The following is a 72,089-nucleotide window of genomic DNA, read 5'->3' on the forward strand; positions in this document are numbered from 1 at the left end:
ACATGATCGTTCGAGCTTTCGACGGTTCTAAAAGAGAAGTGGTGGGAGAGATCAATCTTCCAATCCAAATTGGACCCACTATCTTTAATGTCGAATTCCAAGTGATGGACATTACTCCCGCATACAGCTGTCTCCTCGGCCGACCTTGGATTCATGATGCGAAAGCTGTTCCCTCTACGCTCCACCAGAAAGTCAAGTTCATAGTGGGTGACAAACTGGTGACTGTACGAGCTGAAGATGACATACTCATCAGCAAGCCATCCAACATACCTTATGTGGATGCAGCAGAGGAAGCTTTAGAAACCGCCTTCCAAGCATTGGAGATCGCCAATGTTGAGATATTTCCCCGAGAAATGAAGAAGGTAGCCTCCATGCTCACCAAGAACGGATACTTGCCAGGACAAAGACGTGGCAAGGATTCCCAAGGAATTCCCGAGCTACCCATTATCAAGGATAATCTGGGGAAACAAGGGTTAAGGATACAACCCCGTTAAAGATCAAAGAACGAAGAGGAATCAAGATCCTTCTCGACGTTCTTTAAGCCAGATCTTTAGGAAGGCTGGTTCACAAACGTCAAGGCCAGCTGTCGTCATCAAGTGTCCTTTTCCTTCTAATAGGGATGTGTAAATTCAGTGACTATTAGAGATCACTCCTCGGGGACAGCCCGACCCCCGAGCCTCGATAGGGCACATGTTTCCATTATGATTATAATAAAATCATTCATTATTATTTCTTATTGCTTCTTTTCTTGCTTGCAATAAAATTCTAAACCACGTTATTTAACCCTGTTTGAATGAACATAAGTGAGGTTAAAATCATCTTAATAATCAATAAACCCACGTCATTTTATGTGGAAGTGTGCACGACAACTTGGAGCACCTTTTCTTGGCTTCAATAAGTGCCATCATGGATAAAAAGAAATCCTAAAAATATAAAAGAAGCTCGGCAGGAAACCCAAAAAGGGGGCTGCGCAAAAATAAGAGCATAAGACCCGCTAGGAATCCCACAAAAGGGTGACCTAGGCAAAAATTAGGGTTACAAAATAACGAACAAAAACAAAAGCCCGCTAAAACTCCACAAATGGGTGTTTTAGGCAAAAGTTAGGGCAATCGAAAAACAGAATAAATCCATGATGGTACCACCAACTGAATTCAAAAAAGGGGCTCAAGAAAAGCTATCCAAGTTGTCAAATCACAAACGTTAATAACCAAGACGTGCTTAACTTCATAAGTGTTTAATCAAACAAGCCTAAACACAATAAGCCTACCTTGGCCAGCCATTCTTACAAAAACCATTTTTCAAAATAAAAATAAATCCCCTCTAAAACACAAACTTTCAAAAAAAAAATATATATATCCTTTCTTTTCTCTCTTGACCCACACGATTTTAGGATAATCTAGTGGAAACATGGAGATATAGTGGTCAATAGGAGGGTTGACATATCTTCTAAAAGAAGGGAAGGATCATTTGGTTGATGACACCAAATCTCAATATAACACGCATCATTCCTCGATTACAGAAATCGGCAGCGCACAGCCCGTCTAGAGGAATGGCAGAAATCCAAACAGAGAAACGCATCGGTTAATTCTTTTGAAAAAAATAAATCAAATAGAATTAGGTGCATCATACCGCATACATGCATACAGATGATAGGTGTAATGGAAGATCACTTATTCTCTGTTTATTGAAAAAAAAAAAAACAAAAAATATAAACTTCAGAAAAACAATACGCCCGTATCATGTTCAGTACACCCGTACCAAAATTAGGGTTATGAACAAATTTTCAATTCAATACGGGCGTACTGAAATGGATATGGCCGTATTGGCTACAAAGAAATTTTCAAAGACCTCGTCATGAGGCAATCACATAAAATAGAAAAAATAGAAAAATTGCTTGTGTATGACAGCAGCAAACAAAATCAATAAAACGTGCAGAATAACTGAGCCTGGAGAGGCTTGCCGAAATAATACTCTCAGAATAACTGAGCCTGGAGAGGCTTGCCGAAATAATACTCTCTCAGAATAACCGAGCCTGGAGAGGCTCGCCGAAATAATACTCTCTCAGAATAACTGAGCCTGGAGAGGCTCGCCGAAATAATACTCTCTCAGAATAATTGAGCCTGGAGAGGCTCGCCGAAATAATACTCTCTCAGAATAACTGAGCCTGAAGAGGCTTGCCAAAATAATACTCCTTAGAGACATTTCTGTACAGAAAAAGCCAAAACCAACAAAAAAGGCAAAAATACAGAAAAAGCCAAAATTAACAAAAAATACAGCAAAAGCTGAAATCAACAAAAAAGGCAAAAACACAGAAAAAGCCAAAATCAACAAAAAGGCAAAATACAGAAAATCCAACAAATTATACAAAATAATTGAGCCTGGAGAGGCTTGCAGAAATAATACTCCCACAGAATAATTAAGCCTGGAGAGGCTTGCTGAAATAATACTCCCACAGAATAACTGAGCCTGGAGAGGCTTGCCGAAATAATACTCTCAGAATAACTGAGCCTGGAGAGGCTCGCCGAAACAATACTCTCTGACCATACAGAATAACTGAGCCTGGAGAGGCTTGCCAAAATAATACTCTCACAAAATAATTGAGCCTGGAGAGGCTTGCTAAAATAATACTCCCACAGAATAATTAAGCCTGGAGAGGCTTGCCGAAATAATACTCTCCAAAAGACGCCTCAGCTCGCATTCTCGGGCTGAACAAAAAACCAATTCATCATACAGAATAATTGAGCCTGGAGAGGCTCGCAGAAATAATACTCCCCAGAGAAACCTCAGCTTAAGCTCATGGAACAAATCCCCAGCGAGAGCTATCAAAGCAAGATCGTCAAAATCCCCAATGGAAGCGCGATCATCCAAAGCAAAATATTCAGTCAAAGGACTTAAAACTTCCTCAGTGGAAGATAGCTCTCCAACTCAGGCGTTGAGTGAGTCTAAGCCTGTAGAGGCTTCCTAAATAATACTCTGGGATACATAAGATCCCTAAATCCCCAGTCGCCTACTCAAGAGGCATTCCTACAAAAAGGAAAATCCAAAAAAGAAAATCAATAAACCATTCCCCAAGTGGAAATCGGCTCTTAGCCAAACATCGAACGTCAAGCCGATACGCCTAACAGAAGAGGCTAGTCAAAATCAACGACAAAATCCCCCAGCGGATAACAGCCTACACAGAGGCAACAAAAATCAGAAAATCAAAAGAGACACCCGAATAAGGATAACCGGGATACTCCACCATCGTCGAAAGGACGTCAGCCAGTCATAAGGCACCGCTCATCTCAGAAAGAGCATCTTCGTGTCTACACCCCAAGGAAACAGAAATTCCTCAATGGGCACCAATTACGCAATGCAAAATTGGGACACAAGAACCTATGAGTAACTGCACATCCCCTAGACGGATCCCTGTGTTATCCAGCCCTCAGTGGCACCAAAATCAAAAACAGATCGTCGAAGCAGCATCGTGGACTGTAGAGACAAAACCATCACAGATCCCTGGAGAGGGCAAACTCACATTGCCAATGTCGTCAAGAACACGGAGGCAGACCCTGGGGAGGGCAAACCGCAGACCCTGGAGAGGGCAAACTCACGCTACCAAAGTGACTAGAAGCACGGAGGTACGCAGACCCTGGGGAGGGCAAACCGCAGACCCTGGAGAGGGCAAGACTCACGCTACCAAAGTGACTAGAAGCACGGAGGTACGCAGACCCTGGGGAGGGCAAACCGCAGACCCTGGAGAGGGCAAGACTCACGCTACCAAAATGACTAGAAGCACGGAGGTACGCAGACCCTGGGGAGGGCAAACCGCAGACCCTGGAGAGGGCAAGACTCACGCTACCAAAGTGACTAGAAGCACGGAGGTACGCAGACCCTGGGGAGGGCAAACCGCAGACCCTGGAGAGGGCAAGACTCACGCTACCAAAGTGACTAGAAGCACGGAGGTACGCAGACCCTGGGGAGGGCAAACCGCAGACCCTGGAGAGGGCAAGACTCACGCTACCAAAGTGACTAGAAGCACGGAGGTACGTAGACCCTGGGGAGGGCAAACCGTAGACCCTGGAGAGGGCAAACTCACGCTACCAAAGTGACTAGAAGCACGGAGGTACGCAGACCCTGGGGAGGGCAAACCGCAGAGCCTGGAGAGGCAATACTCAGCTACCCAGATGTCCAGAGCACCGAGGTATGCACGAGCCTGGAGAGGCAATACTCAGCTACCCAGATGTCCAGAGCACCGAGGTATGCACAAGCCTGGAGAGGCAATACTCAGCTACCCAGATGTCCAGAGCACCGAGGTATGCACGAGCCTGGAGAGGCAATACTCAGCTACCCAGATGTCCAGAGCACCGAGGTATGCACAAGCCTGGAGAGGCAATACTCAGCTACCCAGATGTCCAGAGCACCGAGGTATGCAATGAGCCTGGAGAGGCGACGACTAATACTCACCCTGGAGAGGGCAAACTCAACCTGGAGAGGCTACTCAACAATTTTCCACCGGAAGACGCTACAAGTCAGAAGGTTGGCACATCACCCAGACAATTGGGTCAACTCCTTTACTTGTCAGTCGGTACACCAAAAGGCCGTCCGACTAAGTAAAGGGGGGGCAGCTGTAGACCCCTAAAATTGTCCGGGTCGGAAATAAAACTCGAAGACTCTCGAAGATCAAAGGAAAGTCAGCCGGAAGGACTCCTGGAAGACCCTGGAAGACCCTAGGATGACAATCTGTAGGTTTAGAGGTCTTAGAGTAGCAAAAAATAAGAAAGTGGAGGGAATGAAGCCCAATACGGCCTCCCAAGGGTTCAGTACGGCCGTATTGAAGTTTCTGAACTTCAATACGGCTGCACTGAACTCAATACGGCTGCACTGAACTTCAATACGGCCGTATTGAGGTTTTTGAACTCAATACGTGATGTATGAAAAACCGCAAGTGTACGGTTGTCGTCAAGTAATAAATATCGAATCACAGGGACTACGTGTTTGACCTAGAATTACTAGTATTTTAATTTGAATTTTAAAACAGATAGAATTTTTGTTTTGAGATGATAAGATCAGATTTGAGGGTAAAAGAGATAGTAATGCAATTAATGAATAAGATAAAACTTTAAGATAAGATAAGGAGATTTCCTGGAATCTAGGGTTCGCACAAAGAGTTCCAACATTATTGAATTATTATTTTCATTAATTAATTCTATTCCATCTTGAAGGTAGTCTTAACCTAATTTAATCCTTGCACCTTCTCAGGCTACGAGGACGTGTTTAATTAAAATTAATCTCTACTCTCGTGATAATTACGTTCAATTAAACCCATTAAGATCTTTGTTAATCTATTGCTCCTCGAAAGCTTAAATCTACTCTCGTGATTTAACACTCAAGTCTGTTCCTTTAGGTTCCGATAATTAGGTTCTCCTCTCAGTTCATCCCTAATTATCTATGATTATGAAAATTAAGATTAAGTGTTTATCATAATTATAATCAAGTTCTCCTCTCAGTTCATCCTTAATTAATGTTATTATGAAAACAATAATATTAAAGTTCATATATAAAATATAAAAGAACAGATCAAGAATTGGAATAAATTTAAGAAACTGAATAATGCATTAATAAAGAGGTTCTCAGAGGCTAAGCCCTGATCCCAGAAAAAGGGAAACTACTCACAGGAGTTCATAGTAGTTCTTCAAAAAAAGAATAAAAGAAAAGCAAACCTTAGAGTCGATGGCACAGGCGCCCAACCTTCTCTAAGTGTCAAAAACTAAAACTCTCTCCGGAAAAAGTCCCGGTTCTAGGCTAACCTAATCTAATTTATAACCTAAAAGGGTAAAAAGGTAAAACTACCAAGATAAAAATTACAAAGATAAAATAAAAATAAAACATAAAACTTAAAAAGCTGGGACGCGAAGTGAATCACGGCCGTGACTGAGAATCACGACCGTGATCTTCTCTGGAGCACATCTATGAAGGGTCAGTGGCGTTCACGGGTGTGATTGGGAATCACGGCCGTGATTTTCTCTGGTGAATCACGGGCGTGATTTAGAATCACGGCCGTGATTTTCCCTGTAGCTCAGCATTTCCTCTTTAATTCTTAAATCTTGATCCTGCTCAGAGAAAACACAACATATACCAAGAAAAGCATAAAATAGGAAAATGATATAAAAATTTATTAAAAACATGAAAGATATGCATGATTATGCTATGAATTCTTGTGAATTAAAGTGCTAAAATATGAGTAAAATACACAACATCAAATAACCCCAAACTTGAACTTTTGTTTGTCCTCAAACAATAATTAGCACTTTGAAAAAAAAAAAAAGTCATCAAGAATTAACTGAGCATTTAAAATCTTCACTCTTAGTCTCACAAGGTCCAATTAGAATCTTAATCTTTCATTACTAGCGCCAGCTCTTAGTTTCTAAGAGTTTCATGATGTCAAATCTTGTAAAGCTCATTAGTCAAATGAAGATAATTTAACAGAAATAATTTTTCAATGCTTGTGACACAAATAGGGGTAATATTTTTATTTTTGTTTTTGTCTCACCTAAAACATTTCCCCAGTAGCCAATCAGTGTAGAGAGGATGATAATTTCAAGAACACGTAGCCTCAAAGGGGTGCTAGCTATTTTACTAAACAATTCCCCAGTAGCTAATTAGTTCCCTTAGTTTTCTAAGGTTAAGAATATTCTCTCTCTAACCTATGACCTCAAAGGGGTGCTAGGTGATTTTTTTTTTTTTTTTATTTTTTTTACCCCCCAAAAGCTTTTAAGCACGAATTAAAAAGAATTTATCTTCAAGAGACTATTTTTATAATTCTCGATCATTTCAACCCTCAATACTAAGAAACAAGTGCTAGCCACAAAACCAGCTAATTTTTCAACCTTTTGTTCTGAGACTTCAAGATTCAATTCATCACATTCAGTGTTTTCAAAGACGAACAATTTCATTAAAAATATTTACTTTTCAAACACAAATTCAAGCTGGGATTAACTGAATATGTATATATGCATGAATTTTTTTTTTTTTTTATTTTTTTTCTTTTTTTATTTTTTTGCATGAATGAATGAAATGCGTACATCCTCCTAACCCCAAACTTAAAGATTTGCTTGTCCCGAAGCAAAGAGCTAATGAATGCATGATAGATTATTTTGACAAAATTATAAAATGCATGAATATGCAACCAACCTACAACAGAAAGAAATGTTTGTCCCTAAGCATCAGAGTAAAATAAGGAATAAGAAAGATCTCACTGTGGTGGAAAATCATCTGGATACCGTTGAATGTGCCATTGATACATTTGATCAACCATGTAATTATAATGCTGCTGGCGTTCATCCATTTGTTTGAGCCGGTTATCCATTGATTGAATAGCTGCTAGGATAGCAGCATTGTCCACCTCAGGTCCAGGATGTAGAGGGGGTTGTTCAGGAGCTGCTTCCTCATCTGCAGGAGCCGCTTCCTCAGCTGCTGGAGGTCGGTCCTCTAATGGCTCCAGTGGAAACTGCCAGGTAGCCCGGTTCTTCACGGTGTATGTTGGATTTGGTAACTGGTGGTGCACTCCCGACTGGGTTACTACAAAGTAGTATTTATCATCTTCATCTTTCGCAATGCAGTTCATAGAAGAGCAGGTAGCAAAATTAATAGTACGGCTTCCAGGGAGTGGTTCTAACTGGTCCAGCCAAGCGTGATAGCCAAGGTGTTTGGCTATAGTGGTAATGAGGCCGCCATTCACAATCGCACCGTGGCTGGTATTGGAAATACTCTGGAACTGTCGTGCCAAATGACTGCCAGAATCAATAGGCTCCTCTCTGTTTTCCATCATAGCCCATAAAAGTAAAAGGTCGCTCAAACGAACCTTTCCTTCAGAATCACCTCGGGCCAAAACAGTAGAGGCAATAAAGCGGTGCATAATACGGATGGCGGGATGGCGGAAAGCAGAGGAATTACATTTTCCAGCGACCCAATTACTTGTACCTGTCAAACTGTACCAAAAAGCACCAGGGTTGAAAGAACTTGGGGTTCTCGTGCTCCCTCCAGTGGGAAATCCAAAAATATTATTGAACTGAGCTAGGGTTAATTCGTGTTCTTGGTTAAACATACGGAAAGAAATCAACCCTTCAGAACAATTTGGCCCAGATAATATTTCCGTGTGGAGAGAGCTCAAGAACTCAAGAACTAGTCGAGGATAAACAACATCATTATGCATGGTAGCAAAGGTTGTCCACCCAATGTTAGTTAACATGAAATTGATATCAGCACGTAAACCCAACTTACGAATAAATGGGAAGTCGAGATACCTGGTAGGATGGATAGTGCGGAAGCGTAATACCTCGTTCCGCTCACGAGGACGAACCAACGGTACGGGTGCGCTTGGGAGCCATGGATGAACGGAAGGAGTGAATGTGGGATGAAGAGGGAAGAAGAGGAAGAAGAAGTGAGAAGCTAGGGTTTGGGAGAGAAGAAAAGAGAGAATGGGTCGTAGGTTTGAGAGAAGTGAGAATGTAAAAGGAGGGGGAAGAATATATAAGGGAAAGTGGAATTTCAAAAATCACGGGCTGTATCTGTAGGAGATCACGCCCGTGATTTATAATCACGGCCGTGATTCTCTCTGGGGTTTTCCAAAAATTTTCCAGAGAAGATCACGCCCGTGATTTAGAATCACGGTCGTGATTCTCTCTGAAACTCTGAAATTATTATTATTATTTTTTTTATTATTTTTTTTTTATTTTTTTTATTTTTTTTGGAATAAAATTAATGAAATGCGTACATCCTCCTAACCCCAATCTGTTGAAGGCTCAAGAAGACTTTCTACTAGAGGATCTTTTTCTTTACACGGGGGACTTGAATCGATCAAGCAAGCATAATTAGGTTGAATCCCCTCAAGATCTATGTGCTTTCCTCCAACTAGAAAATTCTCCAAGGGATCCCTCAAAATAGATCTCATGACTTCTTCCTCCATGTCTTTAGGCAATATATCAACCCTGCAGCAAATATTTTCAAGAGAAGGTTGTCTAACAGATTTAGCAATATTAAATTCCATTGTTTCATCATTAATGGATAAGGACAATTTTCCATGTTTGACATCTACTATCACGCCTGCTGTAGCCAAAAATGGTCTACCTAGTATGATTGGTATTTGTTTGTCCTCTTCCATTTCTAAAACAACAAAATCTCCCGGAATTAAAAATTTACCTATCTTAACTGGAACATCTTCTAAAATTCCTATGGGATATTTTATAGATCTATCTGCTAACTGGATTGACATTGCTGTAGGCTTTAATTCTCCCATATCTAATTTCTTGCAAATTGATAAAGGCATTAAACTGATACTTGCCCCAAGGTCACATAAGGCTTTTTCAAACCTTAGATTTCCAATGAGACAAGGTATAGAGAAACTACCAGGATCCTTAAGTTTTTTGGGCAAATTATGATGGATCAATGTAACAGTCTCTCTATCATCCAATTTCCTTCGGTTAGCTAAAAGATCCTTAAGAAATTTAGCATATGTAGGCATCTGTTGTAGAGCTTCTACAAATGGAATGTTTACATACACTTGTTTGATCATATTTAAAAATTTTTCAAATTGTCTATCAAGTTTAGTCCTTGCTAACCTTTGAGGAAAAGGAATTGGAGGGTGATAAACAGTTTGAGGCTTTGATGAAGATACTTTTTCTTTTTCTAATCTCTCTTTTTCAGGTTTTTCAACCATAGGAGAAGCGTCTTCATCAATCTCAATATTATCATTTTGATTAGACACAGGTCTGTCTAATTTCTTCCCACTCCTTAAAGTAACAGCATTAACATTTTCAGCTGGGTTTGCAACTGTTTTACCTGGGAACTTACCTGGAGAATTGTTTGAACTAGGCATCAACTGTGCAATTTGATTTTCCAGCATCTTGTTGTGGAGAGTAATATTCTCAACCTTGACAGCAAGGTTTTGAATAGAATTTGCCATTGAATCATTGGTCTGTTTTTGATTAGTGATAAAATTCTCCATAAGGTTTTCTAATCTTGAAACACTTTGCTGAATTGAGGGTGTCTGTACTGGATTTCCTTCCCCATTAATGAAGTGATTGGACGGACGGAAATTAGGTTGCTGATTGCTAGTTCCTTGAACTGGGTTATTCTTCCAAGAAAAGTTAGAATGATTCTTCCAACCAGGGTTGTACGTGTTGGAATATGGATTACTCTTCTCTCTTCGAGGAGTGTCATAGAAATTATGAGAAGCTGCCACTTGTTCAGTAGTATCTTCTTCTTCTCCAGTAAAAATTGAGGTACAATCTACTGCAGTGTGCCCTTGTTCCCTACAAAGGTCACATACTTGATTTGTAGCCACTGAATTAACCTTAGCTTTTTCCATCTTGTCTAACCTTTGATTAAGAGTATCAAATTTTGCTAAGAGTAACTCAATATTGTTCACTTCATATCGCCCCGGAGTTCCTTTCCTTGCTGTGACTTCTCTTTCACTGTATTGGCTGTGATTTGAGGCTACATTTTCCAAAATAATCATGCAGTCATTAATAGGTTTCCCCATGAAAGATCCTCCAGCTGCTGAGTCTAATATCATGGTGCTTTGTTGGTCCAATCCTTCAAAGAAAAATTGGATGGTAAGCCAACGGTTGAAGCCATGTTGTGGGCATGCTTGAAGATATCCCTTGAACCGCTCCCATGCTTCATAAATAGTCTCTCCAGTGCCTTGTTGGAAATTAGTGATTTTCTTCCTCAATTCTTTAGTTTTAGAAGGAGGAAAGAATTTCTCTAGAAAAGCTCTTTCACATAATTCCCAAGTTGCTATCTTTTCTCTAGGCACTGTTCTTAGCCACACCTTTGCCTTATCTCTCAAGGTGAGTGAGAATAAGCGGAGTCGCATTCCATCAGAAACTTCATCATCAAATTGCTGGGTCTCACAGATTTCCAAGAACCCCTCTAAGTGGTCATTAGGATCTTCTGATGGTAGTCCTCCAAAGGTGTTCTGTTTGAGCATATTCACCAGAGAAGCTGGTACAGTAGCTCCAGTTCGCATCTCCCCTCCAGGTATCCCACGAGCTACGGGTGCAGAGTAATCCCGAAGCGGTAAATTATCTCGTTGTGTAGCCATGTCAAATTCTCTAGAAAGGTTTCTTTTCCTTCTCAGGAGAGTTCTTTCAATCTCAGGATCAAGTGGTGTTGGTTTCCCAAGACGTAGAGATCTCTTTTGCATTAATCCTAAGGCACTGCAAAAAAAAAAAAAAGAAAGTGACCCGTGAAATCTGAATTGGAGAAGTAAACACTAAAAAAAAAATTATTTATTTATTAAATATATATATATATATATATATTTTTTTTTTTTTTTTTTTAAAAAAAATTCGAATTAAAATAATTGTAATTTAAATCAAGAGACGTAGTCCCCGGCAACGGCGCCAAAAACTTGATGTATGAAAAACCGCAAGTGTACGGTTGTCGTCAAGTAATAAATATCGAATCACAGGGACTACGTGTTTGACCTAGAATTACTAGTATTTTAATTTGAATTTTAAAACAGATAGAATTTTTGTTTTGAGATGATAAGATCAGATTTGAGGGTAAAAGAGATAGTAATGCAATTAATGAATAAGATAAAACTTTAAGATAAGATAAGGAGATTTCCTGGAATCTAGGGTTCGCACAAAGAGTTCCAACATTATTGAATTATTATTTTCATTAATTAATTCTATTCCATCTTGAAGGTAGTCTTAACCTAATTTAATCCTTGCACCTTCTCAGGCTACGAGGACGTGTTTAATTAAAATTAATCTCTACTCTCGTGATAATTACGTTCAATTAAACCCATTAAGATCTTTGTTAATCTATTGCTCCTCGAAAGCTTAAATCTACTCTCGTGATTTAACACTCAAGTCTGTTCCTTTAGGTTCCGATAATTAGGTTCTCCTCTCAGTTCATCCCTAATTATCTATGATTATGAAAATTAAGATTAAGTGTTTATCATAATTATAATCAAGTTCTCCTCTCAGTTCATCCTTAATTAATGTTATTATGAAAACAATAATATTAAAGTTCATATATAAAATATAAAAGAACAGATCAAGAATTGGAATAAATTTAAGAAACTGAATAATGCATTAATAAAGAGGTTCTCAGAGGCTAAGCCCTGATCCCAGAAAAAGGGAAACTACTCACAGGAGTTCATAGTAGTTCTTCAAAAAAAGAATAAAAGAAAAGCAAACCTTAGAGTCGATGGCACAGGCGCCCAACCTTCTCTAAGTGTCAAAAACTAAAACTCTCTCCGGAAAAAGTCCCGGTTCTAGGCTAACCTAATCTAATTTATAACCTAAAAGGGTAAAAAGGTAAAACTACCAAGATAAAAATTACAAAGATAAAATAAAAATAAAACATAAAACTTAAAAAGCTGGGACGCGAAGTGAATCACGGCCGTGACTGAGAATCACGACCGTGATCTTCTCTGGAGCACATCTATGAAGGGTCAGTGGCGTTCACGGGTGTGATTGGGAATCACGGCCGTGATTTTCTCTGGTGAATCACGGGCGTGATTTAGAATCACGGCCGTGATTTTCCCTGTAGCTCAGCATTTCCTCTTTAATTCTTAAATCTTGATCCTGCTCAGAGAAAACACAACACATACCAAGAAAAGCATAAAATAGGAAAATGATATAAAAATTTATTAAAAACATGAAAGATATGCATGATTATGCTATGAATTCTTGTGAATTAAAGTGCTAAAATATGAGTAAAATACACAACATCAATACGGCTGCACTGAACTTCAATACGGCCGTATTGAGGTTTTTTGAACTTCAATACGGCCGTATTGAATTCAATACGGCCGTATTGTAGTTCAAAACTTCAATACGGACCGTATTGGACCCAGGGGCCGTATTGCGCCTCATCCCTATAAATATGGCGTCATTTCAACGTCATTAGACACTTGGACACTGAGTTTTAACCCTCTTCTTGAGTATTCTGGGTTTTTTTGAGCAGTGCTCTGCCTAGAAATCACTCGGAGAGTTGATCCGACGAAGTTCTTGAGTCACGAGCCATTTGCTTGAGTCTCGAACCTAGTCGAAGGGAAATCCTCCGGATTTCCATAGTTAAAATTTTATAGGAGGGAGCGAGCGGTCTTGTAGAGGGAGGGAACGCCAAAACGTTTCCCAATTTCTGTCAAGATATATAAGAAAGCACGCTTCAAAGGTTTATCTCTTTAAAGTCCCTTCTTTTACCGCTTTCTGTGTGTACATATTTAAACTGTCATCATGTAGATAGTTAATTTATAATTGCTTAGAATAAATAGGGGTAATTTAGTAATTTCGCACTATTATTTTTAAATAATCTGTCATAGGGAACCCGAAAGGGGCGCTGTGGGGTGCTAACACCTTCCCCACGCGTAACCGACTCCCTTACCCGACTCTGGTTGTAATGGCCGAAGTCGATTTTTGAATCGATTGCCTTAAACTTCTTTTTCCAATGTTTTGAGTAAAACATTGGTGGCGACTCCATGAACCCTTCCTTTTTATGAAAACCACTAATCCATGGAGGGTCCCGCTTGGGATTAATATGGATTGGTGAGCCTTTTAATAAAATTGCTCGTTTGACGAGGTCTCAGTTTGAGAATAAGTCATTCTAGCAATCCATATTTTTAAACAAATAAAAGAGTCCAACCATCCTTCGCGAATGCCGAAAGCCCGTTTCGGGCCGGTGGGGACAAAGGGCTTACCAAGTTTTGCCACAAAATTTATGTTGAAGGTTTTCAAGTTGCATCCCAAAAACTTGTGAGGGAAGGGTTTCCAAGTTTTGTTGGTCCCACTGTACTAGAATCTAGAAGGGGGGTTGAATAGATTCTATCCTAACATAACACTCTTTTTGTACAATTCTTGAAAAACAACCTATCAAGAATTCTAAGATACAACCTTTAAACAATTTGAGTAACAAACAATAGGAGATTACAAGGTCTATTACTAGCGTAACAAAATATCAAAGTATATGCAGCGAATCAATCACTTGTAATCAAGGTTGATTTTATATTACCTTCTTTTTAATCAAATTCAATTACAAGAATAAAGTTCCGAGTTGGTACTGTAATTGAAATTTCATTTTTCACAAATCTTTAAAATCTTTAAAATAAGAAATCAACAAGATTCTTAAAGATAAGGGTAAGAAGATAAAGAACACATAAATTTATACTAGTTCAGCCATTCACTTGGCCTACATCCATTTTTCCTTGATTTAGCACCCCACCAAATCAAAGATCATTCACTATAATATTGTTTACAAACACCATGCACACACAATATTACAAGAATTTCAAACACACATCAATCTTGACACCACAAGATTGAGAACAATCAAAATTTTTGTACCCCACAGAAATTACTTGAGAAACCCTACTCAATATTTCATTATCTCTTCTTGAGACACCCTATCTCAAGAGATACATCAGTTAAAAACAAAAATACAAGTTTAAAGATCAGAGTAATATCACCTAATTCTATGAAGATGTTAATCTTTCACTCTTGATTCCAACCAAGAGACTCTATTTTAATCTATTACCAACTTTGGTAATATGTTACCTCAGAGAGTTATTTAAAAATATGTTTAGTAACAGACTTGGTAATCTATTAACACAGAGGATATTTGAATATCATTTTCCAGTAACAGGTTTGGTAATCTATTACCCTGAATGGTAATTTGATTAGCAAAGTTACCTTGAAAACTCTTGTTTGAATCAAGTTCTATTTCTATGTTAAAACACTTCGTAGTAAATTACCTTTTTCAAGATAATCCATTACTTCATGTTTACTCATGGAAATACTTAAAAAAACAAATTCTTGGATTCCTTAAAAGCTTGATAGGTTCTTGGATTAAGAAAACATCATCAAACATAAACAAACACACACACAAGCCTATATTTGTTACAATCAATACAATATCCTTTTTGTATAGGCTCAAACATCTTTTATACAATATCATCAAAACTAAAACTTCTTGAGGATTCTTCTTGTCATCTCAATGATCTCACTAGTGGAAAATTAGGATACTACGTCACCCATTTTACGTCGGATATAAAAACACCCGACGTAATAAAAATGCGGTGGCATGAAGCATAATTTTGTTGAATTATTTACGTCGGCCCTAATTGGGCCCGACGTAAATTTTAACATCTACGTCGGCTAAGCATTGTGTCCGACGTAGATGTTAAAATTTACGTCGGACCCAATTAGGGTCGACGTAAATAACCCACAGAACCTGTTAAAAGGTGAGCGCGCACTAGCTAAATTTCAAAATCTTCATCGTTTTTCCTTCTCCCGCGCCTCCTCCTCCTTCTTCTGTTTTTCTTCCTTCTCCCGCGCCTCCTCCTTCATGGCGTTCATCTGCACCTTCTTCTGTTTCTTCTTCGCGTGCTCATGGGCTTTTCTAGGAGGTTCTATGAGGTAGCATCTTCCATCAAGTTTGTGTTTTCTGGAATATTTTTTTCGTAATAATGTTTGTCTTTCATTTCGAGTTTTTGAAGCTGGAGAAGGAGAAGGAAGTGACCAAGTCCAGGTTTGGGGAACGCACTCCTGGGTCTATCAAGCAGAACGAGCCGTTCTGCTGCACTTGTTTTCTTTTTTTTTTTTTTTAATTTTTTATGACTTTTTACGTCGGACCTTGGCATGTCCGACGTAAATTTACGTTGGTTTTCGCGCCCCGACGTAAATTTACATCTCCTGCTTCTACGTCGGAAGTTTTTCTGACGTAAAAACCCCTAAAATAATTGACGTAAAATGTGTATTGTGTACTGTGTCTCCATCATCTCCAACAATCTCCAACAAGTTTAACACATGAAACTTGTGAGGGAGAGGTTTCTAAGTTTCACTCATAAAATTTGTATGTAGAGATTTTCATCTTTAACCCACAAAACATGAAGGGAGGATTTAAATGCGTATATAACACATTTTAAGATAATGAACATTTTTTTTAATGTAGGTATGAAGAGGCAAACCACGTCAAATAAATTTGGTATGATTTTTTTTATATCACTTTATAGCGTTGACTTATTTGTATTATTTCATTATATGCATAAAAGAATAGTTTTTTGTTTCCAACAAGATTTACACACATATATATATATATATATATATATATATATATATATATATATTATTTTATATGTCGATATATCTTATGTGGTCATTCAACTCAAATCCAAAAAGATATTATTTTAGAGAAAACTTATGTTGGATGTGCCAAGTTCATCGCTGCAAATCTTTCACGAACAAAAGATGATATTTGGTTCGGTTTGTCAATGATATAACACTATTTTACTTCTTTTTCCTCAATTTGTTTTAATTTTCAGCACAGACAAAATATGATATTTGGTTGAGTTTGTCAAATATAGCACTATTTTACTTCTTCATCAATTTGTTTTAATTTTTACCACTGACAAATTATAACATAATTTCATATACATGATACATCATCTTTATTGTTATGAGTGAGGTCTGACATATACTTCATATTTTTATATTTTATTTAATAAAAATGTTTAAAAATTATCATTATTTGTTAGATTTATTGATGTTGTATTTAGTTCTTAAACATTAAGATTTTGTGTCTGACTCTTACGTTTGTAAAAATGATTAACTTTTAATATTATTTTTTATTATTTAAAAATATAAAAATAAAATCATCTAAAAATACATACATTAAATCTAGCTATCGTTTTTATATATCTTATTGATATGTTATATATAACTAGATTTTGTGTGCATGCCGATTGAACGGGTATGAATACTAGTATTAATACATATCTATGTATATGCTAGGATATATATATATATATATAGTACAAGCATATAAATCAATTACCCATTTCAGCTTCTCCTCCATTCTTAGTTATTCTGTTTCGTGCTCGTGATTTTCCACTTGAAAAATAAGTCTTGCACGGGTGGCTTATTGTAAAACCTATCCTCATACCCATATATACCTTCTTTGGTGACATACCAGTCACAATATGTGCACCTAACAAAATCTCTTTTTGCTTTATAAAAAACATATGAGCCTTGTGCCTCCCTCCATGATAAATGACAAAAGAATAATGTTGTACCCCAAATGTTAGGATGAAAGTGCCACCCATAAACTTGATTTTTATAAATCACATGATCCCCTAGATCATCATCTTTGGATTTGCAATGAATATTGAGACCGAAGTTTTCATCATCTCCACCTATGTTATTGAAAATACGCACGTGTGTCTTTTGTGTGAAAGAGAATTCTTGTCCTCCATATTTTTGTTGTGTGATGGAATTTGTGGAATTAATAAGGGCAACAATGAGAAACAGAAGAAACACAAGTGGCTTGGTAGAAGATGCCATGATGCTGTTGTTGGATGTGTTTAAGACAAAGACAAGTTGTTATTTATAGGTGACATGAGAATTGAGTTCTTTGCACGCACTAGTTTTGTTAAACCCTTTCCGTGTAAAAGAAAAACCTATGTAGTGCAAAAGCTGTTTAAGGACGGTTTTTGGTGAAATGCAGAACATGTGTAAAACTAACATCAAATAACGTAAAAGATTTTTCTTTCTATCCATGCATAGGAGGTGTAGCAAGTGAGAAGAATGTTTGTACGAGAAGAGCAAATATGGAGTATATAACTGTAAATAGATTATTATGATTGAAAGATATTTAATAATTGTATGGCCAAAACAAGGCCATATAACTTAATCTTATAATCTTGACCAGAATTAGAGGTAAATCGGGTGAATGGTTGAGGGGGTATTTTATTCTACGTTTTAAAAAAATATTAACAATTAAATAATTTAATAATATTATTATGATGGAAATATAAAATATTAATTAAATACGAAATTATTCATAAAAATGAAAAGTAAAAAATAATTAAATGTTTTTACTTTCCAACATAGCTATAAAGTTTAATTTATAATATTTACTTTCTTGAAATCAATAGATTTTATAGAAGATAAAAATTATTTTAACTACTCACGTATTACTTCATTAAAATCATTTGTATGAAGCTTTTTAATTTATCAAGTCATGTAAAAATATTGAAAACAAAATTAGTGGGTGAACGAATGTAACAATAAAATTTAAGAGCATGTTTAAATGGCCTATAAAAAAAACAAGCTTAAATGATTGCATGTTAGTATATATAATCTACATTATATATTACATATTATTTATATTAAATTTAATCTATGCATGGATAAATTAGGTGTGTGAGACATAATTTCTATTATTTTGAAGTCAAATCATATTTAAAATAGAAAATGTTAAAACTAACAACTTTTGTTTTGATTAAAATTATAGATTCTTTAAAAATTAAAGTATTTTAAAAAAGACTCCTTTGAATTACAGTAAGATAGAAAACTCAACATTTCCTACTTTCACCCTTTTAGTTGTCACTGCTTTATTCTAAACACCAAAGATAAAATTGCTCGGATGTTATTTAGATTTAATAAGAATATAATATAATCATTATTAACACTACTATAAGATGCATATATTAAAAGAAAAATTAGTATTATCTATGGAAGAAATTTGTAGATAAGCATAAAAATCCGTAAGTAAGTGTTAATTATCTATGGAAAAAAAATACGTAGGTAATAAGGTCGTAGATAACGTTACCTATGAAAAATTTTGCGTAGGTAACTTTCCAAGGGTAACATTACCTATGGAAAATTTTTCGTAGATAACTCACAAAAGTTATTGTCTATAAATTTTTTATGTAGATAACGTTATTTACGAAAATTTTTCCATAAATAACCCACTATAGTTGTTATCTACGGATTTTATCTGTAGATAACCTTCGAAAAATTTTTGTTTAATTTTAATAAATTTATTAATGTAACAACTCTCAAGTTTGACCTCTCAAGGATGCTATTTCATGACACTTCACTTTTCAAGTGTATTTTGTCCTTACTACACATTTTCTGGGAAACTTCCCAAAAGGTCACTCATCCCTATATTACTCTAAGTCAAGCACGTTTAACTGTAGAGTTCTGATGAGATAAGCTACTAAAAAGTAGATGCATGTTGTCAGTATAAGTAGTACAAATTAATTCATTTAAGTCATCCTCAACTATACAATCTCATACTTATACTATTTTTGGATCCCTCTCATTTTGGTGTGTGCAAACCGCTATAAAAATATATATAATAATTATATTACCGATGATAATAATTATATTATATTTAATTAATCTTTATATATATATATATATATATATATATACTTACTTGTACAATTAACAATCTACTTATTTCTATTTAAAATTAATATTATGATACAATTTAAATTATTTATTATAAATTTAAAAGTTTAAATAATAATTTATATATTTTAAAATGATATGGGTTATAATAACACCGGTGTATAAGTAAGCTACCTGAACAGAGTCATACTCATCCAAATGATCTCAAACCTATCTCAAACGAAAGCTAAGTGAATAAGCTACAACTCTTATGAAGACATAAGATTCCAAAAAGATCACCTTCTTAGCTAAAAATTCAAAAATCACTTCAAGTATATTCAGCTCTTACAACTAAACTTCTGATCACCAAAGCAGTCATAACTAAAGTTCTAGACCTCCGTTTTATCTTATTCCAGTTCCATCGAAAGATAATATCCAGAGCCACAACTTTCATGAAGACCACAAAATCTGATTCTGTCAATATGATACTCATACTGGCACAACGAAATTTCAACGAAAATATTCCTCATATCATACAGCAATAGTGTACTAACATTTCACAAAATACCTCAACCATTCCAAACTCACTCCTTTCTGCCTTAAACTCATATTCAAGCTTTCCATTACAACCCTGGACCAAAACAGCTCACATATTTAGTGCAAAGGACTTAGAGAATAAAATTCACATACTACCTAAACCATAAAAGGTTAACATGCCAGCACCAAAACTCAAGGAACGTTCCAATCTCTCATCAAAATATCAAAACTCCAATTCTCAGATACAACCTCCTTGGATTCAATTGCTACTACTATAGATTCCTAAATTCCATTAACCGTAAACTCTTGACAAATCAATGTCTCACCAAATCTAAGGTCTCAATAATTTCTAGTTGATTATCAAGGCTTTGTCCGTACTATTGGTACATATGCTCACCATACGAGTGATACTACTCAACCACTACTTCTTACGTATGTAGACCCCTAAAATTGTCCGGGTCGGAAATAAAACTCGAAGACCCTCAAAGATCGAAGGAAAGTCAGCCAGAAGGACTCCTAGAAGACCATAGGATGGCTATCTGTAGGTTTAGAGGTCTTAGAGTAGCTTAAAATAAGGAAATGGAGGGAATGAAGCCCAATACGGCCGTACTAAACTTAATACGGCCGTATTGAAGCTTCAACACGGCCGCAGCGAACTCAATACGGCGTATTGAAGTTTCTGAAACTTCAATACGGCCGTACCGAAGTCAATACGGCCGTATTGAAGCTTCAATACGGCCGCAGCGAACTCAATACGGCGTATTGAAGTTTCTGAAACTTCAATACGGCCGTACCAAAGTCAATACGGCCGTATTGAAGCTTCAATACAGCCGCAGTGAACTCAATACGGGCGCATTGAAATTTCTGAATTTCAATACGGCCGTATTGAACTCAATACGGCCGTATTGAAGTTCAAAAATTTCAATACGGCCGTACTGATTCTGTAGCCCGTATTGGGCCTTTTCCCTATAAATATGACGTCAATTGGACGTCATTCCACACTTTTACACTAAGTTTTAACCCTCTTCTTGAGTATTCTGGGTTTTTTTTGAGCAGTGCTCTGCCTAGAAATCACTCGAAGAGTTGATCTGGCGAAGTTCTTGAGACACGAGCCATTTGCTTGAGTTTCGAACCTAGTCGAAGGGAAATCCTCCGGATTTCCAAGTCAAAAATTATTTTTTAGGAAGGAGTGAGCGGGCTTGTAGAGCGAGGGAACGCCAAAAAGCTTCCCAGTTTTACTTGATATATAAAAGCACGCTTCAAGAGGTTTCTTTTCTAAAAATCCCTTCTTTTACTGCTTTCTATGTGCATATTTAACTGTCATCATGTAGATAGTTAATTTATAATCGCTTATAATAAATAGGGGTAATTTAGTAATTTTATATTGTTATTTTAGAAATAATCTGTCATAGGGAACCCGAAAGGGGCGCTGTGGGGTGCTAACACCTTCCTCACGCGTAACCGACTCCCTTACCCGACTCTGGTTGTAATGGCCGAAGTCGATTTTTGAATCGATTGCCTTATCCCTTTTTCCAATGTTTTGAGTAAAACATTGGTGGCGACTCCAAAGAACCCTCCTTTTACGAAAACCGCTAATCCATGGAGGGTCCCGCTTGGGATTAACATGGATTGGTGAGACTTTTAATAAATAAATAAATTGGATAAGATCGACAAGGTCTCAGTTTGAGAACAAGTCGTTCTAATAATCCAATACATTTTCAAAACTAAAAATAAAAGAGTCCAACCATCCTTCGCGAATGCCGAAAGCCCGTTTCGGGCCGGTGGCGACAGATGGCGACTCCGCTGGGGAAGCTTCGAGAGTCAGTCCCATTTAGTGACAGATTGTTTTTAACAAATAATAGTTAAAAATTACTTCGTTACCCCTTGCTTGTATGATAACATGATTTATTATATGGCTTTAAATAACTGTTGTATGTTTAAATTCCGCAATTGTTTGAAATAAAAACTGCACACAAACCTTTGCACACAACAGTTCCCTCTATACCCGGGGGCATGAGTGATTAACCATAGGGAGTGGATGTTAGTACGGCCGGTTGTCGAATGGGTCTATAGGTGCCCGTAGACCGTTGTCGGAAAACATCACTCAAGGTGATAACCATGAACTTGAGTCCGACGGTGCGTTGGAGCTTTCCATCGACCTACGATGAGAGGAATTGGGTCCCTATAATGGGGGCACCTTGGGGGCCTCAGACCGGTGAGAACAGTTAGAACCACCTTGAACATGCACTTTTCTGCAGGAGACCCCTACCTCGTGATTCGCTCGTGACTGTTCGTGGATGAGTGAATTGTTTGTGCATTGTTTATGTGAAATTGTTTGAGCATACATTGCATTTCTTTAAACATACAACATTCCTATTCTTTTAAAATAAAAATAAATAGGAATAAGGATCTTCTAGTACATGGTGTTAACATCTACCTTCATTGCATTCATGTAGGTAGTTTCCCTTTTCACCGAAAAAATAATAAAATAAAAATATATACAAAACAAAATACCCGAAAGAAGAAAAAAAGGGTTATTTATCCAAACCAAGCAATATCATGCATCATCTTAGGAACATCCTAAAAACATGATAATGCTTAGTTGAATAAACACTATGCATGCATATTCAACCTCATCATCTCATATCATGCATATAGATCATGGAGAGATCTAGGAGTCATTCATACATCTCTCCTAGTAATCCATTAATAAACATTAATAAAAAGAAAGAAATAATCGATGCGTATATTCAAAGAATGGATCACACGCCGTTCGTTATCAAGTGTAAGCCAACAACCGCGCCAAGCGAGCACACGTCAACTCCGTTGTTGGTAATCAAGACAAACAAAGGGGAAGGTCCAACACCATTAAGGATCACAGTTCCAAGGCCTTTCCCTTACAAATCAAATAAGGCTGTGCCGTGGATATACGACATCCACTCTTCTGCCGACAGCGATATCTCCAACATCGCTGGACTTGGGGGCATGACTAGGAGTGGTAGGATCTACACTCCCTATGATCTTCATAACAAAGCCCCCAAGAATAAAGAAAGAGAAGAAAAGAAAACCGAGGAAAAAGAATCCGAGGAGGAGACTGACAAGCTGTTAAAATTTATCCGACAGAGCGAGTACTCCATCGTGGATCAACTTCATAGGACGCCAGCAAAGATTACGCTGTTGTCGTTGATCCTATGCTCCGAACCGCATCGGCAAGCTCTGTTGAAAGTCTTGAACGAGGCATACGTGTCGCACACTATCTCCCAAGACAAGTTTGAGGGGATTGTTAGTCACATCAAGGCTAATGATCACCTCACTTTCACCGATGAAGAAATCCCCGCTGAGGGACCGAACCACAACAAGCCCTTGCACATCTCTGTAAAGTGCAAGGAGTACCACATCGCAAAAGTCTTGGTGGATAATGGATCTTCCTTGAATGTGATGCCTAAAAGAACTCTTGATCAAGTGGCAATTAAGGGAGTCCAAATGCGCCCGAGCAACATGATCGTTCGAGCTTTCGACGGTTCTAAAAGAGAAGTGGTGGGAGAGATCAATCTTCCAATCCAAATTGGACCCACTATCTTCAACGTCGAATTTCAAGTGATGGACATCACTCCCGCATACAGCTGTCTCCTCGGCCGACCTTGGATTCATGATGCGAAAGCTGTTCCTTCTACGCTCCACCAGAAAGTCAAGATGGGTGACAAGCTGGTGACCGTGCAAGCTGAAGATGACATACTCATCAGCAAGCCATCCACCATACCTTATGTGGATGCAGCAGAGGAAGCTTTGGAAACCGCCTTCCAAGCATTGGAAATTGCCAATGTTGAAACGTTTCCCCGAGAAATGAAAAAGGTAGCCTCCATGCTCACCAAGAACGGATACTTGCCTGGACAAGGGCTTGGCAAGGATTCCCAAGGAATTCCCGAGCTACCCATTATCAAGGAGAACCCAGGGAAACAAGGGTTAGGATACAACCCTACTAAAGATCAAAGGACGAAGAGGAATCAAGATCCTTCTCGACGTTCTTTAAGCCAGATCTTTCGGAAGGCCGGTTCACAAAACGTCAAGGCCGGTTGTTGTCATCAAGTGTTCTTCTCCTTCTAATAGGGATGTTTAGACCTGATGACTATTAGAGATTACTCCTCGGGGACAGCCCGACCCCCGAGCCTCGATAGGGCACATGTTTTCCACTATGATTATAATAAAATCATTCTTCATTATTTCTTATTGCTTCTTTTCTTGCTTACAATAAAATTCTAGACCGCATTATTTAACCCTGTTTGAATAAACATAAATGAGGTTAAAATCGTCTTAATAATAATAATCCCGCATCATTTTTATGTGGAAGTGTGCACGACAACTTGGAGCACCTTTTCTTGGCTTCAATAAGTGCCATCATGGATAAAAAGAAATCCTAAAAATATAAAAGAAGCTCGGCAGGAAACCCAAAAAGGGGGCTGCGCAAAAATAAGAGCATAAGACCCGCTAGGAATCCCACAAAAGGGTGACCTAAGCAAAAATTAGGGTTACAAAATAATGAACAAAAACAAAAGCCCGCTAAAACTCCACAAATGGGTGTTTTAGGCAAAAGTTAGGGCCGTCAAAAAAAGAAAAAACAAAATAAATCCATGATGGTACCATCAATTGAACTCAACAAGGGGCTCAAGAAAAGCTATCCAAGTTGTCAAAGCACAATCATTAATAACAAAGATGTGCTTAACTTCATAAGTGTTTAATCGAACAAACCTAAACACAATAAACCTACCTTGGCCAGCCATTCTTACAAAAACAATTTTTCAAAAATAAAATAATCCCCTCTAAAACACAAACTTTCGAAAAAAATATATCCTTTCCTTCTTTTCTCTCTTGTCCCAACGATTTTTTTAATAATCTAGTGGAAACATGGAGATATAGTGGTCAATAGGAGGGTTGACACATCTTCTAAAGGAAGGGAAGGATCATTTGGTTGATGACACCAAATCTCAATGTAATATGCATCATTCCTCGGTTACAGAAATCGGCAGCGCACAGCCCGTTTAGAGGAATGGCAAAAATCCAAACAGAGAAACGCATCGGTTAATTCTTTTGAAAGATAAATCAAATAGAATTAGGTGCATCATACTGCATACATGCATACAGATGATAGGTGTACTGGAAGATCATTTATTCTATGTTTATTGGAAAAAACAAACAAAAAAAAAAAAAAAAAAAAAAAAAAAAAAACAACAACAACAAAAAATATAAACTTCAGAAAAACAATGCGCCCATACCATGTTCAGTACACCCGTGCTAAAATCAGGGTTATGAACAAAATTTCAACTCAACACGGGCGTATTGAAATGGATACGGCCGTATTGGCTATAAAGAAATTTTCAAAGACCTCGTCATGAGGCAATCACATAAAATAGAAAAAATAGAAAATTGCTTGTGTATGACAGCAGAAAATTCGACAAAAAAGACAGAGATTCCGCATCATACAGAATAACTGAGCCTGGAGAGGCTTGCCGAAATAATACTCATACGAAATAACTGAGCCTGGAGAGGCTTGCCGAAATAATACTCCCCAAGAGACATCTCGGCTTGCACTCTTGGGCTGAACAGAAACCATACAGAATAATTGAGCCTGGAGAGGCTTGCCGAAATAATACTCTCTCATCATAACAGAATAATTGAGCCTGGAGAGGCTTGCCGAAAGAATACTCTCACAAAATAACTGAGCCTGGAGAGGCTTGCTGAAATAATACTCTCACAGAATAACTGAGCCTGGAGAGGCTCGCCGAAATAATACTCTCGCAGAATAATTGAGCCTGGAGAGGCTCGCCGAAATAATACTCTCGCAGAATAATTGAGCCTGGAGAGGCTCGCTGAAATAATACTCTTCTTCATCAAAGAATAATTGAGCCTGGAGAGGCTCGCTGAAATAATACTCTTCTTCATCAAAGAATAATTGAGCCTGGAGAGGCTCGCCAAAATAATACTCCTCAGAGACATTTCTGTACAGAAAAAGCCGAAACTAACAAAAAAGGCAAAAATACAGAAAAAGCCAAAATCAACAAAAAAGGCGAAATACAGAAAAAGCCGAAACTAACAAAAAAGGCAAAAATACAGAAAAAGCCAAAAAACGACAAAAAAGGCAAAAGATTTAGAAAATCAATCGCCTCATACAGAATAATTGAGCCTGGAGAGGCTTGCTAAAATAATACTCCCACAGAATAATTGAGCCTGGAGAGGCTTGCCGAAATAATACTCTCAGAATAACTGAGCCTGGAGAGGCTCGCCGAAACAATACTCTCTGACCATACAGAATAACTGAGCCTGGAGAGGCTTGCCAAAATAATACTCTCACAAAATAATTGAGCCTGGAGAGGCTTGCTAAAATAATACTCCCACAGAATAATTGAGCCTGGAGAGGCTCGCCGAAATAATACTCCTTCAGAATAACTGAGCCTGGAGAGGCTCGCCGAAAGAATACTCTTTCAGAATAATTGAGCCTGGAGAGGCTTGTCGAAACAATACTCATTCAGAATAACTGAGCCTGGAGAGGCTCGCAGAAATAATACTCCCCAGAGAAACCTCAGCTTAAGCTCACGGGCCAAATTCCCCAGCGAGAGCTATCAAAGCAAGATCGACAAAATTCCCAATGGAAGCACGATCGCCCAAGCAGTATATCTAGTCAAAGGACTTAAAACTTCCTCAGTGGAAGATAGCTCTCTGACTCAAGCGCTGAGTGAGGCTAAGCCTGCAGAGGCTTCCTAAATAATACTCTGGGATACATAAGATCCCACATTCCCCAATCGCCTACTCAGAGGCATCCCTGCAAAAAGAGAAAAAATCAAAAATATCAATAAGTATTCCCCAAGCGGAATCTGGCACTCAGCCGAACACTGAACTTCAAATCCCCAGTCGCCTACACAAGAGGCACTCCTTCAAAAAGGAAAACCCAAAAAAAAAAAAAAAAAAAAAAAAAAAAAAAAATCAATAACAATTCCCCAAGCGGAATTTGGCTTTTTAGCCAATCATTGAACGTCAAGCTGATACGCCTAACAGAAGAGGCTAATCAAAATCAACGACAGAATCCCCAGCGGATAACAGCCTACACAGAGGCGACAAAAATCAAAAAACCCAAAAGAGATACCCGAATAAAGATAACCGGGATACTCCACCAACGTCAAAGGACGTCAGCCAAACATAAGGCATCGCTCAATTCAAGAAGAGCATCTGTGTCTACACCCCAAGGAAACAGAAATTCCTCAATGGGTACCAACAATGCAATGCAAGTTGGAGCACAGGAACCTATGAATGACTGCACATCCCCTAGACGGATCCCTGCGTTATCCAGCCCTCAGCGGCACAAAATCAGAAAAACCGTCGAAGCAGCATCGTGGACTGTGGAGACAAAATCATCTCAAAGCCTAAAAGGCAATACTCAGTTACCCAGTTGTCGAGAGCACCGAGGTATGCACAAGCCTGGAGAGGCAGTACTCAGCTACCCAGTTGTCGAGAACACCGAGGTATGCACAAGTCTGGAGAGACAGTACTCAGAGTCTGGAGAGACGATACTCAAAGTCTGGAGAGACAGTACTCGAAGTCTGGAGAGACAGTACTCAGAGTCTGGAGAGACGATACTCAGAGTCTGGAGAGACAGTACTCGAAGTCTGGAGAGACAGTACTCAGAGTCTGGAGAGACAGTACTCAGAGTCTGGAGAGACGATACTCAAAGTCTGGAGAGACAGTACTCAAAGTCTGGAGAGACAGTACTCAGAGTCTGGAGAGACGATACTCAGAGTCTGGAGAGACGATACTCAGAGTCTGGAGAGACTATACTCAGAGTCTGGAGAGACGATACTCAGAGTCTGGAGAGACGATACTCAGAGTCTGGAGAGACGATACTCGAAGTCTGGAGAGACAGTACTCAGAGTCTGGAGAGACAGTACTCAGAGTCTGGAGAGACGATACTCAAAGTCTGGAGAGACAGTACTCAGAGTCTGGAGAGATGATACTCAAAGTCTGGAGAGACAGTACTCGAAGTCTGGAGAGACGATACTCAGAGTCTGGAGAGACAGTACTCAAAGTCTGGAGAGACAGTACTCAGAGTTTGGAGAGACGATACTCAAACAAAGTCTGGAGAGACGGTACTCAAACAAAGTCTGGAGAGACGGTACTCAAACAAAGTCTGGAGAGACGATACTCAAACAAAGTCTGGAGAGACGATACTCAAACAAAGTCTGAAGAGACGATACTCAAACAAAGTCTGGAGAGACGATACTCAAACAAAGTCTGGAGAGACGATACTCAAACAAAGTCTGGAGAGACGGTACTCAGACAAAGTCTGGAGAGACAATACTCAAACAAAGTCTGGAGAGACAGTACTCAAGGTCTGGAGAGACAATACTCAAGGTCTGGAGAGACAATACTCAGCCATCAGCGTCGTCAAAGGCACGTTGGTGTTAAACTTAGCTACCGAGGTTGTCAGAAGCGCCGAGGTATGCAACAACCTGGAGAGGCTACTCAACAATTTTCCACCGGAAGACACTACAAGTCAGAAGGTTGGTGTATTACCCGGACAATTGGGTCAACTCCTTTACTTGTCAATCGGTACATCAAAAGGCCGTTTGACTAAGTAAAGGGGGGGCAGCTGTAGACCCCTAAAATTGTCCGGGTCGGAAATAAAACTCGAAGACCCTCAAAGATCGAAGGAAAGTCAGCCAGAAGGACTCCTAGAAGACCATAGGATGGCTATCTGTAGGTTTAGAGGTCTTAGAGTAGCTTAAAATAAGGAAGTGGAGGGAATGAAGCCCAATACGGCCGTACTAAACTTAATACGGCCGTATTGAAGCTTCAACACGGCCGCAGCGAACTCAATACGGCGTATTGAAGTTTCTGAAACTTCAATACGGCCGTACCGAAGTCAATACGGCCGTATTGAAGCTTCAATACGGCCGCAGCGAACTCAATACGGCGTATTGAAGTTTCTGAAACTTCAATACGGCCGTACCGAAGTCAATACGGCCGTATTGAAGCTTCAATACAGCCGCAGTGAACTCAATACGGGCGCATTGAAATTTCTGAATTTCAATACGGCCGTATTGAACTCAATACGGCCGTATTGAAGTTCAAAAATTTCAATACGGCCGTACTGATTCTGTAGCCCGTATTGGGCCTGTTCCCTATAAATATGACGTCAATTGGACGTCATTCCACACTTTTACACTAAGTTTTAACCGTCTTCTTGAGTATTCTGGGTTTTTTTTTAGCAGTGCTCTGCCTAGAAATCACTCGAAGAGTTGATCCGGCGAAGTTCTTGAGACACGAGCCATTTGCTTGAGTTTCGAACCTAGTCGAAGGGAAATCCTCCGGATTTCCAAGTCAAAAATTATTTTTTAGGAAGGAGTGAGCGGGCTTGTAGAGCGAGGGAACGCCAAAAAGCTTCCCAGTTTTACTTGATATATAAAAGCACGCTTCAAGAGGTTTCTTTTCTAAAAATCCCTTCTTTTACTGCTTTCTGTGTGCATATTTAACTGTCATCATGTAGATAGTTAATTTATAATCGCTTAGAATAAATAGGGGTAATTTAGTAATTTTATATTGTTATTTTAGAAATAATCTGTCATAGGGAACCCGAAAGGGGCGCTGTGGGGTGCTAACACCTTCCTCACGCGTAACCGACTCCCTTACCCGACTCTGGTTGTAATGGCCGAAGTCGATTTTTGAATCGATTGCCTTATCCCTTTTTCCAATGTTTTGAGTAAAACATTGGTGGCGACTCCAAAGAACCCTCCTTTTACGAAAACCGCTAATCCATGGAGGGTCCCGCTTGGGATTAACATGGATTGGTGAGACTTTTAATAAATAAATAAATTGGATAAGATCGACAAGGTCTCAGTTTGAGAACAAGTCGTTCTAATAATCCAATACATTTTCAAAACTAAAAATAAAAGAGTCCAACCATCCTTCGCGAATGCCGGAAGCCCGTTTCGGGCCGGTGGCGACAACGTAAGCAAGAAATATCAAACAAATAAGCAATCATGAGAATAACAAAGAGCAATCAAAAATAGCATCATCAAATTATATCATGTCTATCAGACAAATCCTGAGATCACAATGCACACAAATAAATAAACAACAACATAATCAATCATCATATTAGCACATCAATAAGTTCAACAATCAACTCATCACATTATTAATCTACCAAACAAGCATAGTAGACTCATAACTCACGGCCGATTGGATCGACCTGCTCTGATACCACTAAATGTGACACCCTTACTACCTCAACACATATATTGTAACTTTACAAACAAATGTTTAAATTTCGATAAAAGGGTTCACATGAGAAACTTCAAAAATCGTTCTTGAATAACCACAATAATAAAGATTTAGAAAATGAAACACAAGAGTTTACAAATTATTTTCAAAATGATATTTACAATTCTAAATTCATATAAAAATTTCGTCCTAAAAGTTCTCTGCCCCGATGTCACAATATCATAGTATACCCCTAATTTAACTGTTGGCATTCTAGATGCCACTCGCAGCCGGATCCTCCTCACCTAAAACATCCACAAAATTATACGGTGAGAAAAGAAAACATCTATATGTAAAGTACATACAAACACACAACATATCATCTTATTATAACTCGATACTTAACAAAATATTCATAAACAATTCAATGTATCATAACTTTATCAATGCATCATCATCACGTCACAATTCGCAATCACAACAATCATCACAAATCTTGCAATCAACCCTATGCCAAGGTCACGCCTATAGCATCTCTTGCCCAAGGTCGTGCCACCCCCGACATAAGTATTAATTTGCCTCACACATCCCACACCATGCAAGGGGTACGCTCGTCCTTTACCCAAGGTTCGTATCATCCCTGGCCATTAGTGCGAGAGACCACAATCACATCACAATCCATCCATCACAATCCACATAAATCTTACGATTAACAATATCATTTCCACATCCATAATTCAAGCTAATCTTACAATTAACACTATGTCAAGACCTCGCCACATCTGACACAAGTGATACGGGTTAATTGCCTTACTCGACCCACACCATACTAGGGTTCGTATCATCCCTAATCATCCAGGAGTACGCTCGTCCTTGAAGCATCACCTACCCAGGATTCGTATCATATATCCCTGATCATTCAGGAGTACGCTCGTCCCTGAAGCATGAGTGTGAGGAACCACAATCACATTACAATCCATACAATCTCTTGCAATTAACCCTATGTCAGGGCTGTCATAATCGACATAAGTGGTGTGTGTTAACTGTCTTACTCATCCCACACCATGCTAGGGTCACGCCCTCCCTGTAGCACCACTTACCCAGGGGCCGTGCCATCCCTAGTCATTAGTGTGAGGAAACACATCGCAATCACATTCTTAATCATGTCCATACCACATCTCATCTCATATCACGATTTCATATCACATACACAATTTCATATCACATACTCAACAGATAAGTCTAACTAAATAAGCGTTTACACATCCCTCATGCAATTCACCATGAATACTCATTATAACAATAATATAACAATAATATAACAATAATATAAAACTCAATTAATTCCCCAATTTAATACAATATTAAATCAATAGAATTACCAATTTCATATAACATTCATAAATGTAATAATAATCAATGGAATTATCAACATAAACAATAAAACCCCTAATTATTCCAAAACCTAGCTCACAGACACTTTTCTACAATTTTGTTCTCCCTCTCAAATCATCATTCTTACAAATTAAATATGTATTTCTAATCCTCAACACATACAAAATCTAATGGGGTCATTAATTCCTCAAACAGAAATAATCTAATTTTTCCCAAAACCTAACTTACAGGCACTTTTCTATAATTTCGTTCTCTCTTCCAGAGCGTCATTTTTACAAACAAATCATATATTCGTAGTCCTAAATATATACAGAATCACATAAGATAATTAATTCTCCAAACAGAAATAATTATAAAATTACTCATAACTCTAAGGGTTCTTCCTCTACCCAGTTCCCTCATGTAACTCTACATATAAATAATTTCCCTTTTCTCCCGTACCTGGATAAACAGCAGTTGAAACTACAACAGGGATCTCTTGGTCTCCTCCTCTAAGTGCCCCATGGTCTTCGGAGAAAAGAAGAGGGGAAGAAGAAAGAATAGAAGAGAATAGGAAGAGAGAATGAGAGATGGGACAAAATGAGAGGTAAGGCCTCCTATTTATAGGAATCTGCCTCAGCTAACCCGGAACGGCCCGTTCCAAAAGTGGAACGGCTGTTCTGGACTCTCCAGAACCAAGAAAAAATCTCAACTGGAACGACCCGTTCCAAAACCGGAACAACCCGTTCTCAATCCCAGCAGAATGGCCCGTTCCAGTTTCAGAACGGCCCGTTCTCCAAACCAGAACGGCCCGTTCTCCAACCGGAACGGCTCGTTCTCCAACCGGAACGGCCCGTTCTCAATTACGTTTTTAGGCAAATTCTTTATTCTGGAACGGCCCATTTCACTTTTGAAACGGCCCGTTCCGGGCAACGAATTGGGTCCAAGGCCGAATGAAAATTGGGCTGTTACACATTCAAGATTCAAATTTTGTGGCCTCCAATTAAGCATTCCCCAAGGTCATCTACTCGAAGGAGGTCTATTACTATTTGTATTTGCATTCCCTTGTTGTGGTAACACCACCCTCAAATCTCGAATTTAGGCCAATATTGAAAGAGTATTTTTTATATTTGAGTAGTCGGAACATTCTCAATTCTATTATTTGAAATATTTTCATATTGTAATTCCTAACAACCCTTGTATTTTCAAAATTGTTATTCAGAATAGAAATAACATTGTTATCTTCCATATTAGATGATTCATGAATTTCTTGAATAACATTATTTTCATACTCGGAAAGTCATGGATTTTCCTGAACAACAATATTTTCTACATCAGGATTGCTACTCTACCACTTCTTAGTCTCATACACTTTTCTCAAGACAAGTTTTTGTAAAATTTTGCAACAAGATTTTCACTGGGTATGCTAATTTGTTTTCATTGGAATTTGATTATGAGAATCAAATACAAATAACGTTTTAATAAGACTTGAAATCTTTCAAAATAGTGTGGATTCTTTTTATTCAAACTGGTAACCTATTGGTTATTTTCAACTTGAAATATAGTACAAAGAGATAGACTTTGCAACAACGTAAAACAATAACAATTTGGAGAAAAAATTGAGATTAAGAAGTGAAAATATTAACTTTTGAGAAGAAATGAAGTTTAAGAAGTGAAAAGTTAAGTTTGAAAAAGAACAAGTAGGGAAAAAGAGATTGCATAAAAATCCAAATTACTAGAAATGAATTAGTGGTCCGTATGTTGTAGTAACTCATTGATCTGTGAGTATTGCTGGAACTTATGATACGTAGGGTATCTACAAGTTTCAACCTTTATTATATAGTACAAACTATAGAGTACAAATCCTAACTACTAATAACTATTCCCTACAATCTTGCCTTTATCTTTATCCTTACCATTATGATGTCTACGGTCTTAATTCTTCAAACCTTCAAATTTCTATAATAATCTTATCATATAGTGAAATTGATCAGAGGGTAATATTTTGATATTAGTCAAAATAATATATTAAAAGATTATTTTTCAACATTTGATCGAAATGCTCTTTAAAAAACCATTTTTTACATTATCAAATAATAATAATAATAATAATAATAATATATGTATTATAAATAAACTAACATGAGATACACTATGATATATACACTCACAAGTCACTATTACATTTTTCATTTGAGTTTCAATACATAAGTAATCAATTTTATTACTACCCTGAATCATTTGTGCCTTATATTTGTTAATGAACAAATAATGTTAGCATTTTATTTGTGTGGGCTATGTTCCATCGTGTCTTTTCCAAGTCACAATTAAAATTCCCCTTCATACACTTTAGTGTCTATAGCAAGTTTATATCATATAATTATTCATGATCTTATTTTAATATTGATATTCATTTATTTATTTAATTTTATAACAGTGACAAATTCATTAAAATAATATTAATTTATTGATTCTTCATTTTTATTTATACATTTACACAGATTTAATTTAGCTAACCCAAACTCAAATTATTTTCATCGGATTCCAAAACACATTTGATCAAATTCAACTCAAATTAACCCATCTGTGACTTGTAAATTACATGATGAAACTGCTTAATAGTGACGCAAAGAATGTTCTTTATATATTAACTTAGAATATCACTATCCCTTCTATTTTAGAAAGTGTTCAATAATTTTCTCTCACTTTAAATTCATATGCATGTGTACAGAAAATGTAAGCTTCCAGAAGAACCTGCTTAACAGGGACGCAAAGAATGTTCTTCATATAATGTAAAACAGGCGTCATTATTACTATACAACAAAAAGGAGTTGCATAGTTTTCTCTCACTTTAAATTCTCGTTTTAATTTTCTCACTTTAAATTCGTATGTGTGAATAATTTTCTATCAATAAAATTCGTGTGTGTTATCAACTTAAACCCTGTGACTTTACCAAAATTGCACACTTTTAAACAACTATGGCTGTCAAAATTTAGAAGAAAAAGAAAAAAAAAAAAGGCATTATTGAATTTTTACATTCTTCTTGATTATCTTTCTCTTTCTTTCTCGAGATATTATTAGTACTTTTACTTGATAAAAAATGAGACATTTCGTGCCTAAAAAAATTGTTTAAATTATATAAAAAATAATAGATAAATGATTATAGATAATTATTCCAAAAGTATAAGATTTTTTTTTCTTAATATTTGAAGAATTATAATATAGTCCCGGAGAACAAAAAATAATTACACAATTTTATTTTCATAATAATAGGTATAATATATATCTTCTTTATAATAAATATAAATTCTTTTTATTCCAATCTTTATATTTTATGTAAAAAAAATATTAAATATTACCATATGACTTAAGTATCTATGATCTCAATATATTTGTATAATATATATATATATATATATATATATATATATATATATATAGAGGAGGGTTCAAACGACACCGGTGTAACTTTAACTAAGTGTTACACCACTTAATAACTTTATATTAATTATGAATTTTGTAAATCCAACCGTTAGATTGAAAGTTCATATCTCTTAGATCATATATACAAAATTTTATATTAATCCAAGATGATTTGATATTTCATTTTTATAAAACAAAATTGACGTAATATATTTATTTTAAAATATACTAAAATATGAATACTTTGATTACCCTCAAGTTGTTGTTCAATTTTAACAAAATTTGATATACACATATAAAGTGATATGAACTTTCAATCTAACGGTTGAATTTACAAAATTCATAATTAATATAAAGTTATTGAGCGGTGTAACACTTAGTTAAAGTTACACCGGTGTCGTTTGAACCCTCCTCATATATATATATATATATATATATATATATATATATATATATATATATATATATATATATATTCAAGGTTTTCAAATAATTAATTATAAAAAAAATTATCATGTGAAGATAAGTTGAAATAACAGTTAAATCACTTAATAATTTCTCTTTATCTACGCTCTAAATTAAAGTTCACGTACTCATGCTTCATAATAACTAGCAAACAAGAGTATATATTTGCGCACCAATTAATATGTAATGTTAACAATATTTAATTTTAAAAGTTGGAGTAGTAAGAAGGATGAAAGCAGATTCAATTTATCCCGATAAAAAATAATAAATAAATAAATAACCCAACAAAAGTTTTGCAATTTGTTAGATTGAAAATCTTGTTCAAGTACCTTAATTTAAAAGCGGTTTAATATATATTAGATTAGAATGAAACTTTCGATTTTCCATGCAAAGGCATTATACCACAAATATTAACCTCCGTATGAACTGCTAATCTCTAACACCCAATTCAAAACCCTACATCTCATACAATTAGTATAGTAAATTACATAATTAAGCAAATTAATTATTATAATTCTCAACCAAATGGGGAGCTTCTACCTTGTGCCACGGAACTTGCATTAACCATAGGACTCGTCCTTTCTGATTGAAGTGGTGATCTTTTTGGCGATGGCCTTTCTAGCTTCAAAGGTGCATCAAATTTCTTCTGATCCCCTATACTTTCTCCATGGAGTACCACTGGCTTTGTGTCATAGATCTCCGACATGGGATCACTATCCATTGATGGTGGTGAAATCTGAACCTTGTGATGATCACCTTTGAAAGGGTCATCTTGAGGGCTAATGCATGATGAAGCCGTTCCCATATCTTGAAGCCTTAGATCATCATTCCAAATCAAAGGACTCTTTCCACTTCCACTATAGGGGCAAGGCCTCTTCTTCCCCACAAACAAACTTTCACTATTATTAGTTGGAATAAACCCTTGATCAAGATGGTCACCACTACCATAAATGTTTAGATCTTGAAAAGAAGGGAAATTGAGAGAAGAAAATTCTTTCATGACCCCAACATCAGGGGTGCCTTGAGGACCTCCAATGGTACCCTTCATGTTTGTGGCCATGTTTTCTCCGGCAAGTGTGTGACAAGCCTTCTCCAATATACTTTGCATGTATTTCCCTTGAGCCTCAATCCTCAGCTGAAGGTTTTTCTGAACCTGCCACATATCATAATACACCAAAACCCATGTCAAAGACGCCCATGAAAAATAAGAGATATAATTTCAGGAATTCTTTTTTTATCTTAAGGTCCTGCAAAATTAAGTTGATCTTAGAGGTTTAGTTACAGGAATTGTAAACCCTACAAAAAATGTTACATATAATAATACACAAAAATTAAGTATCAATATAAGTACAATATATGTAGGTATATATTTATTTGACATATACTTACACACAATTTTAGTGTTGATTTTGAATGAGATTTAACAACATATGTTATGTATCATTATAGTTTATACTAACCCTTAATTTTTAATAATATATTAATATATATTATATTTATTATGTAGATAAAAGTAATTTTTAATGATATATATAGTGTCATTATAGGATGTGTGTATATGACAATTTTCTTTTAGTGAAATTGTAGTGTTTACCTCTAGTTGTTCATGCAATCTTCTTTGCACCTCCATTTGCATCCTATATATTGCATCAAACAACCCAAGAAGAATAGAGAAAAACTTAATTAGTACATGTTAGGATTTTTTTTTTTGAGAAAATAATCAACCTTTTAAAATAAGAAAGTATTATTTCTTCTAGAATAAACATTCAAAAATAATCTCAAAATCAGAAAATAAAATAAATTATTTTTCTAAAAATAAGTTAAATCAAGCACACACTTATTTGTTTTAATAAATTGAAAAAGGATAAGAAAATTGAAAGAATAAGAGGGTGGAAAATTCTCTTGAAAGTTTGTTTATTGTAGCTGTATTTAATAGAGGATAGAAGAGAGCTAGGCATACTCGTTCATGTTGCGACCAATCATAGCAGAAGAGGGACCAATATTTCGTTGAAGGTCTAAAGCCGAAGCTGCCAGGATGGTAAAAAGATGTTATGAAGATATGTAAAAGAACTGTATGAATTAGTTCAAACATTTAAAAAAAAAAAAAAAACTCAATGTTTTTGAATAAATTAAAGAAATTAAGTTATTGGAAAATAAATTAGTCTGTAGTCACCTCTCATGCCATCCTTAATCGAGTGCTCATTGAAATCCTTGTGGGGTTGCTTTCCAAGTCTGAATTTCTACAAAATTCAAATCACAACTTAATCACTAAACATAAAGGAAAAGGTAAAAAGAGAAAAAGAGAGGCAACAAGATAGCCAGAGGAATCGACAGTTCCACAAAAGAGTGCTAAAATGAAAAGCAAAAGAAGTGTGGAATTGAATATGGTTTGTGTTCAAAGTTCAAACCTGAAGGTGGCTCTTGAGGTGGTAAAGGGTGAGACCCTTCACACCCATAACCCTCATGATTGTTTTAGGAGTGGCCTCTGCAGATCATAAGAACACAATAGCGAGTAATTAATTAAAAAAGCAATATACATTAACATATGCATACATTTAATTAAAATCTTTTATTTTTCTTTCGGTAACACTTGTCTATCTAGATATAGATTGACACATGGATGTCTTCTTTTTATTTTCTCCATGTGATCGAATCACAATCACAAATATAACAACAAGATTTAAACATCACTAGATTGATCTTAGTAGTTTTGATTCGACCTATTGACTCTTACACATGGATGATTATGAATTATTAATTATTTTTAACTAGAGACACATGAAGGTTAATGAATTATTATTTTGAACTAGAGAAGATGCAAATAAATATATATTAGTTATGAATAGTATATAGTTTGCACCAAATGAAAGGAAAGAACAAAAGGGGGTGTTAGATTAGTACTATCAGGTCCTCCAAGCTGAGCAACAGCATCAACAAAACGTTCATGAAGTTCAACAGTCCAACGGAGGCGTGGCTTTGGGTCTGTGGTGAGGACAAGGCCTGAGTCTCCTTGCACACACATGGGTCTGTCATGGGAATTCATAGTTGAAGGCTTTTTAGGAGGGAACATTCTTTCCATCTCTCACTCTCTCTGATGAGAAGAAGCTCTGAGGAGTACCGAGAAATTCAAGAACAAATTCGATGCAAAGAGAGAAGAATAGGGTGCGTTTTAATTGGAGACGAGGAGGTTGTGAAAGGGTTTAGCTGTAGCTACCCCCTCTAAACTCTAAAGTATAGAGAATAAGGGAAAGAGCTACCTTGCTTAAAAAGAATGTGTTAAATATAATGATTTTTTTTTAACAAAAAGAATAAAGCATTGTTATTCTAACATGCAAGCCTTCCTTTGTCAAAGTCACCGCCTCTCTCTCATTCCAACCTTAATTACTAAGGGTTCGTTATGGTGATTTTCAGTTTTAAGTTTTAAATAATATTTCTAAAAATTATAGTGAGCTATATATTAGTTTTTCTTTATTTCTCTTTAATTTATAGTTTAATTTTTTGAAGATTTCTTATGCTGCTTAATTAATTTAAGAGTATATTTATTATGTGGTGATGACAATGGTAGTAATATTATGATGATAGTGGTAGCAAAATTTATGTAGTTAATATGATAATAGTGATGATGGTAGTGTTATTGGTGTTCTGACGATGACACTAGTATTGACAGTGATACTATTAGTAATAATGGTGGTGACCATTATTGATGGTAGTAATGGCGTTTGTAGTGGTAAAAGTCACAATGTTAGAAGTGGTAATAATGGTGGTGGTGGTGACGATTTAGGAGGTGTTGGTGGTAGTGGCAGTAATGGTGGTGATGATAAGGATGTTGGTAGTGGTGTTAATGTTGACATAATGATAATGTGATGGTGCACTATAAGAAAGTTTCGATTAAGAGTCGGCCAAAAGTCGAGTACTCTAAATCATAAAAATCGACGTAATATTGTCGGTTATTCGTCAGTTTTTGGCCGACGCTAAATAAGTCGAAACAATTTGTTTTGTGTCGGCTAAACCGTCACTAATAAATTTATTTATTTTAATTTTTTATTGTCGGTTAAGCTAACACTATGTTGAAACAATTTATTTTATTTTTTTCTTTATCTTCTTTTTCCATCTTATTATTTATTCGTTCGTATTTTTAACATTCCTGGGACTCGATCCGTGAACCTTGAGGTCTTAAGTGAACTTGATAACCAAGTGTACTAGAACACATTATGGATATATAACATTGAAAAAATTATCTTTATCTCTCTCAAAACACGTATACGGTCAGAAAAGCTGACGCTATTTTAAGATGTAGCGTCGACTTTTTCGAGACTAAATTTAAATTAAGTTTAGTGTTGGATGTGACACCCTTATTACCCCAACACATATATTGTAATAATGACTTACAAATAAAGTTTTCAATTTTGGTAAAAAGGTTCACATGAGAATCTTTAAAATTATTCATCAATAACCACAATAAAAAAAATGAAACGCAAGAGTTTACAAATTGTTTTCAAAAATAATATTTACAATTCCAAATCCATATAAAAATCTATGTCCTAAAAATCCTCTGCTCCGATGTCACAATATCAAAGGATACCCACAATTCAACTGTTGGCATTCTAGATGCCACTTGTAGCCGGATCTTCCTCACCTAAAACATCCACAATTTATACGGTGAGAAAAGAAAATATCTATATGCAAAGCACATACAAACACACCACAATGTAATCTCATCATAACTCATTACTTAATAAAATATTTACAAGCATTTATATATATCATAATTTATCAATCATTCATCATTTTCACATCTCAATTCACAATTACATCAATCCATCACAATCCACATAAATCTTACAATTAACACTATGTCAAGGCCACGCCACAACTGACACAACTGATACGGGTTAATTGCCTCACTCATCCCACACCATGCCAGGGGCACACTCGTCCTTGTAGCATCACTTACCCAATGTTCGTCTCATCTCTGGTCATTAGTGTGAGGAACCACAATCACATTACAATCCACACAAGTCTTGCAATTAACCCTATGCTAGGGCTGCCATATTTGACATAAGTGATGCGTGTTAATTGTCTCACTCATCCCACACCATGCCAAGGGCACGCTCGTCCTTGAAGCATCACTACTCAAGGTTCGTCTCATCCCTGGTCATTAGTGTGAGGAACCACAATCACAATCATATTTACATCCATATAACATCTCATCTCATAGCTCAATTCCATATCACATACACAACAGATAAGTCCAACAAAATAAGGGTTTACACACCCCTCAAGCAATTCACATCTAGATCATCAATTCTTATCAAGTAATATAACAATAACATTTATAAATTAATATAATAATCAATAGAATTATCAATTTAATATAATTTTAACATAAACAGTAAAACCCCCAATTATTCCAAAACCTAACTCACAAACACTTTTCTACAGTTTCGTTCTCCCTCTCAGATCATCATTCTTACAAATTAAATATATATTTCTAATCCTCAACACATATAGAATCTAATGGGATCATCAATTTCTCAAACAGAAATAATCCAATTTTTCCAAAACCTAACTTACAGACACTTTTCTATAATTTCGTTCTCTTTCCCAGAGCATCATTTTTACAAATTAATCATATATTCATAGTCCTAAATATATATAGAATCACATAAGACCAATAATTCTCCAAACATAAATAATCTCCAAATTCGGAACGGCCTGTTCTGGACCCTTAAATCATGGGTAAAAATCACATCCAGAACGGCCCGTTCTCAAACCAGAACGGCCCATTCTGGTGTGCATTTATTACTCACAACGACCATAATTTTGGAAATGGCCCGTTCCAAGCCAGTTCCCATTTAAGATTATAGGCAGTTTTAATAGTCAGGAACGGCCCGTTCCAACTTGAGAACGGCCCGTTCTAGGCTACTAACTCACATACAATTTGGTAGTTTGGAACGACCCGTTCCAATTCCGGAATAGCCTGTTCCAAGCTACTAAATCACTCCTATACATTTATAAAAATTACCAAAATACCCTCAATAAAATAAAATAAAAATGAAATAAAAATTGGGGTGTTACAATTCTCCTCTCCTTTTAAAAATTTCATCCTCAAAATTACTTGAAGCAAATAAAAATGGATATGACGCTTTCATCTTCTCTTCTAGCTCCCAAGTAGCACTTTCAGGTGTAGCTCCTCCCCGAATAACTTTCACCAAAGGAATCTCCTTACCCCTAAGTTGCTTCACCATTCGATCCTCAACTCTCACCGGGGTAGCTTCCATAGTCAGGTTCTCCTTAACCTCAAGATGATCCGACTCAATCACATGCGAAGGATCATGGATGTATTTCCGAAGTTGGGAAATGTGGAAAACATCATGGAGATTTGACAGATTAGGAGGCAAAGCAATTTCTTTGGCAACACTACCGACTCTTTTTAGAATTTGGAAAGGACCAATAAATCGAGGAGTAAGTTTTCTGGATTTCAGTGCCCTGCCAACCCTAGTCCACGAAGTGACTTTCAAGAACACATGGTCACCTTCTTGAAATTCCAAGTCCTTTCTCCTCCTGTCAGCATAACTTTTCTGTCTACTCTGAGCTATCCTCATCCTCTCTTGTATCAATCTAACCTTATCAGTGGTTTGTTGCACAATCTCAGGTCCTAAGATAACATTATCACCAAGCTCACACCAACACAAAGGGGTCCTACATCTCCTACCATACAAGGCTTCATAAGGTGCCATACCTATACTAGAGTGGTAACTATTATTATAGGTAAACTCTATCAAAGGTAAAAGACTATCCCAACTACCCCCTTAGTCCAACACACAGGCTCCAAGAAAATCCTCTAAAGATTGAATAGTCCTCTTAGTCTGACCATCAGTTTGAGGGTGGTAAGCTGAACTAAGTCTAAGTTGGGTCCCCAAAGCTCGTTGTAGGCTCTCCCAAAACCTAGAGGTGAATCTAAGGTCTCTGTCTGACACTATGCTAGATGGTATCCCATGCAATCTCACAATCTCATCAATATACAGTCTAGCCAATCTCTCTAGAGAATACTAATGTTAATAGGGAAGAAATGTGCACTCTTAGTCAACCTATCAACTATAACCCAAATGGAATCATGCCCTCTCCTAGTCCTAGGCAAAGCAACTACAAAATCCATAGAAATGCTATCCCACTTCCACTCGGGTATACTCAAAGGCTGAAGTAGTCCTGAAGGTTTCTGATGTTTTATCTTAGCCTTCTAACACACTAAACAGGCACTCACAAATTCAGCTATATCTATCTTCATCCTAGGCCACCAAAATATTTTCCTAAGGTCTTGATGCATCTTAGTTGCTCTTGGGTGAAAAATAAGCTTGCTCCTATGACCTTCCTCTAGGATCAAACGTCTAAGTGTAGGGTCACTACGCACACACACTAGGTCTTTAAGTCTTAACATTCCATCTACACCCAAGGTAAATTCTCCTCTAATACCTTGTCCTATAGCATCACGTCTAGCCACTAGAAATGAATCCACTAACTGTGCTTCTCCAATTTCCCTCAACAACTCACTAGTCACCCGAGTCATACCTAGTCTCACACTACTAGGGGTCACCTCACAAGTCAAACTCAAGTCTCTAAATTGAGCCAAAAGGTCCATCTCCCTAATCATAAGAGAAGACAAATGCAAAGATTTCCTACTTAAAGCATCAGCCACCACATTGGCTTTGCTCGGATGATAACTAAGATCAAAATCATAGTCCTTAAGGAACTCTAACCATCTCCTTTGCCTCATATTTAATTCCTTTTAGTCAAATAAATACCTAAGACTCTTATGATCACTAAACACCTCAAATTTTGAACCATACAAATAATGTCTCTAAATTTTAAGTGTGAATACCACAGCTGCTAATTCAAGATCATGGGTGGGGTAATTCTTCTCATGTATTTTTAATTGCCTAGATGTATAAGATACGTCATTTCCTTCTTGCATCAACACTCCACCCAAACCCATCTTAGAAGCGTCACAATAAACCACAAAAGTCTTACTAAGGTCAGGCAACACTAAAACACGTGCACTAGTCAACTTCTCCTTAAGGGCTCGAAAACTATTCTCACATTTACTATCCCATACAAACACAACTCCTTTCCTAGTTAAACTTGTCAAGGGTAACGCTAACTTATAGAATCCCTCTATGAATCTTTTATAGTATTCAGCCAATCCAAGGAAGCTCCTAATCTCACTAACTGACTTAGGTGTCTCCCATTTAAGCACCGCGTCAACTTTAGATGGATCTACTGCTATACCCCCACTTGAAATCGCATGTCCTAAGAAACTCACCTCCTCTAGCCAAAAGTCACACTTAGACAACTTGGCATAAAGTTGTCTCTCCCTGAGGGTTTGAAGTACTACCTTTAAGTGTTCCTCATGTTCCTCTTTAGTCTTGGAATAAACTAGTATGTCATCTATGAAGACAACTACAAATTTATCCAAGTACGGATGAAAAATTCGGTTCATGTAATCCATAAAAATTGCAGGAGCATTCGTCACACCAAAAGGAATTACTAGATACTTATAGTGTCCATAACGAGTCCTAAATGCTGTCTTAGGTACATCCTCACCCTTAACTCTAATCTGATGGTACCCCGATCTGAGATCAATTTTACTAAATACACAAGCACCCACCAACTGGTCCATAAGATCATCTATCCTAGACAATGGATATTTATTCTTAATGGTCATCTTGTTCAACTGGCGATAATTTACACACAATCTCATGCTACCATCCTTCTTCTTGACGAAGAGTACGGGTGCTCCCCAAGGTGATAACACTAGGCCTCACAAACCCCTTCTCCAACAAGTCTTCTATTTGTTTCTTAAGCTCCACTAACTCTACGGGTGACATCCTATAAGGTGCAATAGAAATAGGTCCTGTTCCTGGTACTAAGTCTATGGAAAATTCCACTTCTCTTCTAGGTGGTAAGCTAGACATATCATCAGAGAAGACATCCGAAAAGTCACACACAACAGATAGTTCATTCACCAAAATATTACTCTCAGAATTCAAAGAAGCTAACAACATGTACACTTGGGTATCCTCTTGCAAAGATACCTTAACTTGGTTGGCAGTCAAATAATCCTTACTCACTTTTTTGATAGGCTCACCAAAAACAATAGATTTATTAGCACAATTCAAAAGGACATGATTGGAAGAAAACCAGTCCATACCTAGAATAACATCGAGCTGACTTAGAGGCAAACAAATTAAGTCAACCATGAAATCTCTACCATCAATAATCAAAGGACACTTTAAACAGACATCAGAAGTAGACACTGAACCACTAGTTGGTGTCTCTACTATTAATTCAAAAGACAAGGAAGAAACATGTAATTTTAATTTGGACACACACGCATGTGATATAAAAGAGTGAGTCGCACCAGAGTCATACAAAACAATTAGAGGAGTTCCATTGATGAAACACATACCCTGGATTAAGTCTTCAGATTGAGTAGCTTCAACACCACTCAAGGAAAACACCCTTCCTGTCGCTCTAGGTTTACTAGCGCTCCCTCTAACCTCTATTGTTCCTTTCTTGTTATTGGGGCATTCATTAGCTTTGTGTCCCTTCTGTTGACAATTGTAACATGTTATTGCTCTTGGTATCCGACACTCAATTTCCCTATGCCCTGACTTTCCACAGTTGAAGCAGTTGTTGTGTGGAACAGAACCCACACTCCTTCCTCTAGAAATTTGGCTAGCTTGGCTCCTTTGTTGCACAAAATCTTGATTATTCACTTTAGAACTCGAATTCCCGACAAACTTGGTGTAAGGTTTACCATTACTAGATGACCCAAACTTATTATGATTCCTCATGGGTCCTCCACTCTTATAATGAGTTACCCTAGCACGGTTGTCCTCATCATATACTCGACACTTGTTTACCAATTCATGATAGTGAGTGATCCCTTGATAATTGAAAACTTGTTTAATCTCAAGGTGAAGACCACTCACAAACTTCACACGTTTGTCCTCCTCATTTCCCACACCATCATACATAGGACAAAATTTGACAAAGTCTTCAAACTTAGTCACATACTCAGTCAAAGAATTTTCTCCTTGCTTCAACTCAAGGAATTCTACCTGTTTCTTATGTCTCACATCTCGGGGAAAGTATTTCTCCAAGGATAGCCGCTTGAAATTCTCCAGTTCACTTGGGTACCTGCAGCTATCATTCTTTGCAAAGCACCTTGCCACCAGATGCCAGCCTCTCCAGAAAGCATAAAGGCAGCCAAAGTCACCTTCAACACCAGAGGAAATCCCATAGCTTGGAATATCTTTTTAACTTCAAAAATCTAGTCAGCAGCTCCATCAGGATTATAACCCCCACGGAAGCTTGGTGGATTATTTTGCTGGAATCTCTCCAGCCAATCTACCTCTGGTTGTTGGTTCATATTACCAAGAGCCTGAGCCATCACTTGTAGAGCATCAGCGATTGCACGATCGTTCCTACCTCCTGCCATTACTTTTCTGATCCCTAGAAAAGTTAACAAATATAGTCTAATTAAATAAACAACAAACTTAATCAATCATTGCACTAACATATCAACAAATTCCACAATCAATTCATTCCATCAATTATCTACCAAACAAGCATAGTAGACTCATAACACACAACCGATTGGATCAACCTGCTCTGATACCACTAAATGTGACACCCTTACTACCCCAACACATATATTGTAATAATGAAAACTTACAAATAAATTTTTCAATTTTGGTAAAAGGGTTCACATGAGAATCTTCAAAATTATTCTTCAATAACCACAATAATAAAAATGAAACGCAAGAGTTTACAAATTGTTTTCCAAAAATAATATTTACAATTCCAAATCCATATAAAAATCTATGTCCTAAAAATCCTCTGCCCCGATGTCACAATATCAGAGCATACCCATAATTCAACTGTTGGCATTCTAGATGCCACTCGTAGCCGGATCTTCCTCACCTAAAACATCCACAATTTATATGGTGAGAAAAGAAAATATCTATATGCAAAGCACATACAAACACCCCACAATGTAATCTCATCATAACTCATTACTTAATAAAATATTTACAAGCATTTATATATATCATAATTTATCAATCATTCATCATTTTCACATCTCAATTCACAATTACATCAATCCATCACAATCCACATAAATCTTACAATTAACACTATGTCAAGGCCACGCCACAACTGACACAACTGATACGGGTTAACTGCCTTACTCATCCCACACCATGCTAGGGGCACGCTCGTTCTTGTAGCATCACTTACCCAAGGTTCGTCTCATCCCTGGTCATTAGTGTGAGGAACCACAATAACATTACCATCCACACAAGTCTTGCAATTAACCCTATGCTAGGGCTGCCATATTTGACATAAGTGATGCGTGTTAATTGCCTCACTCATCCCACACCATGCTAGGGGCACGCTCGTCCTTGAAGCATCACTACTCAAGGTTCGTCCCATCCCTGGTCATAGTGTGAGGAACCACAACCACAATCATATTTACACCATATAACATCTCATCTCATAGCTCAATTCCATGTCACATACACAATTCCATATCACATACACAACAGATAAGTCCAACAAAATAAGGGTTTACACACCCCTCAAGCAATTCACATCTAGATCATCAATTCTTATCAAGTAATATAACAATAACATTGATAAATTAATATAATAATCAATGGAATTATCAATTTAATATAATTTTAACATAAACAGTAAAACCCCCAATTATTCCAAAACCTAACTCACAGGCACTTTTCTACAGTTTCGTTCTCCCTCTCAGATCATCATTCTTACAAACTAAATATATATTTCTAATCCTCAACACATACAAAATCTAATGGGATCATCAATTTTTCAAACAGAAATAATCCAATTTTTCCAAAACCTAACTTACAGACACTTTTCTATAATTTCGTTCTCTCTCCCAGAGCATCATTTTTATAAATTAATCATATATTCGTAGTCCTAAATATATACAGAATCGCATAAGACCAATAATTCTCCAAACAAAAATAATTATAAAATTACTCATAATCCTAAGGGACTCTTCCTCTACCCAATTCCCTCATGTAACTCTACGTATAAATAATTCCCTTTTACCCCGTACCTGGATATGTAGAAGCTGAACCTACACAAGATCTGGTTGATCTCCCTTGCTGGGTTCCCTTTAGTCTGAAGTAGAAAGTAGAGGGAAAGAAGAGAGAGCAGAAGAAAAGAAATCACAAAATGAGAGGTGTTCTTTTTAGGAGTGGTAGAGAGCTCAATTTATAGGCATTAGGCTTCGCCGGAACGGCCCGTTCCGGACCCTTAAATCATGGGTAAAAATCACATCCAGAACGGCCCGTTCTTAAACTAGAACGGCCCGTTCTGGTGAGCATTTATTTCTCACAACAGCCATATTTTGGAAACGGCCCGTTCCAAGCCCGTTCCCATTTAGGATTATAGGCAGTTTTTAATAGTCCGGAACGACCTGTCCCAACTTGAAAACGGCCCGTTCCAATTCCGGAACAGCCCGTTCCAAGCAACTAAATCACCCCTATACATTTATTAAAATTACTAAAATACCCTCAATAAAATAAAATAAAAATGAAATAAAAACTAGGGTGTTACATTAGAAAAGCTGATGCTATTCTTTAAATATAGCGTCAGATTTTTTGACACTAATTTAGTTTAAATTTAAATTAAATTAGTGTCGGAAAAGCCGATCTATATTTAAATAATAGCGTCGGATTTTCCAACACTATTTGCGTCAGCTATTAATCGAAGCTTATTTTCCGCCGCTTATTCACCGTTTTCTTGTAGTGGTGGTGGTGGTGTGTTGAGATACAATTAAAATTCCATGTTGTTAGAATAAGAGGATGGAAGATGGGGGATCCAAGCATAAGATCTCCCTATATTGTGAGCTAATGGTGGAGCGATGATACAAGTACATAGAGGATGAACATATGTTTATAAACATACATATAAATCTCTATTGGTAAAAGACCTTTTGAAAAATGACCAAAAATAAAATCATGAAGGCTTAAGTCTAAAGTAGATAATATCATACTAATGTAGAAACATGTGTTATCAAACAAAGGTCTATGGTTTCACCTCTCCTTGCAGCATAAGCCCTTTTTCAATCCATGAGTATTCTAATGGTGGTTCATAGAGTTTAATTATGCTCTAGGTAATTGCGCTGCCACTCCATTGTTAGCTTAAGATCGTGGGACACGCCTCCTAACTTCCTAACCTCCATGTTAACATGGAAGACTCTTCACACATGGAATATTATTGTGAAAACTTTCAATAAAAAGGATCCTATGTTCGGATCCACCACTGATTCCATCATAGTTGTTTGATAGCCATAGTCGAAACTATAGATTCTAATACCATTAGTTGTGCATCGAGAGTTATCATATCATATACATGTCTTTATATTAGTAAGATATTATTTACTATGTGTCTTAAGACATCATTATTTTATTTTTGGTCATCATTCAAAAAGTATTTACTAATAAAAATTATGTGTACTTTATAAACTTGTATCTATTCTCTACTAAGTGATGTGAGACTTTGATAACAATAATGCTAGTAGTACGATATTCATAGCAATGATGGTCGATAACATAGTGGAAATGTTCATCGTAAAATGTAGGAAAATGTGTTTTTGTAAAACTAAAAATATATATTTTTTAATTTTGAAGAAAATATTTTGAAACTGAATTAAAAATATTTTCGTTTCATTTTAACCCAACGCATTTTGTCTTTAAAAAATACATTTAAAAATTTAAACCAAAAGCTCATGACAAGCCAAAAACGGGACCTAAGTAGCCATGACTAATCATCATATATTTATATAGTAATATAGGTTTTTAATTATTATATATTGGTACAGTAGTTTTTATCTCTTGTACACGTAATTTTTTTTTCTCGCCTTTCGATATCAAATTATTCACTGTACCTTTTTCTCCCTCTCTCTCTATGTTATTATATATTGATATATAAATTTTAATTTGTTCTTAAGTTTATTGCAAAAATATTTACACTTACAATTAATAAAAAAAATTATTTCAAATATAACCTTTAAAATAATTAGTATATATAGATGACATTATATCACATAACAATATACAAAACATTTACATTATTAGAACATCCTAATAAATCTATATATTCACATGTGAGTGGAGATATTACTCAAACTTTAACAAAAGTTATTCCAGTTAATAACACTTACAATATATATTGAATATCAGTAATATTCATTTGTTAAATTAAAAGATCATATATTTAATATTTCGCTACAAAAATTCAAAAATTAATACACACATAATTTTTTTTATTGAATAAATTTATATCATATATACAAAGATATATATAATTATTAATGTTATGCGATCACTTAAAAATGTAATGTGACTACTTCAAAAAGCATATATCACTTGTAATCTTGATCTAATTTTTAAAAGATTTAATGGTTAATATTTATGTTATTCTTTGTCTCACATAATTTAAAAAAAAAAATTTCATTGCATCCAAGTTATTTAACAACTATTATCAAATTACATGCACACACAGGGATGTATAACGACCATTTTCAAAGTATACATGGGTGATTAAACTTTCATGTGACTTTAAAGAAGAAAAGAAGAAAAAATGACAACTCATTCTTCTCACTTTGTGGAAAGTAATTCGTACCCCTACCATACATTAAGCATTGCATTTTACCACTAAGATCTTGTATAACTCACTCAAATCAGATAGCGATATCCTTTATGGAATTTTATATTATGCATAGCTTTTTCGAGTATAATGAGTGAAACCACCCATGCACTTTTTGGTACCCTAGATGTTTTACATATTGAACTGTACGTTATAGCTCAAAGCGTTGAGCAAAACCTCAGCAATTAGCCGTTTATGTGATGCATGGTCATTTCGTGGTACGACACCCTTTTCAGCATAATGATTAGTGTCAACGACCTCTCAGCTACAATCGAAATAACTGCTTTATGCCCTTAGCAAGGAAAAGTTTGAAAACAAAAACACTGTTTAACATCGCTATATTTACATCGGTTTTAGTAGAACCGATGTAAATTATAAACGCGGTGACAAACTTGTAAATAAATAGAAAATGCAAACATATTTATATCAGTTGGGAGGAGAAACGATGTAAATATGAACAATTTTACATCGGTTTTGTGATTGACCGATGTAAAAATGGAATCAGGAAGTTATTCTACATCGGTTTTGCTTATGACCGATGTAGAAGTGAGCCCCTCATATGTGCCCCGCGAACACGCTAGGTTAAAGCATACCCTTTCACTCAGCATCTTCCCCAGCCGCCGCAAGCAACGACGGAGAGCCAACCCCTTCGCGCCCTCCCTTTCACTCAGCAACGTCCAAACTGCCCTTCGCGCCAAGTGGTCTGCCACTCCCTTGCTCAGTCAACAACGAAGAAGCAGCGTGTTGCCACGCACACCCACATTAAAGGCCTAGGTCTCGAGGTTCGTTCTCTTCCACTTCTGAGCTAGGTTTTCATCTTCCCTTTGCAAAATGGCTGGCCGGGCACTTCTTTTTGCCGAACTGCCGGGAACCGGCAAGACTGCATTAGCCCTCGGAATAAGCCAGGAGCTTGGCACCAAGGTTTCTCTTCCATGTCTCATTCATGTGTTGTTTTTGTTTCTCTTTCTGTTATTGTGGCTGAAAATAAAGTATGTGCCACTCTACAGGTTCCATTTTGCCCTATGGTTGGCTCTGAAGTTTACTCCTCAGAAGTCAAGAAGACTGATGCAAGCACACGAGTTCAGCCTGATTAAGGAACCAATTAATACCCCCAATTAAAATCAAGCTTTAAAGGATCGATGTGTTAGAGCATTGAGAAGAATATTTGTTCTTTGTGACCGTGACATGGATGATGCCCTCAATGATGCTGAACTAAATGAGTTTCAGGTTTTTGTTGGATTTGGATCTTTTTAAATTTCCTTTTTTATTTCATATGCTCTAAGTATTTGTTGTTTTTGTTTGTGGCCTATTTACTCATAACATGCAAATATATCAACAGGTTAGATGTTTCAAAGCACCATTGCAATCATCTGAAATAGCATGAATCAAAAAAATTGTACAGCAGAAAGTACCTGAAGGAGTCAACTCACTTGGTCTTACTTTTCCAGGATTTCTTTCTATCCATAATAAGTTCCTTAAAAAAGGGCGTCAAGAGACATTATGGGCTGTTCTAAGAAACTTTGGATATGATAATAATTTGAAACTCAGGAGTGATTTCCTTCCTGTTCCATCTAAGTGTGCTTTGGATCAGGTCATACATAGTTTCTTTGTTCTATTATTATGGAAATTCCACTGTTGTCTTCCTGTATGCTTGAAATAGAAGAGATTGGAGTAGTGATACAACGAATTAAATGTACATTATCCAGGCTTGTTATTAACAATAACAGAAAATGTGTGATTTGTTAATTGGAAGGACAAAAATGTTTGTATAGGTTATATTTGTTGATTGTATTTTAGCTATTAAAGAAACACGTACTTGTATAGTTCAATTCTGTCAGAAAAAAAAATAGTATAAGGAAACTAAAAAAACCGAAAAGATTGTATACGTAATCATGTTTTTTTGGGGTATTAATAATGGTATTATTTTGGACATCAAATGCTTCGCGGGGTACTCTTTCAGGCTGAACTCGTGTGCTTGCATTTGCATATGAATCCGAGTTTGCGTTATCTTGAGTATATGTTCCAAGTGCTATTGCGTTATCTTGAGTATATGATGCCAGTTGTAAGGCTCATAACAAATAGTTTTGGAGACTTTCTAATGTGGAACTTACTGTGAAATTATTTACCATGAATGAATAATAACTAGCTTACGCGGATGGAAGCATATGCTTGGACATTTTACAAAATCATTGGAGCCCAATTTATGATGTAGCTGCAATACTTACCTCAATTCAGGTCCTAGTTATCCTCTATCTTTTGACATTGCTTTAAGACTATTAATGTTGGCATTGAATTTATGCTTCTGTGAAGTTATGAAAGAGCTCATATGGCCTTATTTTTTATAACTATGTTATTGGTATGGAGTATCAACCAATCTAAAAAGTCTTATGGGTGAGTGATGCAAATGTTTCCATGGGATTAGAATTAGAACTAGGTCCAGGTTAACATGTTTTAATCAGCATGATTTTTTTATTTATTTTTTAAATGCAATCTACATTGGTTGTCCACAGAACCAATGTAGATTTATGCTTAAATTTACATCGATTTTTCAGAACTGATGTAAAAATGTATATATTTTCTACGTCGCTCTAGTCTACATCGGTTTTAGAACCGATGTAGATGACTTTAGAGAACCGATGTAGAATATGCATCTTGTAGTAGTGGAATCACATAAATGACAGGAAAAAAAAAGTTTATTTTATGAGTGCACCAAGATAACGAGCATATTGGCATATTACACTTTTATTTATAAAAAAAATGGCATATTACAATAGAGTTGGTTGAAATTAAAGAGTATAATTTTCACGTGTTTAATTAATAATAGGATTAAATGAAATTTTTAGTGCATGACTTTTTGTTAATTTTTGTGTTTAGTTTCTGAACAATTTTTTTAATTTACTAAATTTAGTTAAATTTTTTTGTTAATTTTTACCTTTAGTTCTTGAATTTTTGTCCTTAACATTTTGACCCTTAACTTCAAATTTTTTTGTTCAAAATCAAAAAGCAAAATTTTGGGGACTAAACTAACTAAAACTTGTTCTTAGGCAAAAAAACAAAAATTGGGTAGAATTCTTGGATTAAAACATATTTAATCCTTTATAACATATGTGCTTTTAAAATTTTCACTAGCTAGTATAAAATAGTGATTTTATGACAACATTCTACGTTGGTTCTAATCAACTAGACACAAAATGTTGAATAGTGATAAACTTGTAATATTTGCAAACCTTTTTATGTTTAGTGTTCTTTTAAATAGATAGTACATTCTATGTTGTGTAACAATACACCTGACATAAAATGTGAGGTGCAGTAGCTCAATTGTAATTTTCATTAGTGTTCTTACCGGAGATCGGTGGTAGGGACGATCTGCTGGGTAAGAATGGTGAGCCTCCTTCACGGGTACGTCTCATGTTTCAAGATGGGGGTGGTACTTGCAAAAGAGACTCCGATGCTAAAGTTAGTGTTTGTGGGAGTATTAGTCTCGTATAAGTAATGCACGTACCTTGATGTGAATTAGGGTTTCGTTGGGCCTTGGGCCTGAGATCAGTTATGATCTGATTAGATAGCGGATCTCGTCTAGACCGAGATCTCCCAGCGCATGTCCGAGGTCGTCCTATGCTGTGATACCGAGCTCGAGCTCGGCATGGCAGTACGGATAGTACACTAGCCCCCCAAGCTCCGAAGACCGCAGGTCGAGGAGTTGAAACCGAGCTCGTCAAGGGGTCGTGACCTTTCGCGTACGCCTGCCTGTCGAGATGCCCTGTGTCACAACTGTCATTTCTCGAAAACGTGCAGGCGGCGCGTTAATGGGAGTGACAGTTATGCAATGATGGTTTGCATTCGTCATAATGGTCTTCAATTAATGTGTCGTCAGGTGTGCACCCTGACCGACACGTGTCATGACCGTTTTGAATTTTGGAAAACCTTTTTCTCTCTCTCGTGCCCTTTCCCCTTTCACTTTACTCATTTTCGTTCTCTTTCTTCCTTGGCTTCTTGTGTACGTCGATTTCTGCGTCTTAGCTTTCGCCATCTCCGTCGAGGTTTTCTCTGTCTCTGTTCTTCTTCGTCGCCTTCTCCGACAACTGAGTTTCGTTGTCTGATTTTCGTTCTTGTTCTTTGTTTGCCAAAAGAGTACTAGGTACTTCTATTTCTTTAACTTCTCCTTCTTCTAAGATCTCTTCCATTTCTTGATGGCTGGAGAGAGGGGTGCTGCATCTTCTGCGCCTGCCAGAGGTAAGGGCAAGGCGCGCGGCAAGGCGGTGGCTGCTAGGGCGGCCGCTGCTGAAAAGATGAATCTGCCTAAGGACCTCGTTCCAGGTATCCCTGGCTACGACTGGGTCAGGTGTGATGTGGGGGAGTTCCAGAGTGTGTTCAGGTCCTTTCTTGAGGTCAATGCGGTCTGGAGGTCGCACAGGATCTGCGACCCTTCCATCTCCCAGATGATTCTGCTTGAACCATGTCAGGCCGATGAGCGTGTGTACATGGGGAGTTCTACAGTCCCTCCCCATTTCTATGTCTATCAGTGTTTCTTTAGGGATTTAGGTGTCTGCCTCCCTTTCACTCAATTTGAGTGCGATTTTCTGAACTTTATCAATTCGGCTCCTTGCAAGTTGCACCCAAATAGTCGGGGTTTTTTGCGGGCTTTTCAAGTCTTGTGTTCAGTTCTCGGGATAGGGGTGTCTCTTCCTGTTTTTCTCCATTTTTACCAGCTGAAAATTGGGGTTCCTCCTTATGGCTTACTGTCTCTGAGTGGGAGTAAGGATGGGGGTCTGTTTACCCTTTACTCCCAATCATATAAAAATTTTAAACAAGAATTCTTCCGGGTGGAGCTTGTGGACGTCGACCCGTTGGAGGATGGGGCGTTCGACTTCGGCGGGTTGCCAAAGTTTTCCTTCTACTGGCGGCAAGCCCCGACTAGATTTCACGGGGAAGGGAAATTACAAGTGACGGTGGCAGAGTCGGCCGCCATTAAAAATCTTGAAGCGCTTCCTCGCCCGCTGGATTGCAAGCTCGTCTTGTCGCTTGCGAACTCGGCGTACAAGGAGAGGGGCTTAGAGAGTGAGTATCCTGTTTCTCTTAGCTTGTTGAGGTTTGTAGAAGCTTATTTTGCTGATGTGTCTGTTCTTTTTGTTTCCAGGCATAATGGGTAGAAACAAGTGGCGCGAGCTGAAGCACCGCTACAATGTTGCCGAAATCGAGTTCCCCGAGCCTTAGGAAGAGGAGGTCGCCCCTCTAAAGACGAACAGAAAAAGAAAGAGTGGCGAGAAGGAGATCGGGGGGACCTCTGCCCCTCTGGACGCCGAGGAGGTGACCTCCAAGGCTGCCGATGCTGACGCGGTGGATCTCACTGGAAGTCCGCCGCCCAAGGAGGCTGCTCGAGTGGCCACTGAGGAGATGGTGACCCCGGCTGCTGAGCAAGTCGTTCAAGCCGCCGAGGTAAGTGCTTGCTTTGTGGCTTTTCTTTTATGTTGCGTTCTGGTTGAGCTTTGTTTTAAAAAGAGGTTTTAATTTTTTGCTTGATTTTTTGCAGGCAGGGAATGCTGCTGAGGTCCCGGTGCCTCCGAAGTCGGATGCGCGAGGCTTGGATCCTTCCATTGCCGAGAAGGGGGCACCTGCTTCTGCTTTCGCTGAGGTCCACGGCAAGGGGCCGAGTTTCGAAGTCCCAACCTCTACACCAACGACCTCGGCGCCGTCGTCTGGCCAGGCGAAGGGGGCTCGAAGAAGCCAATACCTCGCCCAGCGCTTCGTAAAGGGCTCCTCCTAGGTGTGGTTAGACCATGTGAGCGCCTCGGAGGACGTCAGCTCTTTGTGGAGTGCGGGGGTTACCTCAGAGAAGTTCTTCTCCCGTTCCTCGCTGAGCACGACTGATCAAGCTATGATCGAGTCAGTCAGGCCGGAAAAGGTCTGGATGCTGCTGAGGTTTTCTTACAGAGAAGCATGGCCATTGTGGATCACTGGAAGCACAAGTGGGCCAAGCAGCAGAAGGACCTTGAGAAGATGAGGGCTCGCTTCTAGCCATTGGAGGAGGAGAACCGGGCTTTGAAGGTCGCCCTTAGCGAGGCCAAGGGGCAGAGTGAGGTTGTGCTCCGGGTTACAAGGGGAGATCTCTTGAGGGTTCAGAAGTCTCTGGAGATCGCTTTGCGGTCGAATGAGTCTTATGCTTCCCAGGTGAGTGAGCTGTAGGAGCTTGCCACTTCTTCCCGGGAACGGGTGCGTTCTTTGGAAGATGAGGTGACGTCCTCTCGAGGTCGGGTGCACTTCCTGGAAGACGAGGTGACGTCTCTGAAGGCGAACCTGGTGGCAGCGGCCGAGAAGCGTCTTTGCGACGAGGTGCTTCTTGGTGGTAAAGAGGAGGAGGTGGCCGCTTTGAGGGTGGACCTTGCGAGGCTGAAAGTGGCGAGGGTGGGGCTGGAGAAGAAGCTCGAGGAGACCGAGCGAGCTGTCGTCTTCAAGCATAAGAGAAGATTCCTTAAGGCAGCTCGCCAGGCTAGGCTGCTTGCTTTGGGGTTCGACTTCTCTGCTATGCACGTGGAGAAAGAAGTCCGCTTCGGAAAGCTGGTGAAGGAGGATGATCTCGAGGAGAGCTCTAGTCAAAACGCCTCCGCCTAGGCCACTTTTGTAATAGCCTAGTTTATTTTTATCTATTTGATTTTTTCCTTTGGATTCATGTGTTTGACTCTGCAAACATTGTTGTGTATATATATATATATTTATGCTTATTTGCTGTTGCATTTTTCTTTGTCCTCGCGTTTAGGCTTGATTTTTTCCTGTTTGCGCGATTTGAAAACACGTTCAGCAATTGCTGTGTATTTTTGTTCTTTGTGGCACTTAGACCCGATTTAAGACAAAGCGATTTGTTCCAAGGTTCAAATCCGACCATGGGTGAGATTGAGATGTTCCGCGGTGAGGTTCAAACTTGACCTCGAATGGATTATACCGAGGTTCAAACTCGACCGTGGATTGATTATGCCTAGGTTCAAACTCGACCTTGAGTTGTCTATTCCAAGGTTCGAACTCGACCTTGAGTGGATTATGCCAAGGTTCGGACTCGACCTTGAGTTGTCTATTCCAAGGTTAGAACTCGACCTTGAGTGGATTATGCCAAGGTTCGAACTCGACCTTGAGTTGTCTATTTCAAGGTTCGAACTCGACCTTGAGTTTTCTATTCCAAGGTTTGAACTCGACCTTGAGTTGTTTATGTCAAGGTTCGGACTCGACGTTGAGTTTAAGCGAAATGTATTTGGGGTTCGTACTCGACCTTGCTTAATAACGAGATAAGCCGGACCAATGGTTCGAATTCGACCTTGGCGTATAGTAAAACGTGTTGTGTTAAGGCTCGAACTCATCCTTAACTAGGGGTAAGATAAGTCGGACCAAGGTTCGGATTCGACCTCGGCCTAACATGAAATGTTTTATGTTATAATGACTTAAAGCTAGGAGAATGTAAATGAAAAGAATTAGTTATTTCATTAATTGTGTAAATGTGCCTCGTTAAAAACCCTCTCAACCAAAACCCATTTTTCTATTTTTTGGGATAAAAAGTTGAGGTGGGAAAAGAGTGCACAACTCATTTGTACAAATTTAACTGATGTAAAACTTGAGATGCGTGGCATTCCAAGTTTGCGGTATGGACTATTCGCTGAGTTCCTCCAGTCGGTATGCTCCGTTTTCCAAGTCTTCTACAACTCGGAATGGGCCACCCCAGGTGGGTGCAAGCTTTCCATCTGATGTGTCTTTCTGAGCTTTGCGTAGCAAACGCCACACCAAGTCGCCAACTCGGAAAGAGCGAGGCCGTACTCGCGTATTGTATGTTCTGGAAGCTCGGAGCTTGCAGGCTTCTTCGTGGATTTGAGCTTCGTCTCTGAGCTCGTCAACTAGGTCGAGGTCGGCTGGTAACTCTCGAGCGTTCTGCTCGCTGTTGAAGACTTGGCGTCGGTGAGATGTCTCTCCGATTTCCACTGGAATCATTGTGTCAGCTCCGTAAGTCAGCCTGTAAGGCGTTTCTTGCATTGTTGACTGGGGGGTGCAATGGTATGCCCAGAGGATGCTAGGAAGTTCCTCAGCTCATTGCCCCTTGGCGTTCCCGAGGCACTTTTTGAGTTCTCAGAGTATCACCTTGTTAGCTGCTTCGGCTTGACCATTAGTTTGCAGATGTTCCACTGAGGTCGGAAGATGCTTGATTCCGAGTTCCCGAAGGAAGTCTTCGAAGTCCTGCGCGATGAACTGTCGGCCGTTATCAGTAAGAAGGGAATAGGGTATCCCGAACCTGCATACGATACTCTTCCAGGTGAATTTCCGTATATTCGCGGTGGTGATCTTAGCGAGTGGGCATGCCTCGATCCACTTGGTGAAGTAGTCGATTGCCACCAGGAGGAACTTGAGCTGACCCTTCGCTGGGGGGAATGGTTCTAGGATGTCCATTCCCCACTAGGAAAAAGGCCACGACGACATCATCTGGTGAAGAGTTTCAGGTGGTTGTCGATGTGAGTTGTCGAACTGCTGGCATTCTTTGCACCTTTGTACGTAGTCCTGGCAATCTGATTTTAAAGTGGGCCAGTAGTATCCTGCTCGGAGTACTCTGGTCACCATTGAGCGTGCCCCGGAATGCATGCCACATATGCCTTGGTGGATCTCCTCGATGACATAGGCCGCTTGAGGTGCGGTTAAGCACTTGAGTAGTGGGGTGGAGATGCCACGCTTGAATAGTTCGTCGCCAATGATCACGAACTTGGCCGACCTCAACCTCACCTTCCGAGCTTCGTCCCTACCTTCCAGCAAAATTCCTTCCTTCAAGTAGCTCCAAATGCCCATCATCCATCCCTGGTCTTCACTGCCGCTAGTGTTGACGACCTTGTCGTCCAGGCTGGGTGAGTGCAAGGTCTCCTAGATGATGGTCCGATGTTGTCCGGGGCGTTTGGTGCTGGCGAGCTTTGATAGGAGGTCGGCTCTGGTGTTTTGTTCACGCGGTACATGCTGTATAGTGAACTCGTCGAAGGGCGAGATCTGTTGTTATGCCATGTGGAAATACCGCTGTAGGAGAACATCCTTGGCCTGGTATGTTCCGCTGAGTTATTCTACCATGAGTTTCGAGTCGCTGTTGCAACTCACTCTTCGGGCCCCGAGGTCGCGAGCTAGCCTCAGTTCTGCGAGAAGCGCCTCATATTTCGCCTGGTTGTTGGTCACCTTGAAGCTGAACTTGAGGGATTGCTCCAAAGTGACCTGTTTCGGTCCTTCCAAGATGATACCTGCCCCGCCACCTTTAGAGTTGGAGAACCTGTCAACGTGTAAAGTCCATACGTGCGGTTCTTCGGCTGAGTTAGGTGTGAGTTTGGCTAGGAAGTCAACGTGTAAAGTCCATACGCCGCGAATTTCGTACTAGATGTTGAACTCGGATAATTCTACCGACCAGGCTATCATCCGTCCGGCGAGCTCCGGCTTCCTCAGGATCTGCATGATTGGGTAGTCGGTGTTGACGACCACCTGGTGACTCTGGAAGTAAGGTCGGAGATGCCTGGCTGTCGTGACAAGTGCCAATGTGAGCTTTTCGATGGTCTAATACCTTTTCTCCGTGTCTTGGAGGACTCGGCTGATGAAATAGACCGTCGTCTGTGTTTTTTGGTGCTCTTGCACTATGACCGCGCTTATTGCGCTTTCTTCCACCGCCAGGTAGAGGAGGAGGTCGGCTTTGTCATCCGACCTCTGAAGGATTGGTGGAGTAGTGAGGAAGCTTTTGAAGCTTTTGAAAACCTCCTCGCATTGGTCTGTCCATTCAAAGTTCTTCGGCTTCCGCAGCAGGGTGAAGATGGTCCCTACCTTGTCCGCCAACATGGGGATAAAACGGGAAAGGGAGACCAACCTTCTTGCCAGATGCTAGACATCTTTCACGGTCTGGGGACTCTGCATCTGAATGATGGCTTTGCACTTTTCCGGGTTGGCCTCGATCCCCCTGCTAGTGATCATGAAACCAAGGAACTTACCTCCCTAGACACCGAAAATGCACTTCTCTAGATTGAGACGCATGTTGTGTCTCCTGATCTGGCCGAACACCTCAGCAAGATCGGCAGCATGGTCCGCGGCCGAGGTGGTTTTGACCACCATGTCATCAACATATACTTCCATGTTACGCCCGATCTGCTGGTGGAAAACTTTGTCCATCAGCCGTTGGTAAGTGGCCCCTACGTTCTTGAGACTGAAATGCATCACTCGGTAGAAGTAATTGGCGTGATCGGTGATGAAGGATGTATGCACCTCGTCAGGTGGGTATATCATTATCTGGTTGTACCTGGAGTAGGCGTCGAGGAAACTGAGGAGGGCATGCCCGGACGCTCCGTCGAGAACCTGTCAATGCTCGGCAAGGGGTATGAGTCCTTGGGGCATGCTCTGTTCAAGTCGGTATAGTCGACGCACATCCGTCACTTTCCTAAGTTCGTTTTTACCTACACCACGTTTGCCAGCCATGTGGTGTACCTGACCTCACGGATGAAGCCAATGTTCAGCAATTTTTGTGTCTCGGTGATGATGGCTTCCCGCCTTTCACCCCCGACCTTCCGCTTCCTCTGAGCCACGGGTTTCACCTCCTTGTGAATTGCTAACCTGTGACAGATGAAGTTAGTGTCTATACCTGGCATGTCGGCACTAGACCACGCAAAGAGGTCAGCGTTCTTGGAAATTTTGGCCTCGATTTGTTACCGTAACTCCGGGCTCAACTGCCTGCTAATCTTCGTGCATTGCCCCGGGAGTTTTCTGATTTGGAGGTCATCGAGCTCGTCGATGGGACTTGGTCGATCATCATGGGAATCGGACCTCGGGTCGAGGTCAGTGATCTCCACGTGGTTGATGTGAGCCACTGTAGGAGGATTACTCTTGCATCGCTCGCCGAACGAGGAGATTTTCAGACTCTCGGTGTAGCACTGCCGAGCTGTCTTTTGGTTTGCCTTGACAGAAATAATCTTCCCATCACTCCTTGAGAATTTCATGGTGAGGTGTGGGGTGGACACCACTGCTCTGAGTTGATTCAAGGTTGGCCTCCCAATAATTATGTTGTAGGAAGTGTTGGCTTCCACGAGGAGGTATCGGACCATAATCCGCCTTGTGTTTGGAGAGGTCCCGAAAGTTGTCAGCAGGTCCACGTATCCCCGAGTGTGTACTCGCTCTCCTACAAAACTGACTAGGGGCTCTGTGTGAGGTTGGATGAGAGAGTGAGGGATGTCTAACCTGAGGAATGTCAGCCAATATAGGACGTCAGCCGAGCTCCCTTGGTCGATCAGTGTCTTGTGGACCTCCCAATTAGCTACCTCCACGGCGATGACCATGGGGTCATCCTGGTTGGGGCTGACGCCAGCGTAGTCGTCGTTGGTGAAGGTGATGGGCGATGAGCTTTGGTGCGAAGCCGAGGTAGTGGAGTGGACGCTGTTGATATTGTGCAAGTGTCTCTTCCAGGCCGAGCTGCTGGCGCCTCCCCCTGCGAAATCGCCTGCAATTATGTTGATTACTCCCCGTAGGGGAGCCGACCCTGTTTCCTGGCTTTCCTCGGTTTGCACTGCTCCACTGGTGTTTTGCTGAGAGCCAGAGGGTTGGTCCGTGCGAGCTCCCGAACCACGACCTTTGCCTCGTCCTCGTCCACCATAGCCTCCCTGGTGACCTTGCTGTCGTTGGACATATTGGCCGAGGTGGCTTGCCTGTATGAGTTCCTCAATACGGTCTCGGAGTGTGCGGCACTCTTCAGTGGTGTGACCGTGGTTTCTGTGATACCGACAGTGTTTGGACTTGTCCGCACTGTTGGGAGTGTGACCTGGTGGTGGCAGGGTGAGCAGGTTGCTGTTACTGGCCTCCTCTAGGATGTGAACTCGGGGCGTATTCAGGGGAGTGTAGAAGTTGTATCTCCCCCCCTTGTTTGTCCGAGCAGTTTTCTTGAACTGGTTTTCGTTGGTGACCTTCATCTTGTCTTTGTGGCTACTATCAAGTTTTGCTTGTGATTTTCCGCGAACCTGGTCACGGAAGGCAGAATGTTCCTCGATTTGGATGTACCCAGCAGCATGGGCATGGAGCTCGTCCATATCGCGAGGGGCTTCACGACATAGACTATTGACGAACGGTCCGGGCTTGAGTGCCATGAGCATGGCGTGTAGAGCGACCTCGGGATTCAGATTCTGGATCTTTACCGAGATAGGGGCGAATCGTTCCATGAACGTCCGGAGTGCTTCGTCGTCACCCTATCGGAGACTGGCCAGGGCAGCTGATGTTATGTGATGAGGTCGGCTCGTCGCATACTATGCTGTGAACTGTCTGACCAGGGTGTCGAAGCTGTTAATTGACTCAGCAGGTAGCTGGGTGTACCAGTTGAGCGCGGCCCCTTTGAGCGAGGTCAGAAAAACCCTACACAGAATAGCATCGTTATTGGTGTAGAGGTTTACCTGTGTGGTGTACAGGTCGATGTGCTCGTCTGGGTCCGTTGTAGCGGTCGAGGTGGAAAGGCTTCCATTCGAGAGGGAGTGGCGTCTCCATAATGCCATCCGCAAAAGGATGACGGCGGAAGGTTGGTTGATCCCCTACGACATGAGTAGGAGCATTGCTGACCTCATGGGCCGATTTGTGCGTCAGTGCATGAGACCAATGCGTGGCGGGCCGTGGAGTCGGTGCCCTAGGCGCAGTTCGAGGTTGAGAGACCGAATGCCCTTCTTCCTCGTGCATGTTGCTCGCCTGAGGAGGATGATCAGAAGGGCGTCAAGGGAGCTGGGCGCGAATCCGCTCGTTCTCAGTGCGCAGCGCCGCTAGGCCAGCCTCATTAGCGGTCCGCATCGATGCTAGGTCAGTTTCGTGCTTGGCACGCATGCTTTGTAGATCGGCGTCGTGTTGTTGCCGCATCTGTTCGACCTGGTCGATCAATCTCCTCAATGTGGCTTCGTTATCCATGGCAGCTGTGTGATCTAGGTCGCCTATTGCGCGTCTGCTATGGCTTCTAGTGCAAACCATAAGCGTGGCCGATAAGAGTTGGCTTGATCGGCCCCACGGTGGGCGCCAAATGTTCTTACCGGAGATCGGTGGTAGGGACGATCTGCTGGGTAAGATTGGTGAGCCTCCTTCACGGGTACGTCTCGTGTTCCAAGATAGGGGTGGTACCTGCAAAAGAGACTCCGATGCTAAAGTTAGTGTTTGTGGGAGTATTAGTCTCGTATAAGTAATGCACGTACCTTGGTGTGAATTAGGGTTTCTTTGGGCCTTGGGCCTGAGATCAGTTATGATTTGATTAGATAGCGGATCTCGTCTAGACCGAGATGTCCCAGCGCATGTCTGAGGTCGTCCTGCGCTGTGATACCGAGAGCTCGGCATGGCGGTACGGATAGTACAATTAGCCTTACAATGTTGGGCGACACTTCATTCCATATATATAGAATGATGTGCTTACTATGTTGGTTAAATTTTTATTAGGGACCCAAAATGCAAATTCAATTTGCAGTCTTGGTCATCTTTTTCTTCAACCCGCTCCCACCCTTTCCAACGACTACCTTTGTTTTGTTTAATGACATCAGAGTGCTTCCTACCTCTTCGACAGCTTTAGAACTCCGGAACCACCTTGTGTCTCGCAACCTGTCTCCTACTTCACACCCTTTCTAGCAATGTCAATGCTTTGTGTTTCTATCTTTTTTGGTTACATTTTTTTAGTTTTTCTTTTATTCTAATGTTAACTGTATTTGTTACCATATATTTTTGGTGTTATTTGAATTTTGGATGGCTGACATGTTAAATGTGTATGGTTTGGAAGTATTTAAATTGTGCACTGTATTCAATGAAATGTGCAAATGAAATTGAAGTTGAATTGTAGGCTTTCTAAGGTGTTTTGTGGATGATATTAGTGCCGAATTGAGGGCTGTTTTGGGATGATTTTTCAGGATGATTTGGGGGTTGATATTAAGGGCTAGATAGTGAACAAATTCATTATATGATATTTTTTTCTCTAGTAGAAAAAAACTTTTTAAAATTGATTAAAGACTTTTAAAATCGATTGTTTGACTGTTTTTAAAACAACCAATTTTTTAAGTCTGAATTTTTAAAATAGGATGAAAACTGATTTTAATAGTTGATTTTTAAAATTGATTATAAATAACCAATTTTAAAAGTCTACATTTTAAAATCAGTGCAATAATCAATTTTAAAACCAAAGATCACAACCTAAAGCCCCCAAAATCTAATGCTTTACACACCATCTACAAGACTGAAAGCACTTCACCAAGCATGACTCTCTAGAGCTAGTTTTATCGGGTCCCATCCACCACAAGAATTCAAAGTTACAACTAGGAGAGGTTGCATCTAAAATCAAAGGCCTCAAGGAAATCTAAAATCGAAAACCTCAAGGACATGTTTGCCATGACACTAGTGCAAAAGTAAGAAATTATGTCTGCATTTTCTTGTCGGACGTAAACATATCCAACGTAAAAAAGACGCGATGACAATTTTAAAAATAAAAGCAAACTTTTTTACGTCGGCCTAAATAGGGACCGACGTAAATTTAAAAATCTACATCGGATGTAGCTTGTGTCTGACATAGATTTTTAAATTTACGTCGGACCCTACGTGGTCCGACGTAAAAAAGTTTCTTATTTCCCCCCGCCGCTTCGTCTTCTTCACGCGCGATAATATTTGTACACAACGTTACAGAGAACGGTGCTAGGTTCTTAGATTATATATTTTACAGAGAACGTTACAGAGTTTTTTATTTCTCCTTTGGGCGAACGACTTCTGGACATCAGTGGATGGCTCCTGGGTTTTCTGACAGATTGCATTAGGCGCGCGTTTGAGGTTAGTATTGAAAATCATTTCTTAATATATTAGCTAATTTGTTGAAAATAAATGTATTTATTGATCTATTAATAATTTAAGTTGTACTAGTTATCACGTTGTATCATTAAATATAATGATTACTTAAATTATTTAATATTATGAATATTTTTTAAATGAAAACATACATATGTCATGTGTTAATTTTGCATCTAAAATTGGCCATTCTCAAACCAGAACTACCCGTTGTGCTTGCGCTATTGTGTGTTAATTGTGCATCTGGAACGTTCCATTCTGATTTGAGAACGTGTCGGTCCAGATGCAAAATTAACACTCTACGAGTGCAAGCAGAATAGGCCATTCCAGATGCAAAATTAATACACTACGAGTGCAAGCAGAATGAGCTGTTCTGGTTTCAGAACCGGTCGTTGCAGATGCATTAAAGAAGGAGGAGGAAACCTTGCCACCTATGCATCTATGTGGCATCCACGTCATCCACATTTAACACCATTTGTGGAATTTGGACGAAAGTCCCACATTGATGTGATTTTAAATTATTGGAGACTAAATTGAAACAAAAAATAAAGTGGGACATTAGAGTTTTTGGATTTGACAGCTCTAATTTTCCACTATACATATCCCTGCCTGAAACATTAGAGATTGTGGGGGGAAACTCCATGTTAAATATTTCGATCATACAGCTGTGGGCCATGTAAGTGATATTTTCTTTTATGAGTCTAAAATTACAATAATTACATTTAACTTATATAATTAATTGTGTTAGGTACATGGACAAATTGAGCGTGGAGCAAGCACAAGCACAAGTATATGGATTTATTGAGCCTCAATCCATCCAAAAATCAGGGAACACGAAGGTCTAAATACAACAATATATGCAAACATGGATAAGTGACTCCGGAAGACATATATACATGGCTCCATACATTGAAGGGTTAGTTTTTTTAAAAAAAATTTAATCATGGTAATTTTATAACTAATTTGTTTATCGTACAATGTAGGTCCCATTGGCAGTTAATTGTAATCATTCCTAAGGATTACACCGTGATGTGGTTTTGTTCACTACATCGAAGACCAAGCCACGAAATGAAAAGCCAATTATAAGGGTAACTATAATTTTTCGTTATGTTTTAAAACTGTAACTATATATATTGGCTAACATCTGTTTTTATTTGAATTAATTAGAATCGTTTCTGGAACTAATATTTTAAGTGGAAGAGCCAGATCAAAGACATTGAACTTCATATACCCTAAGGTTAGCAAATTATTTAATAGAGGAAATAATATTTGAATTTATCAACTTTGGAAATAATATTATTATTTGTTTCTCATTTTAGTGTAATAAGCAACAAGACTCATTTGAATGTGCTATTACATCATGAATTGGATGAGAGCCATAGTTTTTGAGGGTATTACTGATTCTTAGGTGGAGGTAATTCATTTCAACATTTATTTAAGTATATTTACTTATATGAGAATTAACATTGCATGTTAACAACAGTTAAATTAATGTTTCAGTTCTTTCAAGATCCATCTCCATTGGTCGAAGAGGATATCACAACGATAACAAAGGAATGGGAAAATTTTTTTCTTCAAAGTATATATTAGTTAGATTTCTAAGTTTAGTTAGTTGGATAGTTAGATATTATATTGTCTCATAGTTTCATAGCAATAGGCAACTTATGTTCTGTAGGTTTTTTAGGATAGTTGGATTTATATTGTCTTAATTTATGGTTTTTATTTATACATTATTTTCTTTTTAGGATAGTTGTAAATATAAATTTTGAGATTATTGTGGACTGGTTGAATTTGTATTCTGGATTGTATGCAGGTTTTGGGTGTATGAATAATAAAACAATTTTTTTTAAAAAAATGCATATATTTACGTCGGACATAGCATTGTCTGACGTAAATTTATGTCGGGTATGGCCTTAACCGACGTAAATTTATGTCCTACATAGCACAGTCCAGCGTAAATTTTTGCATCTTTCTTGTGCATGTCAGGCAACAATTTTACGTTGGTTCTTGGCGATGTCTGATGTAAATTTACGTCGACTATCACAACTGACGTAAATTTACATTGGCTATCGCAACCGACGTAAATTTATGTCTCCCGCATTGATGTCGGATTTTTTTTTCAACGTAAAAACCCTAAAATAACAGACGTAAAATACACCTTCTGTACTAGTGTGATCTTTTCTCCAACAACCCCTATTTTTCCAACTTCGAAAACCAAGGCTTCACGAGCATGCAAGAAATGAAGTAGCAATAGATTACATATATTTTGGTCTTGTATTTTGGACCACATAGGATAGCATTTTGGGCCATCGGCTTAGTGGGCCTAGTTTTGGGCTTCATAGGCCTTTGGGTTTTTGGTACCCAATATTGGGTTCATTTTCATTCTTGTAATTTTTCTTTTCTAATGTATTTGATTGGCCATTGTATTTAGGTCATTAGAGTAGGATAATAGAAGGAATACATAAAAGCATGAATCCAAAATTTCTAAATTACATTTAGAAACAATTAGGGTTCCATAGATCCAAGTGTTGATTGCATTTTGGTTTCAATCTGCAATCAATAGTGTTCTAGGATTCAACTTGTGCCAATTTTCTTTTGGTTTGAGTCAATTCTTGTGTCAATGTTTGATTCGGTCATTTTCCTTCCATATGCATGTGATATGTTTAATTTTTGAATCTTGAGTTTGTCAAAAGTCATGTTAAGTTCTTTTAAAATGTCATATGAATTCAAGATGTGCTTGTTAATCTAGTGTTTTAAATTTTTTTTGATTCATTTTGAGTTTGGCCGAGACTCATTTTGCACTAAATGTGCTTTGCTTGTGAGCTTTTCTCTTTGCACGTTTGAGTTCATATTCATCATTATATCATTGATGAATTCTTAGAGTTAGGTTTCCATTGTGTTTAAAGAGTTTTCAAATTTTAAATTCCAATTCAAATAGTAATTCAATCATTGTTTCTTTGAGTTCTTAAGTGATATACCTATTTATAGTGCATTGCTTGTTTTGCATTCAAGTGTTGGAAAATTGATTGTTGGAAAAGAGAGAAAATGCAGAGCAAATTGAATTAAAAGAGTTAGAAAGAGAAAAGAAAAAAAAATACAAAAGAATCCAAAATAACTTTCATCCTTAATGTAGTAGAAATTGAAAATTTCATTTGAAACTTCTCATGATTGTAGATCCGGTTTGTATCCAATTTTATTTGTGAAATTTTTCTGTAAAGGCAATTTAACTTCTCTAGAAATACATTTTGAATTAAAAAAAAAGCAATACAAAAAGGAAAAGCCGAGAAGAACACTAGTGATAAAACCAAAGTTACATTAAGTGATGGATCTACTAGTTTGACTCTATTTCTCTTGTAATTTTTCATAATTCCTTTGGTTTTGTTAATCTACTCTAGTGCTTATCTAGGAACATTCTTTTTGAGTGCTAGCTTTCATTGGAGTCTTAATTTTCAATTTTGTTTCTTGGCTATCTTTGAGTCTTGTCAACATACACTTAATCCTTCATTTTTGGAATAAGCTTTACAAATTGTGCTTTTGTTGTTTGTCTAAGTTTTCTTTCAAAAATTTTCTATGCTGGAAGTGGCATTAAATCCTTGCTAAGGAACCAAACATTGACTCAACAAGATTAGGAGAGGAGTATTGCTAGGCCTAAGGCCAAAAGACTTAAAATTTGACCTAATTTGGTGACATAAACTCCTAAATTTCCTTCACAAGAGTGATCATTCCTATCATCATTGTGAGCAGCCTACTTTCATGAAATTGTTTTGTTCATTGTGCAGGTTCTAAGAGGATCAAAGGTTTCAACATTGGTGACGGATTGAAGCAATAAAATTGTTGTTGGAAAATTGGTTGCCAAATCCGTCACTAAAGTGGTCTCCAATTCCGTCTCTAAATTCTGTTTTTAGACTAGTTTAATTTTCTTGCATTTTCTTTGATTTCAATCAATTTGTAATAGCTTGGAGGGAGTATTAAGAAGCTGGTCAGGTATATCTAACACCTTATAGATCACTCACGTGTAGATCTAGTGGAAGTGGCTTGAAAATTTCATATGATTAATTCAAGCTTCCACTTAGGGAAATCCGACTAGTTTGCTTGATATTTACTCCTTTGATTTGTTTCAAATTTTTTCTTGTTTTAATTTGTTAATTTGACTAGGATGCGTAGTTTTGATTCCTTACGCTTAGATTGGATTCAAGAAAAATTGTGAAAATCATAAAACATCAAAATTTGTGAAAAGTTTTGTGGAATTGAGATTACCATAAGGAGGTTTAGTGATTTCCACTTGAAAAGGCTTGGTTATTAAGTGGCTCTTAGTAGCTCACCTCCCTTGATAGTGCAATTTTTACACTTGGGCCTCCAAGTGCTAGTCTTGTTCCTAGAAAAGACCCCAAAATATTTTCTCTTTTGCATAGCATATAAAATCTTTTTACTTAACCATGAGTAATCACTCTCAAAGTGGTAGTGATTTAGAATCTCCTAAAAGTTTTTATCAAATTGTTAAGGAGGCAGAATCACTAAAACTTTGGAGGAAACAAGAAGTACTTCTTAAAGAAAAGGAAAGAATTGAAAGATAAGTACAACTTGTTGCCCTTGAGGAGGAAATACAAAAGGTTAAGCAATAAGAGGCTAAACTTTTGGAAAAGATTAAAAACAAGAAAATTCATAAAAGTTCCCATGGCTCCACAAGCCAAGAGGATGTAGGAAGTTTGAATGTGGATGAATACTATCAACCTACTCCTAGGAGAATAATTAGAGAGCCAAAGGTTAGGGAATCACGAGTTGATCTCCCTCCTTTCCATGGTAAAGAGTATGTGGATGCCTACTTGGATTGGGAAATGAAAGTGGAACAAATCTTCACTTGTCACCAAGTAGGTGAAGAAAGAAAAGTTCCCTTGGCCACCTTAGCTTTCCAAGGACAAGCTATGTATTGGTGGAAAGCCTTGGTTAGAGAAAGGCGACTCCATGATGACCCACCCATAGAGTCTTGGAATGATTTGAGGAGTGCTATGAGAAGAAGGCATATACCTTCCTATTATAGTATGGAGCTTATGGATAAGCTCCAATGACTCCAACAAAAGAATATGAGTGTGGAGGAATATAGACAAAAAATGGAGTTGTATTTGATGAGGGCTAGAATAAGGGAGGAAGAAAGATTGACCATTGCTCGATTCTTGAGTGGTCTAAACTTTGAAATAAGAGATAGAGTTGAGTTACTTCCTTATAGGGACCTTGATGACTTGGTCCAACTATGTATAAGAGTAGAACAACAACTTCTTAGAAAATCTTCTAAAAATATCAATTCTAAATCTTACTTCAAGGAGGATTCCAAGAGGGAGGGAAGTTCATTCAAAAGTTATTCTAAAGAAAATCCCTCTACAATTGAAGAAATTGAAAAAGATGTGGAAAAAAAAATCACCTCACACACTAGTTCAAGGACAAGTGAAGTAAAATGTTTTAAGTGTCTAGGTAGATGCCACATTGCCTCTCAATGCCCCACCAAAAAGACCATGATCTTAAGGGGTAAAGACATTTGTAGTGAAGAATCCTCATCATCTTCATCTTCTAGTGAGAGTGAAGAGAAAAATAATGATCATGAAATAGAAAAGCTTTATCCTGTTGATGGTGATCTTCTTATGGTCAAAAGGCTTCTTGGAAGCCAACCTTGTCCCACTTCATTATCACAAAGAGAGAACATATTTCATACAAGATGTTTAGTTTCTAAAAGACCCTGTTCTCTCATTGTTGATAGTGGATCATGTTCTAATTGTTGTAGTGATGGAATTCCACTTGGAATTCTCATGAACACTTCAAGCTTCTCAGAATTCCTTAGAAGTTCAACAAGGAAGAAGACTCCAAGTACCTTCAATGTGACCTAGGCTTGCTTCTAGCTAAGTCCGGAGAAGAAAAGCTATCCTAACTCTACAAGGAGAGGAGCTCAAGTAGGGTAGAGTTTAGGAGAGGTGACTTTCGGAGAAGGAGATTTCTAAAGAGAGAAAACTCATCAATTAATTCCAAAAGTGCTATAAGTTTCGGTCATAAGGAATTTATAGAGAAAAATTAGGTCAAGGTAACCATGGGTTAGCCTAAGGTTAAGTGAAACCAAGGTAGGGTTCACTTAACCTTAGGCGCCCAAAATTTGAATTCAAAATTCAAATTTTGGAGCCTAAACCCGGATCACCACATGTGCAAGTCATTTGGAATTTCATTAGGCTTCCATTTGGGTTGCATTTCGGTCACACCATGTGCATGTGTTTCACATGGTCGAAATGCACACCAAATGTGAATCTAATTACATTCTAATGCAACTACACATGCAACCTAAATAACCCTAAATTCAAATGACCTTCAAATGAAATCCTAAGCTAAATGGCCGTGAATACAAGGCCTAAAAAAATTACAAGGCTCTAAGGCCCAACCCTACACTACTCCTAATCTACTTGGGCTTGGGTCAAAGCCCAACAAAATAATGTGATGGGCTTTCCTTGAGCTTGGGCCCACTCCTCTTGTATCTTCCTTGCCATAGCCCTAGTAGTTAGGCCCTTGGCCCATGGGCTTCCTCCATCATCCCCTCCCTTTTGAAGAGGATTTGTCCTCAAATCCAAAGCATCCTCCTCTTGGGTAGCCAGTCCTATAAAGAGAGACAAATCAGAAACATTAAAACTAGGACTAACACCATATTCAGAAGGGAGATATAGGACATAGGCATTATTATTGATTTTCCTAAGGACTTGAAAGGGTCCATCTCCTCTAGGACTAAGCTTTGACTTTATTTTGGAAGGAAACCTATCCTTCCTAAGGTGTAGCCAAACCCAGTCACCTTCCTTGAAGACAACTTCCTTTCTACCCTTATTATTATATTTTTGATATTTTTCATTTTGGGATTGAATATGATCTCTAAGTCTTTCATGTAATTTTTTAACAAACTCAGCCCTAGATGTGCCTTCTCTATGAATAAAGGAAGCAACATCTGGTAGGGGCAACAAATCCAAAGGAGTAAGAGTATTGAAACCATAGACAACCTCAAAAGGAGACAGGTTAGTGGTTTTGTGAACCACTCTATTATAGGCAAACTCCACATGAGGGAGATAGTCATCCCATGACTTTTTATTGCCTTTGAGGATTTCCCTCAACATAGTCCCTAGAGACCTATTTACTACCTCTGTTTGCCCATCAGTTTGGGGATGACATGTGGTAGAAAATAGAAGTTTAGTTCCTAGCCTTGCCCAAAGAGTTTTCCAAAAATGGCTAAGGAACTTAACATCTCTATCGGAGACAATAGTTTTGGGTAACCCATGTAGTCTCACAATTTCT

At 38.4% G+C, this 72,089-nt stretch overlaps 3 protein-coding genes, 2 long non-coding RNA genes and 1 other non-coding gene across 6 annotated transcripts; 3 read left to right on the forward strand and 3 right to left on the reverse strand.

The window, feature by feature from the left end:
- The first annotated feature begins 10,610 nt into the window (after positions 1–10,610).
- LOC145950976 (small nucleolar RNA R71) lies at positions 10,611–10,717 on the forward strand. Its single transcript, XR_014428802.1, has one exon. It is a non-coding gene; the product is annotated as a small nucleolar RNA R71 (small nucleolar RNA).
- Positions 10,718–35,572: 24,855 nt separating this feature from the next.
- Positions 35,573–38,461, reverse strand: LOC109806396 (myb family transcription factor IPN2). The gene is made up of 6 exons (XM_020368784.3): positions 38,118–38,461; positions 37,625–37,701; positions 37,390–37,456; positions 37,177–37,243; positions 36,811–36,853; positions 35,573–36,369 (listed from the first exon to the last, which is right to left on the reverse strand). Exons 1-6 carry the CDS (start codon positions 38,293–38,295, stop codon positions 35,734–35,736), a joined length of 1,068 nt encoding a protein of 355 aa, XP_020224373.1. The 5' UTR covers positions 38,296–38,461; the 3' UTR covers positions 35,573–35,733.
- An 11,988-nt stretch (positions 38,462–50,449) lies between these two features.
- Positions 50,450–53,894, forward strand: LOC145950748 (uncharacterized). The gene is made up of 3 exons (XR_014428607.1): positions 50,450–50,888; positions 50,975–51,194; positions 51,307–53,894. It is a non-coding gene; the product is annotated as an uncharacterized LOC145950748 (long non-coding RNA).
- Positions 53,895–57,599: 3,705 nt separating this feature from the next.
- Positions 57,600–57,977, reverse strand: LOC145950413 (uncharacterized). The gene has a single exon (XM_083061499.1). The coding sequence runs from the start codon at positions 57,975–57,977 to the stop codon at positions 57,600–57,602; it is 378 nt and encodes a 125-aa protein (XP_082917625.1).
- A 417-nt stretch (positions 57,978–58,394) lies between these two features.
- On the reverse strand, positions 58,395–58,778 carry LOC109806238 (uncharacterized). Its single transcript, XM_020368611.2, has one exon. It carries the CDS (start codon positions 58,776–58,778, stop codon positions 58,395–58,397), a length of 384 nt encoding a protein of 127 aa, XP_020224200.2.
- A 4,918-nt stretch (positions 58,779–63,696) lies between these two features.
- On the forward strand, positions 63,697–66,331 carry LOC114916406 (uncharacterized). The gene is made up of 5 exons (XR_014428746.1): positions 63,697–64,763; positions 65,527–65,866; positions 65,946–66,015; positions 66,098–66,192; positions 66,279–66,331. It is a non-coding gene; the product is annotated as an uncharacterized LOC114916406 (long non-coding RNA).
- The last annotated feature ends 5,758 nt before the right edge of the window (positions 66,332–72,089 follow it).

Source organism: Cajanus cajan, chromosome 8 (genome assembly GCF_000230855.2).
Source record: "Cajanus cajan strain Asha chromosome 8, NIPB_CcT2T_4, whole genome shotgun sequence".
Taxonomy (NCBI): Eukaryota; Viridiplantae; Streptophyta; class Magnoliopsida; order Fabales; family Fabaceae; genus Cajanus; species Cajanus cajan.

Coding starts and splice junctions, on each gene's coding strand:
- LOC109806396 (XM_020368784.3), bottom strand. CDS start 38,295: ATGGAAAGAATGTTCCCTCCTAAAAAGCCTTCAACTATGAATTCCCAT. Junction 36,854..37,176: donor ATTGGTCGCAACATGAACGA/GTATGCCTAGCT, acceptor TGCAATATATAG/GATGCAAATGGAGGTGCAAA. Junction 36,370..36,810: donor GATTGCATGAACAACTAGAG/GTAAACACTACA, acceptor GATATGTGGCAG/GTTCAGAAAAACCTTCAGCT.
- LOC145950413 (XM_083061499.1), bottom strand. CDS start 57,977: ATGCAAGAAACGCCTTACAGGCTGACTTACGGAGCTGACACAATGATT.
- LOC109806238 (XM_020368611.2), bottom strand. CDS start 58,778: ATGGGCATTTGGAGCTACTTGAAGGAAGGAATTTTGCTGGAAGGTAGG.